Genomic DNA, 72,089 nt, shown 5'->3' on the forward strand with positions numbered 1-72,089 from the left:
AGATAAAAAAGTAAAAATAAATAAATATATGGACTAAAATAAAAATTAAAATAAAATTTTATAAGGATGATAGAGATTTAAGAGAGAGAAAAAGAATGGAAAATCTCAAGAGAGTTAATGAATAAGATTAGAGGAGTTAGAGATAAACTCAAAATTAAAAAATAAAGAGAATTATTGAATTAATAAAATAAACATCAAAAGAATAAAACCGAGTTAAAAACTTCCAAGGACAATTATTCAAATCCTCTCTAGGAGTTGCAGGAAACGAAGAAAAAAGCTGTCAATCCTTTTCTTCTTCCTTTCTCCTCCATTTTTCTGTCAATTTTTCTATTTTGAGGATGACAAATGATCTTCCTTCTTCCTACTCACACCGGGTTAGGTTTTTGCATTTCTTTTTGTTGCTTTTTTTTAGTGTATGTTCATATATTTTATCGGAACTCTTTATCCTTCTCATTATATCTATTCATTATTCTGTCGTTTATGCTTTTTTTCGGATTTAACAAGAGCGGAAATGGTTTATCTTGTCCATAGATCAATAAATCTACGTTGTAGCAATAAAAAAATGACTCAGATCCGAATATTATGGACGGTCTAAAGGATGAAGTTTGGATTGCAGATACATTTCTACAGAATTATGGGATTTATACTTTGGGCTTTGTTTGGTTTGGGCTAAGGGCTTCAGACAAATACAGGCCGAGCTTGATTCATCACCAACCAACTATCATTCTTTTGCAAAACACGACTGAAGTACACCACCCATTGGGATGGATAATACGTGAATGTCAGAGACTCATAGATAGAAATTGAGAAGTACAGCTAAAGCATATTTTCAGAGAAGGTAATCAGGCAGCTGACTGGATGACAAACTTCGCAGGCACATTTGCCCAAGGTCACCACGAGTGTGGTGCGTCTCCTGGGCCTAGTGCCTTTCTTCATCCAAAAAAAATAAGATCGGCAAAGCTGAAGGACAACTAAAATGATTGTACATTAGGATTTATTTTTGTTTTTTTTTTGGTTCCTCGGCCTAGTGCCTTTCTTCATCCAAAAAAATATTTTTTAATGGTGCAATATTTATAGAGGAAATTACACGGTAACTCATCTTTTGATTTTTTTACAATCTTCTATCTTCTTCTTTTTTCTATTATCATATGCTAGTTTATTAAATTCAAAAATATCAGATTCATATACATTAATTTACACTTTTGTCAAAATTTCAGTTACCAGACATTAATTATTTTATTATTAACTTTTGTAATACAAATTCATATTTCAATCCTATATTTTACTTAGCCACTACCCTTGTACCGTTTCTTTCCTCTTTTTTTTGCATTTTTTGCTTTTCATTTTCATTTTGCTGCGGTTCCTAATTTTGGATTTTTCGGAAGGATCAACTATATTGACCGCTTCATCTTAAACCTCATTGCAACCTGTGAATCCAGAAGTGATACTGTTCAATTTTCTGGGTTTCTCTTGAATGTTTTGTCATCTGCTATGGTTCCATTCTCGAATCTTATTTCGAAGCTTTTTTTTCGATTTGTATGAACAAAGACTGTTACTGGCACTGCAATGGATTTTCCCCAACAAATCACACTGTAAAAAGATAGAGAATATAATGGGTTCTACATAAACTATTATTTTCATTAATATTATCCGGAAAAGGCAACCAAAATGAATATGAAAAAGATGTTGTTTGGGACTGGCTACTTAAGAATATCAGATCAATTGTTGTTAACTTTCATACTCACTTATTCAATTATATGAGTGTCCAATTTTGATGTTTTTTTTTCCACAAATGATTCTCCAAAAGAATTTGGAAAGTGAATATGAAGATGAGTTACTGTGTTCACTCATGATATGAATATAAGATCAGCTTTATTTTAAATTAGGATTTTCATTCTCACAGATGGGTAAAGCAAGAAAGAAAACTGAAGCATATGTGCAATTTTTTTAAGTGAATTGCTTCATACCGCCTCCAATTACTGTTACCGCCCCCATTTGGACTTTTTTGCCCTTTTCATAATTTTGATAAAAAAAACTAAAAATCTATATATCTATATAAAACAGTAACGATGGAACTGAGGTGTCACTTCCTCATTTTTTACTGATAAAAAATATAATATAAAATATAATATATTAACTTTAGTTATATTATAGATCTCTCAGATCTGTTGTCATGGTGAAGAATTTTTATGAAGATTGAGAGTTTTGAGATCTATCTCTTCTCTTTTAGATCTTTCTCTCTCTTTTAGATTTATCTTCTCTTTTTCAGATCTATCTTCTCTCTCTCAGATCTGTTGTCATGGTGAAGAATTTTTATGAAGATGGAGAATTTTGAGATCTATATTCTCTCTCTCAGATCTATTTCTCTCTTTTAGATCTTTTTCTCTCTTTTAGATCTATCTCCTCTCTTTCAGATCTCTCTTCTCTCTCTAAAACACAGGATCAATTTTATAACTCAATTTTTTTTTCTCTCTCTCTCTCTCTCAATTAGTTATATCTAATAAAATAGACTCCTCCAAATACGAGTCTTTTTCCTTTTCTCTCTCTCTCTCTCTCTCTCTCTCTCTCTGTGGCGATGACGAAGGCGACTGCGAAGGGAAGGGTGGATTGGTCGGTGAAGGCGGGCGGAAGGCCGATGTTGGATCTGGCGAGTCCGGTTGCGGGGCGCGGGCTGGGTGCAGATCTGGTACAGGAGGAGGGTTGGGCGGCTGATGATGGGAGATCGGAAGGATCTCCTCGGGGTAGACGGCGGAGTAACGAAAGACCGAGGGATCGGTCTAGGGATCGTAGTAGATCAGAGTGGGCTGATGGTGGGGAGGCGGATCTGGTTAATTCGGTGCCTGTTTCGATGGTTGGGGTGGCCGATCTGGATCAAGGAAGGGAGGGTTCTGTGGCTGCCGCGTTTGGCGTTGGGGAAGGAGAAGGTCCGATGTTTTCGGCTGTGGACCGTGGGGCTGAGCAGAACGTTGTGATGGGGGGGACGCATCCTGCGCTTGGTGCTCTGGGAGTGCCAGCCGCGCAAGCAGGGTATTCTTTGCGGCTTGCGCAGGCCGCGCTGGCCGCGCAGGCCGTGCTTGCCGCGTAGGCCACGCAGGCAGCGCAGGCCGCGCAAGCCGCGTAGGCATTTGTGCCGGGGGACTTAAGTCTTTTACTTCCGGGACAAACTATGGAAGGTGTTTCATCCCCAGGCACTCGGGTTACTCAGGGCCAGCATGCCCAAGGTTATCAAAAGGATGGGGGAGCTCCCTCCTGGAGGGATAAGTTGTTAGGGGTGGTGGAGGAGGAACCCATGATGGAGGAGGATACTTTTGAGAACGATGATGGGGATTTTCTCTCCGATTCCGATTCTGAGGATGGTCAGCCTGAGAACCCTTTGTGTCCTAGGATCCGTCTTTCCTCAGAAGACAAGCGGGTCATGAGATCCAAGTGGAAATTGGCATTAATTGTCACTATTTTGGGGAAAAGAATCAGTTTCAACTACTTTGCCCAGAGGATTCAGGCTCAATGGGCTAAGAAAGGGAAGGTTACCATCACTGACCTTGATAATGACTATTATGTCATTAGATTCACAAGGGCTGAGGATTACAATGCGGTGGTCAATGGTGGACCGTATATTATCTCCAATCATGTTTTGGCTCTGAGACCTTGGGTCCCAAATTTTGACCCCCATGACTGCTCTGTTAACAGAATCCTTACTTGGGTTAGGTTCCCAGGCATTCCTCTTGAATACTATAGTGATAGATTCCTGAACAAGATTGGTAGCCTGGTTGGTAAGGTCCACCATGTCGATAAGACTACCATTGGGGCAGTAAGAGGCAAGTTTGCCAGGGTCTGTGTTGATATTGATCTTGATCTTGCTAAGCCTCTTCTTTCTCAATTCTGTATTCAGAATAAGGTTTTTCATATTGAATATGAAGGTATACATAATATCTGTTTTGAATGTGGTATGTTTGGCCACACATTTGAGGGATGTCCTAAGAAGAGGAAGGAGGCGGAGGAGTTGATGCAACCTATCATAGGTGGAGCTGAGAAAAGTCAGGGGGAAGAAAGGAGTTTTGGGCCATGGATGCTGGCCAAGAGGTCAGTGAGAAGGAAGCCAAGTGCTAATGTTAGTTCTATTCATCCACCAGATATTAGTCGGAAGATGACTACGCTCCAGATTGCCCCTGAGATCAAGGTCAGACCCCCGGATATCAAGAAGAGGAGTGAGGCTGGTGTGGTCTCAGCTTCTGGCTCGGGGTCTAGGTTCGGTGTCTTGTCCCTGGATGAAGGTCGGGAATCGGACCCTTCCAATGAACAAATTGATTTGAGCATGCCTGGTCTGGAATCGGTCGAGCCTGTTTCTAGTCGGGGTAAATCTATTAATCCCCTCTTTATCTCTGATGCTAAGGATAAAGGGAGCTCCCAGTCTCACCTTTCTACAGGGGAAGGGTCGAGTAGTAAGGCTGTTTCTCTGAATCCTCCTGTGGATGCTCCTATTGGAAAAGCTATAGGAGTGAGTAAGATGAACATGAAGAAACTTAAAGTGAAACCTAAGAAGAACCTTAATGGGTTAGACTCTTGGGCTAAAAGGGGACCTTCTGGGACTTCCTCTAGGCTCTCAGGAGCCCCGAATAAATACCTGATCTAGGGTTTCGGCTTGTGTTAGTAGTCTTCCTTTCTAATGGATTTCTTTGTTTGGAATGTTAGAGGTGCGGCGAGCAAGGCAACCCGCATTCATGTTAATGATCTTATTAAACAGTTTAACCCCTCCTGTTTTGTTCTTCTAGAGACCAAGGTCAGTGGAGCCAAAGCAGACGAGGTGGTTAGAAAGTTTAAGAATTGGAATTGTGTCAGATCGGAGGCTACTGGCCGGGCTGGGGGGATTTGGCTCTTTTGGAAGCCAGGTCTTGTTAATATTGATATTGTTAGTATGGACTGTCAGTTCATTCATAGTAAGGTGTGCTACCCTGGTAATAAACATTTCTTTGTTACCTTTGTTTATGCCGATCCTGTTCTTTCTAATCGTACAAGGTTGTGGGAGATCCTTCATTCTATTAGCTCTAACATGGTGGAGGCTTGGTTGGTGGCCGGGGATTTTAATGATATTGCCCTTTTAAGTGATCAGAGAGGAGGGGGTAATCATTATGTGAACCGGTGCCTTAACCACAAGCGTAGTATGGATCTGTGTGGGCTTTCAGACCTGGGTACTGCTGGCCATAAATTTACCTGGAAAAGAAATAGCTTGTTTGTGAGGTTGGATAAGGTGTATGCTAATGTTGCGGCTATCTGTAGGTTTCCTGAGGTCAAGGTGCTGAATCTCCCCTTCCGTCACTCTGACCATTGCCCTATCCTCATTAATTTGGTCAAAGGTAACCGGCTGAAAGGTAACAGACCCTTTAGATATCTTGTGGCTTGGGATTCTCATCCCGACTTTAGGAATTTCGTGAAAACCAATTGGCATCCCCACTCTGATGTTCTCCTCGCTGCTGAGGAATTCAGAAGGAAGGTGGTTGTTTGGAATAAAGACATCTTTGGCCATATTATCAGGAGGAAGAATAAACTCTTGAGGAGGATGGAAGGCGTTCAGCGTTGCTTGGAGGCTCGTTTCGACCATAGCTTAAATGGTCACCTTAGAGCTCTCTAGAACGAGTTGGAAGCTGTGCTTAGACAGGAAGAGCTTCTTTAGTTCCAGAAGTCTAGGAAGGCCTGGATTCAAGACGGGGATCGGAATACCAGGTTTTTTCATCTCTCTACGATCATTAGGAGACAGAGGAATAGGATTGATGCTATCAAGGACGCTAGTGGCGAGTGGATTTTGAGGAGGAAGACATTCGTCGCTCAGCCCTTGATTTCTACAAGGACCTGTTTAGAGAGGAAGCTGTGGACTTGGAGAGTGCCCACTCTGGTATTTCCTTTCCTCGTTTGGGGGAGGAGGCTATTAAAGATGCTTTCCATCCTATTGACCTTAAAGAGATTGATCTGGCCTTCTCTAGCATAGGGTCCACTAAGGCTCCTGGGATTGATGGTATCCCCGCTAGTTTCTATCATAAACACTGGGATACTGTTAAGGAGGGCATATACAGTTTTGTGTTAGGTGTTTTTGGTGGCTCTAACGATATCAGGTCGGTTAATAAAACCCTCATTGTCTTGATTCCTAAGGTTGTTAAGCCTTCCTCCTTCCTCCAGATGAGACCCATCAGTCTTTGTAATGTTTTGTATAAAGCTATTACTAAGATTGTGGCTAATAGAATCCGGAAGATCCTTCCGGATATAATTAGCCAGAACCAAGGGAGCTTTGTTCCTGGTAGACAATTGATGGATAACGTTGTTATTGCCCAGGAGGTTGTCCATTCTATGAAGATTAAGAAAGGTAAGAAAGGGATTGTGGCCCTCAAACTGGATCTGGAGAAAGCCTATGATAGATTGAACTGGAGCTTTCTTCTGGATAGTTTAGCCAAAGCTGGCATCCCGGAGAACTGGAGGATTTTGATTGAGAAGTGTATCTCCTCTCCTGTTTTCCAGGTCATGATCAATGGGGACATGTCGGATGAGTTTTCTCCCTCCAGAGGAATTCGTCAAGGAGATCCTATGAGTCCCTTCCTCTTTGTTATTGCCATGGAAAGACTGTCTCACCTGATCCAAGAGGCGGTGTGCAAAGGGACTCTCCACCCTGTTTCTATCAACAGACATTGCCCCCCTATTACCCATTTACTCTTTGCTGATGACGTCATGCTTTTCGTTGAGGGTAATGAGGAGCAAATTAAAACAGTTATGGATATCCTTGATTGTTTTTGCAAGGCTTCTGGCTAGAAGGTTAACATCCAAAAGTCCCGTATGCTTTGTTCCAAAAATATGGACAATAGCTTATGCAGAAGACTGAGTGAGCTCTCTGGCATACCTCTGACGAACTCTTTGGGGAAGTATCTTGGGGTTCCTCTTCACAGTGACAGGGTTTCCAAAGCCTCTTTCAAGGATATTTTGGACAAAACTAATGGTTTGTGTGCTAGCTGGAAAGCTAATTCTCTTTCCCTTGCAGGTCGCCTTACCTTGATCCAGTCAGTTAACTGCGCTGCTCCGAACCACATCATGCAGGCCTGTAAGCTTCCTGAGCCTGTCCTTAGTGACCTGGATAAGATAAATCGGCGTTTCCTGTGGGGTGAGTCTGGAGATGGGAGAAAGGTTCACCTGGTCCCGTGGAAGGAAGCTTGCCAGCCTAAAAACAGGGGGGGTCTTGGTATTAGGCAGGCAAAGGACAATAATAAAGTCCTGTTAATGAAACTTCTTTGGAGAATGTGGCAATGCCCCTCCTCTCTTTGGGTCCGTCTCTTGTGCGGGAAGTATCGGAAAGATAGAATCTTTGGTGGCCCGAAGGAGAGGGTTGTTAGCTGTTCCTTCCTCTGGAAAGGGCTCAGTGCCGTGTTTGCTGAATTCTGTACGGGGATTGGCCTGGAGGTGGGTAATGGTAGATCTATTAGCTTCTGGTATGACACCTGGATTGGTGATAAACCGCTGATTGATGTGTGTAATGCCCCTCCGTCGGCTGATCTCCTTTCCTGGAAAATTGCTGATGTGGTGGACTCGGAGGGAGACTGGATTTGGTCAAAGTTCGACTCTTTCTTTAGTCTGGAGACCCTTCTTAACATTAGAGGAGTGAAGATTAGCAATCAAGAGGAGGATAAGGATAGACATTGTTGGGCCTTGACGAATAATGGTACTTATTCTTGTAAATCGGCCTATGAAGCTTTTACCCCTAATAGGGCTGATCCTCCCTTGGAGATTTGGAAGTCCATATGGTCCCTCAAGATCCCTTACCGTATCAGGAGCTTCCTTTGGCTGGGTATCAAAGACAGGCTCCTTACGAATGCGGATAGGCACAGAAGGCACTTGACTGAGTCTAGTGCCTGTAGTAGATGCAGAGGCAATGTGGAAACCTTGTGCCATGCCTTGAGGGATTGCCCAAATAGTAAGAAGATCTGGGAAGGGATCCTCCCTCATCACATCCTCCCTTCCTTCATGGCCTTTTCTGAAGGGGACTGGTTCTCTCAAGGAGCCAAGGGGAACTTGCTGGCCAACATGGAGCACGGTGCCATCCTCTTTGCTATTACTTGTCACCAAATCTGGAAGTGGAGGAATGAAGAATTATTTGCGGGTAAAGCTGTCCTTATTCCTGATTTACTGTTTTTCTTCTCGAAGAAGCTCTTTGTTATTACTAAAAGCTTTGAAAGAGATTCCCTTGTTCGCCCCTCCCCGGATAAAGAGATCCTGCTAGTTGGCTGGAGTAAGCCTAGAGAAGGGTTTGCTAAGTTGAATACGGATGGCTCCTGCCTTAGCAATGGTAGAATTGCTGCTGGAGGAGTTCTTCGGGATGCTGGTGGCAATTGGATGGCGGGGTTTACCCATAACTTGGGGACGGGCTCCTCCTTTTCTGCGGAGCTCTGGGGTATCTTGTCAGGTATTAAACTCGCCATTCGCATGGGTGTTAAAAAGCTCTCGGTGGAATCTGATAATCTGGAGGCTATTAACAGGATTTCAGATAGCCAGGCTGTTTGTCTGAAGAGCCAGAATCTCATCAAAGCTATTTTGAGGCTTCGTCCTGCCTTTGAGTATCTTAATTTCTCCCATATTTTTAGGGAGCAAAACCGCGTGGCGGATCGCTTAGCAGCTGCTGGGCATGGGAGAATGTTAGGTGTTTCTACCCTATCTGTTCCTCCTTCTTTTCTTTTGCCTTCTCTCCTAGAGGATAGGATTGGAGTCAGCCTTCCTAGACTGATCCCGGTGTAGGTTTTTTGTTGGTTTTGTTTTTTTCCTTTCCTTTCTTACAAAAAAAAAAAAAACTTTAGTTATATTATTATATTTATTTATAAAAATATTATTTTATCTGTACTATATCCAAGAGATCTACATAATTTAAATTAATCCCTAAAACCTCTCTAATTCTCTGCATATCTATATCTAAAAGTTATACATAATTTAAATTAATCCCTAAAATATCTCTAATTCCCTGCATATCTATATCTAAAAGTTCTACATAATTTAAATTAATCCCTAAAATCCCTCTAATTCTCTGCATATCTATATTCTATATAAAACAGTAACGATGGAACTGAGGTGTCACTTCCTCCTTTTTTACTGATAAAAAATATAATAAAAAAATATAATATATTAACTTTAGTTATATTATTATATTTATTTGTAAAAAGATTATTTTATCTGTACTATATCTAAGAGATCTACATAATTTAAATTAATCCCTAAAATCTCTCAAATTCTCTGCATATCTATATCTAAAAGGTATACATAATTTAAATTAATCCCTAAAATATCTCTAATTCCCTGCATATCTATATCTAAAAGTTCTACATAATTAAAATTACTCCCTAAAATCTCTCTAATTCTCTGCATATCTATATATCTATATAAAACAGTAACGATGGAGCTGAGGTATCACTTCATCCTTTTTTACTGATAAAAAATATAATATAAAATATAATATATTAACTTTAGTTATATTATTATATTTATTTATAAAAAGATTATTTTATCTGTACTATATCTAAGAGATCTACATAATTTAAATTAATCCCTAAAATCTCCCTAATTCTCTGCATATCTATATCTAAAAGTTATACATAATTTAAATTAATCCCTAAAATATCTCTAATTCCCTGCATATCTATATCTAAAAGTTCTACATAATTTAAATTAATCCCTCTAATTCTCTGCATATCTATATTCTATATAAAACAGTAACGATGGAGCTGAGGTGTCACTTCCTCCTTTTTTACTGATAAAAAATATAATATATTAACTTTAGTTATATTATTGTATTTATTTATAAAAAGATTATTTTTTTTGTATTATATCTAAAAGTTCTACAGAATTTAAATTAATCCCTAAAATCTCACTAATTCTCTGCATATCTATATATAATATAAAATAGTAACGATGGAGCTGAGGTGTCACTCCCTCATTTTTTACTGATAAAAAATATAATATCTATATATAATCTATATATAATATAAAACAGTAACGATGGAGCTGAGGTGTCACTTCCTCCTTTTTTACTGATAAAAAATATAATATAAAATATAATATATTAACTTTAGTTATATTATTATATTTATTTGTAAAAAGATTATTTTATCTGTACTATATCTAAGAGATCTACATAATTTAAATTAATCCCTAAAATCTCTCTAATTCTCTGCATATCTATATCTAAAAGTTATACATAATTTAAATTAATCCCTAAAATATCTCTAATTCCCTGCATATCTATATCTAAAAGTTCTACATAATTAAAATTACTCCCTAAAATCTCTCTAATTCTCTGCATATCTATATATCTATATAAAACAGTAACGATGGAACTGAGGTGTTACTTCCTCCTTTTTTACTGATAAAAAATATAATATAAAATATAATATATTAACTTTAGTTATATTATTATATTTATTTATAAAAAGATTATTTTATCTGTACTATATCTAAGAGATCTACATAATTTAAATTAATCCCTAAAATCTCTCTAATTCTCTGCATATCTATATCTAAAAGTTATACATAATTTAAATTAATCCCTAAAATATCTATAATTCCCTGCATATCTATATCTAAAAGTTCTACATAATTTAAATTAATCCCTAAAATCCCTCTAATTCTCTGCATATCTATATTGTATATAAAACAGTAACGATGGAGCTGAGTTGTCACTTCCTCATATTTTACTGATAAAAAATATAATAAAAAATATAATATATTAACTTTAGTTATATTATTATATTTATTTGTAAAAAGATTATTTTATCTGTACTATATCTAAGAGATCTACATAATTTAAATTAATCCCTAAAATCTCTCTAATTCTCTGCATATCTATATCTAAAAGTTATACATAATTTAAATTAATCCCTAAAATATCTCTAATTCCCTGCATATCTATATCTAAAAGTTCTACATAATTAAAATTACTCCCTATAATCTCTCTAATTCTCTGCATATCTATATATCTATATAAAACAGTAACGATGGAGCTGAGGTGTCACTTCATCCTTTTTTACTGATAAAAAATATAATATAAAATATAATATATTAACTTTAGTTATATTATTATATTTATTTATAAAAAGATTATTTTATCTGTACTATATCTAAGAGATCTACATAATTTAAATTAATCCCTAAAATCTCTCTAATTCTCTGCATATCTATATCTAAAAGTTATACATAATTTAAATTAATCCCTAAAATATCTCTAATTCCCTGCATATCTATATCTAAAAGTTCTACATAATTTAAATTAATCCCTCTAATTCTCTGCATATCTATATTCTATATAAAACAGTAACGATGGAGCTGAGGTGTCACTTCCTCCTTTTTTACTGATAAAAAATATAATAAAAAATATAATATATTAACTTTAGTTATATTATTATATTTATTTATAAAAAGATTATTTTTTCTGTATTATATCTAAAAGTTCTACAGAATTTAAATTAATCCCTAAAATCTCACTAATTCTCTGCATATCTATATATAATATAAAATAGTAACGATGGAGCTGAGGTGTCACTCCCTCATTTTTTACTGATAAAAAATATAATATCTATATATAATCTATATATAATATAAAACAGTAACGATGGAGCTGAGGTGTCACTTCCTCCTTTTTTACTGATAAAAAATATAATATAAAATATAATATATTAACTTTAGTTATATTATTATATTTATTTGTAAAAAGATTATTTTATCTGTACTATATCTAAGAGATCTACATAATTTAAATTAATCCCTAAAATCTCTCTAATTTTGTGCATATCTATATCTAAAAGTTATACATAATTTAAATTAATCCCTAAAGTATCTCTAATTCCCTGCATATCTATATCTAAAAGTTCTACATAATTAAAATTACTCCCTAAAATCTCTCTAATTCTCTGCATATCTATATATCTATATAAAACAGTAACGATGGAACTGAGGTGTTACTTCCTCTTTTTTTACTGATAAAAAATATAATATAAAATATAATATATTAACTTTAGTTATATTATTATATTTATTTATAAAAAGATTATTTTATCTGTATTATATCTAAGAGATCTACATAATTTAAATTAATCCCTAAAATCGCTCTAATTCTCTGCATATCTATATCTAAAAGTTATACATAATTTAAATTAATCCCTAAAATATCTATAATTCCCTGCATATCTATATCTAAAAGTTCTACATAATTTAAATTAATCCCTAAAATCCCTCTAATTCTCTGCATATCTATATTCTATATAAAACAGTAACGATGGAGCTGAGGTGTCACTTCCTCATATTTTACTGATAAAAAATATAATAAAAAATATAATATATTAACTTTAGTTATATTATTATATTTATTTGTAAAAAGATTATTTTATCTGTACTATATCTAAGAGATCTACATAATTTAAATTAATCCCTAAAATCTCTCTAATTCTCTGCATATCTATATCTAAAAGTTATACATAATTTAAATTAATCCCTAAAATATCTCTAATTCCCTGCATATCTATATCTAAAAGTTATACATAATTAAAATTACTCCCTATAATCTCTCTAATTCTCTGCATATCTATATATCTATATAAAACAGTAACGATGGAGCTGAGGTGTCACTTCATCCTTTTTTACTGATAAAAAATATAATATAAAATATAATATATTAACTTTAGTTATATTATTATATTTATTTATAAAAAGATTATTTTATCTGTACTATATCTAAGAGATCTACATAATTTAAATTAATCCCTAAAATCTCTCTAATTCTCTGCATATCTATATCTAAAAGTTATACATAATTTAAATTAATCCCTAAAATATCTCTAATTCCCTGCATATCTATATCTAAAAGTTCCACATAATTTAAATTAATCCCTAAAATCCTTCTAATTCTCTGCATATCTATATTCTATATAAAACAGTAACGATGGAGCTGAGGTCTCACTTCCTCCTTTTTTACTGATAAAAAATATAATAAAAAATATAATATATTAACTTTAGTTATATTATTATATTTATTTATAAAAAGATTATTTTATCTGTATTATATCTAAGAGTTCTACAGAATTTAAATTAATCCCTAAAATCTCTCTAATTCTCTGCATATCTATATATAATATAAAACAGTAACGATGGAGCTAAGGTGTCACTCCCTCCTTTTTTACTGATAAAAAATATAATATAAAATATAATATAATATATTAACTTGAGTTATATTATTATATTTATTTATAAAAAGATTATTTTATCTGTACTATATCTAAGAGTTCTAAAGAATTTAAATTAATCCCTAAAATCTCTCTAATTCTCTGCATATCTATATCTAAAAGTTATACATAATTTAAATTAATCCCTAAAATCTCTCTAATTTTCTGTATATCTATATCTAAAAGTTCTGCATAATTTAAATTAGTCCCTAAAATCTCTTTAATTCTCTGCATATTTATATATAATATAAAACAGTAACGATGGAGCTGAGGTGTCACTTCCTCATTTTTTACTGATAAAAAATATAATATATTAACTTTAGTTATATTATTATATTTATTTATAAAAAGGTTATTTTATCCGTACTATATCTAAGAGTTCTACAGAATTTAAATTAATCTCTAAAATCTCTCTAATTCTCTGCATATCTATATCTAAAAGTTCTACATAATTTAAATTAGTCCCTAAAATCTCTCTATTTCTTTGCATATCTATATATAATATAAAACAGTAACGATGGAGCTAAGGTGTCACTACCTCCTTTTTTATATCATTAATTGTAATTATTAATTATATTTTTGTTAATATTTATATATTAAGATGAATCCGTGCATCGCACGGGTCAAAAACTAGTTCTTTCTCTAAAATCACAAACTCGAACAATAATAATTGAAATTATGAAAATAATTGATATGCGACAATTTGAATCTCGAAAATGGATGATTATGAGTCGGAAACAATAAAATTTACATTTTTTTGTCAAAAAAATCATGAACATAATGCATATTTTTTGTGACGATTAGCATTTTTCGTCACAAAAAATTAGAGAATTTTATATTTTCCGTCGCTAAAAAGTATAGGATTGTGCATAGGCCCAAATTTGGTCTAGGTAGGTGATGGATCCGCCCAGCCCAGTGCTAGATCTGCCCAGCCAATGGGCTGGGCGGATCCATCACCCGCCCAGCCATGGTCTGGGCGGATCCAGCATCCGCCCAGCCAATGGCCTGGGTGGATATACCACCCGTCCAAGCCATTGGCTGGGCGGATCTAGCACCCACCTAGATCAAATTTGACGTTTTTTTTCTTAAAAATTATTTTTTTTCCCAAAAGGGTAAAATTGTCCAAATGAGGACGGTATGAGGTAAATTGGGAGCGGTAAAAAGCAACAATCTTTTTTAAATATGATTATTTTATTGATTTAATGTTTTAACACTATTATTAAGTTTTAAATTTAAAAACTACCCCTATTTTAAAAGTAGTTATATCGTTGATTGATGACAAAAGTAGTTTAGTATTTTAAGAATATAACACAATTGTAATTTTTTTAACAAGTATGAGACAGTTGTAATAAAGCCTTGAATTCTTCACTTCTATGTAATTTACCCATATTTATACTACCATTTTGTAAGTAAGAATCTTTGGCCATAATGGGTTAAACAAATTAAAAGGGTTCTTTTTACGATGTCTAGAGTATTGTTTTTTGTTTTTTTTTTTTTAATAATCTATAGTATTGTTTTTTAAATATTGATTAAAAATAGTTCATTCCGGAGCAATATTTTCCCACTAGCCATAGGTTGGGAGTTATTTTCCAAATAAGACCATTTTGGTGTTTGTGGTAAAAATAAAAATGAAATTTGATGGTGTAAAACATAAAATATTATATTAAGGTCCATATGATTAAAACCGTCTCTATATATAGTTTTGAAAGTTAAAGCGAATCAAAGTTAAAATATTATATCAAAATAAATATATAATATTTATTTTAGTTAAGTTTAGCGAAACTTTTTTTTTACTAAACCTTAAAATAAGATACTAAAGTCAAACCGAAAATATAAAATAACCGAATTGAGAATATAATAATTTTATAAAGTTAGGGACCTAATTAATTTTTAAGATATAGATTAAGAATCTAATTGAGTTTAAGGTATAGAAAATATGAACGATTCAACAGTAGGGATGGCAACGGGTACTCTACCCGCGGGTACCCGGTACTATCCGACCCTAATGGGACTATCCGTACACTATGGTATGAGATCAAAAACATTACCCGTTAGGGTAATGGGACGGGTATGGGAAGACCCCAGGGTACCCTGTACCTGTTACCCGTCACAACTTTTTTATATATTAAAAAATATTATTGTGTTTCAAATGTAAGATGTGAGATTTGAACACCAACCTTATGTTTTTCGACCATTAAGTGATATAACTAAACTACTTTATTTTTATTGATTAAGATTCAATTTGTTCAATTTTTAGATGAATGATTTATTAAATTTATACTTTGTTAAATTTGTAATATTTTTTGTTTTATTTCTTGATTTTTAACGGACAAAGGTACCCGCGAGTACCCATGAATTAAATGGGACGGATATGAGATGCAAAACATATACCCGTTAGGGTAATAGAAAAGGTAAGGATAATTAAAAAATAAACGGATAAGGGTTTGAAATTGACACTACCCGTGGATACCCTACCCGTTGTCATCCCTATTCAACAGATAGCAACAAATAGGATTCCATAAAAATAACTCTATTTTTGTTTATCATATCTTTTGGATACCCGTTAAATAATCATATCCGTCAAAATTACTAGTTTACAAATAGAAATTAAATTACAAACACACAACAAACAAATTGACTGCAAATAATAAAACAAACCATACGAAAATTTAATTTGCTACAAAAGATTAAAAAGCTTTAAATTCTAAATAAACATATAACTCCTAAAAAAAATATAATAATAATTCAATCGGTGCTTTCTATAGTTATTTTGTTTTTGATAAAGTAAACCTTACTTGGTTATTTTCATCGTTGAATGATGTAGTATAAAATTCATCCAATGGTGAAAACATACAAAGTAATGTTTACTTTGTCAAAAACAAAGTAACCATAGCCTTTACTTAATTCAATTGTAATTACATTAATTACATTAATTGATAGAAGTAACTAGATTTGGGTAGAAAAGGGTACCCAGACAATGTCTCGTACTCATCACCGCTAATTTTTAAATTCACATTCTGGTCCTAAAATTATCTATAATTTAATTGTGCAAAGTTCAGTTTTATATTAATGAAACATTTTCTATTCAATTAGGTCCTCCACTTTCTGCATCCGCTAGCTAGTCCTATAAGCATAAAATATAGAGTTTTGGAGTATAAGAATCAAGATTGCTGCTGTGAAGAAGAAGACTTACCCAAATGTGGAGATGCAGGTGCAGGTGCGAAGGCGTCGAACGGAAAGTGTAACATCTGATCTGTTTTCCGGTGAATTGAATTTATAATAAGATAAGAAAGTAAGTTGAATTTTGTACTAAATCCACTAGTGTTGTTCTGATTCATACTAATTAGAATTCACAAAGAATGAAAGTTTACATATACAAATAGTGTTTTTGTTGTGAAACATGGAGGAATGTATCGTATGGTACAATGATAACCTATAGGTTCCAGGAAATGCTCATTTCTTGTTGTATTGCTCTCCACTTTTTTTCATTCATTGCCCCCTCTCTCCTTTTTTTCAATCGTAGTAGTGTTCAAGAGTTGAGCTTTAACTGATTTGATCGGCGTTGCCCTTTTATACAATCATGATTAGCGAAACAGTAAATCCAACATTAGGGTTGCCATTAAAGTAAGACCCAAATGACTGAAATTTGATGATAGGTGGTTAGGGTTTGAACTGGATTTAGGCTGTGTTGCTGCTGGTGGAGGAGTACCTCCTGACTGATCAGTTGATTTAATTACTGCTGGTAATGGTGGATCAACAACATCGTCCACATCCAGAACTGGCATAGGTGCAGTTGCTGGTGGTTGCATATCAGGGCTAAGGAAACCTAGTAGAAGTGGTGGCTCAATTGGAAGGATAGTATATGATAATTCATACTCCCCACCGCATACATTATCTGCAATTTCGCAGATTTCACTTTTAGGGGTTTAAATAATTTTATAATTTATACATTAGTTTTGATCAGCACTTACTTAAGTATCTGCTTGCAGTTCCAGGATACTCGGTGATGATTCCATCAACTGCCAGTCCAGAAGTGTAAGTTGAAAGCTCCACAGTGGGATCTGCGAAGAAATCGAATGGGATTGCACCATATTCATTCCTGAGAACTGAGACATATACTGTGAGATTGGCTTTATGCATTTCTTCTACAACCTTGGTTGGAGTTTCACCAAACCCGTCATCAGTGGTTGGAATGATGGAAAATCTGGGCAGAGTAACAGCATCTGCATACTTTCTGATTTCATCAACTGGCTTCGCAGGCGCATCGCTTATTTCATCTTTAAGATATAACACTCTTTTATAAGCAGGAACATTTTGGAATTTGGACAACACTGAAGTGTCATCTGATTGGATCAGAACTTGTTGTGTTGATTGTTTGTCAAATGTGGCATTGATCAGGGCTTTGCTAACTGCAGTTACTATGTCAAGTCCCTTCTTCGAAGCCAGGTAAGCAGCATTCTACTAGAAGAAATGTTTTTGAGAGTTAAATTTGCAAAATAAGATCAACAAGGTCTAAAATCTAAAGTAGGAAAAATATACCTCTATATTAATCAAAATTCCTGATGCACCTTTTACTTTAGCAACTTCCAGAAACTCGACCAGAGTTACAAATTTACCGGCATTTTTGCTTGCTGGGTTTCTTGGGAACAGGTTATTATCTCCTAAAGGGCTTGTCAATTGAGCTGAGACAAGAGAGGATCAGTATAAGAGGGGATTGCTAGAAGAATAATGGGGGAAAATGTGTATGCTGGAAAAGAGCTTACGCTTGAGTGTCTGAATTTCAGCCCATGTAAGGTCAAATGTAAATACTCCAGGATCCTTTTGAATTTCAGGGATAGTACTAGATCGGGACACGAATGTAGGCATTGCTGTTGTATCTCCAGTAAGATCTGCAGAATCCAAACAGAAAGATATACCATCCTTTGACATTTGAACCGAGCAATCAATTATGTCAGCCCCATCTTTTAATGCTTGTTGATAAGCAAGATCAGTGCTACCAGGATATATTCCGCTCGCTCCATTGTGACTTATGATTGTAGTTCTACCTGCTATTTTTGTACCAATTAAAATTTCACAACATCTGTGCTTTTTTTAACCATATAATTCATTAGAATGCAGTCTTACCCTTCTTTGACACCTCGAAGTTACTGAATTCTCCAAAGCATGCTGCAGAAAAATCCAGAGGGAACAGTATGAATACTAACAGTTGAAGAATGAAAAACATAGATAGATAGATACTTTATAATCTTACCAACAGCTGATGATGCTGCGGTAGGGAAATCTGAGATGAGCCCATCAACAGAAAATTGGGGATGATCGATGAAATTCAGATACTCTACGACTGGATCGTAGTGGTAATCATAAATAACCATGTCATTTGCGAAGCCAGTAACATATACTAGTAAACCGGCTTCATGAGCATCAGTAACAAGAGAAGTTGGAGCTTTCTCCAAATAGTTAGCTTTGGTTGTAGGCCATATGTAATTTTTGGGGACAAGAATACCAGAAGCAAATAACTTGATTGCTGCTAGATCTTTCAAGATATCACCGTACTTTTGATTCGTGGAGGGCTCAACTAGATTTTGATCAAGAAAAGCAAAGACGAGCTTAGTTCTCTTGCTCACTTTTCCTGCAAGTGCCTTCAATAACCCGATCTCAGGACTTGAAAGGTAAGCAACAGACCGCAACAACTTCTGCTTTTGGATGTATGAAGCCATATTCAGTTTGTGTTCATCATAGAACATACTATACTGCAAGAAAGAATCAAAGGTGTAAATTATATACATACATGCAGGATTATTCAATTTGTCTGGATGTTGAATGAACCTGGTTGGGTAGAAAGATTAGATAGATTTACCTGAACATTCAACCAATATGCATCAAATTTAGTATGTAAAACATCCTCCACAACAGCTATAGGCACTAGATTATCAAAGGCGCTTGGTCGAGTCAATATATTTTGCATCACTGTAACATTTTCGTAAAGCTGATCGGAAGTAAAATCAATAGAAAACCAGCCAGTAACCTCCTTGCCATTAACCTTGTAGGTCTTTTGCTGTTTAGGGTAAACCATATTTACATTAGTTGAATTGTCAATCTTGACATCAGGTTGGCAAATTCCAGCTCCATCTTTTGTTAGTTGTAAATTGCAAAGAATAACCGTATCTGTGACACTGCTTGTTTTAACTAACTCATGTGCAAATGGACTCGATTCTGGAAATACACCCGAATATCCACCTCTAGCAACCACCACAGGCGGATCACCTGCCAAAAAAGAGAAATAATGTATTAGTTTTAAAATCCGGATTGGGGAAGGAAGACATAGGAATGTATATAATTACCTTTTAAAGTCTTCCATACTTTGTTGCTGGTAGGTGGTTTACTTTGTGATGAAGATGCATGAATTAGCAAAACAAGTAGCCAATACTTGATCATTTTCTTCTAATCCTCCTATCCTGCCACAAACTGATGAAGAATCAAAAATCAAAATCATTTTAAAGCAGCTTGAATTTGATTAGATTAGAACAAAATGAGACTTACAAAGAGATTAAGAATATGAAAAGAACATTGCCTAGGCCTAGGAGAATGGAGGTGGAGGGGAGAAGAGAGAGAACCAAAAAAGATGAGATTAAAAGTGTAAAAGGTCTCTCTAATTACTCCCACACATTTGATCGCATTAATAGCTGAACAATAAATAAATTATGGTTTTTTAGAAACAGAAACATCAATTGAAGGGAATGAAATTAACTGTTTTATCTTACTATTTTTAATTCCTTAAAATTAGAACTTAATGTAGGGTGTAAATGTCACTTTTTTAACTTCCCTTTTATTTATCACAATTTATATCTTTTCCACCGATTCTTCAGGAACCTCCAACTTAAATATTTACCACTATATTTTCTTCAGGATCCTGCATTTTAATATCAAATTAAAGAAATATCAGTTTCCTATTCATAATTATTACATTTTATTTAATTTTCCTGCATTTTTTTAACAATCAAACACAGGTTAAACCACACAAACGAAACCCCTACTATTGTTCCTGTTGTTTTCTCTTTTGTTTTGTTTTCCTCGTTTTTCAATTTTTTTCCGTTTCTGTATACCGAGAAATTTTATATATTGAGCTGTGAATCTTTTATTTATACATCTCGGAGATCTCGTTTCTTACGTTATAGTGCAATGTAATCAAAGTTGTCATGTAATGAAATGGAATAAAATAATGATCAAATTTCGTGTTCAGTTTGCAAAGTAAAAAAAGTTAAAAAAAAATGAAGTAAAATTACTATTATATTATCCATATTTATTCATTTAGTTAAATGTAATCATAAAATTTGATTTACATAATTAAAAACAATGATGAAGAAAACGAAAAACTGAGAAAAAACAAAAAGAATAAAATAGATACAATGAAAAAAGAAAAGTGAGGAAAACTAGCTATTTGGTTTGAAAGGGTTTTTTTCATTTTCTTCATTAATTCGTTTTTTTTCCACATTTTTTTCTCTTGTTTTCCCTTTTATTTTTTCATTTTCTTCGTTTTTCTTTTCATTTTTCATTTTTTTTATCATTGAATAATAGTTTTGTAATGACCATTCATGTCTTTTTTTTATTCATTACATAAACTTGTAAAGAAAAATTGATTGATATATTTATAATTCTGTTGAGCTTAATAAAACGTTATTTGACCTTTGAACTATTTAAAATTTTGACATTTAATCATAACCTATTCCAATTGGTATGGAAATTAACAGAACCGTTTTCCATCCGACACGTGCAAAAATAATATGGCTAAACAAATATGTTAATGGGCATCCCTTGTAATGGTCATTTTTTACAAAAAAAAAAAAAAAAGGATTTTGGAGGTTTTGCTATTTCATAATATATTTAAGGGTTAATTACAAAACTAGCCTTTTTAAAAACTTATTTACATATCTAGTTCAGTTTTCCAACTTCTTACAAATCTAGGTAGTTTCACTACATTTGGATAAAAATACCATTATCTTCCTCATTCCTCATTTACCACACTTTTTCTACACTTTTCTTCTTCCCTTCTTTTTTTGCTTTCATTTTTTTACAACAATCGAGTGAACAATCCAAGAGCTAAATCTTTGTTCATTCATATAAGTATGGTGTTCGGTTTGACCTAAATTTCAATTTTAATTTCAATATAATATCAGATGTGTGTAAGATGATGCATAGGTTTATGCATTTCGAACCCATTCAACCCATTGAAACTCTACATTTTTTTAGATTTGTCGCTATACAATAGTTTTCTGAGATTCTCGATATTTGTCGCATCTGTCACACCACGACCTAGTGCGACAATGGCGTAGTATTTTAATGTTGTCGCGTTTATCGTATTTTTTCACGATGCGACATAATCCAGTAGTATGAGCTTGTCGCTTTTGTCGCATTTTTTCAGGGTGCGACAAACTCTCTTAGTACGAGCTTGTCGTGTTTGTTTGTTAATGTGTGTTTTTTTTTTCTCAAATGCAGAAGTATATCGTTTGGAACTGTTCCTTGTATGATATCATGACACGACCATTGGAAAACCGTTCGAGAAAATATGGCATACGTGGACGGTCAATTGAAATTGTTCCATTTTGCAACTAACATCGATTTGCAAAGGTTAAAAGGGAAATGATGCAACCGATTTTGAACTACATATGTCCACGCAGTCGACATACAGTCCTATTGGATAAGGATAAAGATATTTTTGTCCAAATATAGTGAAACTACCTAGATTTGTAAGAAGTTTGAGAACTAAACTAGATATGTAAATGGATTTTAAAAAAAGGATAGTTTTGTAATTAACCCATAAATTTAAAGATAGATTACTTTTACAAGTCAACAAAATATACAGATTTTTAATTTTTTTTGCCCGACACGTGCAAAATACATAATATTTTTTTTTCTCATGTATACATATATCTTTAATTTATTATTGAGTGATAACATAACATACATGTGTAGTAGAGATAACAAGATTCACAACGAATGAGAATGAAAAACTTTATTAGTGATATCTAAAAATAACCTAACTTGTTAATATTTAAACCCTCAGTTGTATCATTTACAACGTTAAGATAACTGATCCCATGAATTTATAGCTATAACACATTCTATGACAAATCAAATGAGAAACAGCAGATTAATGCTCCTAAGGAGACGACACGTCATCCATATAAGCTTTTGCAACACGTGTCATAACCGGTCCCCTGTAGAAAATCCCGACAATTAACGCGGCTCAAACCGATTAATAAGACTTCCCTAAGAAAAGAAAAGAATATGATTTGATTTCATAGATGAATTGTTGATCCCAAAATGTGGTTTTAAAGATGATTCTAAATAAGACTAGCAAGTTTCAACTGTACAAAACGTTAAACTCTCCTTTTTTTTCTGTTTCTCAAGGCTCTCTTGACAGGCCCCCCAAAAAGTACAATCATCAGTTAATTTAATATAATTAATTCACTTTAATAATCTACAATCTAAGAAATCATGAAACATACAAATTCATGAAATTTTATACACAGAACACACCTTCATAAGCGTTGTTGCTAGGATAAACTAGTGATTCAGTCTGAGGAGAAACTCAACTCATCCACAGCTATGGATATTTTGGACTCCATGCCCTTGTCACTTATTTCTTCCTCACCCTTTAATTTGATACCCTTTTCTTCCTTTACTTCTGCTGCATTTACACACTCCACAAATCTGAAGCAACTGATGAGATGATCATTTGTTAATCCGGCTACCTGCATGAAGGAGTACACCACCGTAGGTCCTACGCTGCGGAATCCTCTTCTCACTAGGTCTTTGCTTATTGCTTCTGCTTTAGGAGTTTTTACAGGAACTTGCCGAGGATACCGGAATCTGCTCACTATTGGCTTGTAGTTCACGAAGCTCCAAATATACTTGTCGAATGATCCAAACTCATTTATCACCTGCCACCAATTAAACCTGCAAAATATTAGTTATAATGATAATTATAGAAAGTGTGCCGTATCCAATCCTGTAAAAGTCACAAAATCTAATTTTTCCTCCCTGAAGTTGGCATTCAACCTCAAAATCTAACTTATGGTCATTTAACTCCCAAATAGTTGTGATACAGGTGCTAAGTTAAAGGAGAGAATGGGGCTTAATGAGCATAAAAATCAGAAATTGGAGGGTACATTGTCCTCAAAACTTAAATTCAGGGTGAAAACTGAAATTCCTACAAGTCATCTAATCAGATTGAAAATTAGTTAAAATTATCAAGCAAGCTGGCATCTTGAAGAAAATAAATAATTAGGTTGTATAACTACTGCCATAAGATAATACATCAAGGTCAAGTTATATAGTTTGTCCTGCCTGTATACTTCAAAGAAATGTAGATATATCATATGCCAGGACCACAACCATTCAACTAACTTCTCACCTAACTTACCTCATCATATGACCATTCAGCACTTTAATTTATCACTTGAAAGGTTCGGCAAAAAGGAAAACATTTACTGCAATTATGAATGCTCTTATCCAATTAAGGTAAGAACAAAGGATGTGAATACATAACATAAAATCCCACTTCTGGAATGGAAAAGGTTGAATTGAATACCTTCAGAAAAACAAACAAATAATAAACTTGTGATGCACTTTATCTGAACCTGGCAGAGAAGGATAATCTAAAGCTGAGAGAGAATCTACCTTCGATATTTGCCGTGCATTCTCCATGATAGAACGCAGTTTAACTTCTGATAACAAGGAGCTAGCTGTGCTTCCTGGTGCTATGATCTTCTTCTCGTTAAGTTTTGAGACTGCAATCGGATCAAAATCTGCAAAAACTTCCCTATGGAAGAACATACATGTATTTATTTAGTTTGTCAATCATGTAGATATCAAATTGTTCAATAGGGCGGCCTGGTGCACTACGCGTCCCCGCTAAGCGAGGGTCCGGGGAGGGGTCCCACCACAAGGGTGTATTGGGGGCAAACCTTCCCCTGCAAAAGAGACCGCTCCTAAGACTCGAACCCGTGACCTCTTGGTCACACGACAACAACGTTTACCATTGCGCCAAGGCTCGCCCTCTATCAAATTGATCAATACCTTTAGAAACACAATTTCACCTCTTAACTTGGCTCACAGGATCGATTTGCCCCAAAATGAACTTTGAGTATCAATTTAGTTCGCAACATGGCATTTTAGGCCAAATTAGTCCAAAAGTGACACGTGTGAGCACGTGGTTGATATTTTTCTAACACGTCAATTCTGAATGCTGACAGGTGCCGTTTTGGACTATTTTGACCAAAAGTACCAAATTGAAGGATCAAATTGATACCCAGAGTTCATTTTGGAGCAAGTTAATCCCAGGAGCCACGTTGTTGAAGGGCCAACTGACTGCTGACTCTATCAAAAACAATTCAATCTCGTTTAAAGGTGATTGTAACTGGAGTAATTCATTGATGAGTCTGATAATAGATAAAGTGTGGCAAGAATATATTTAGTACCTAAATAAATGTCGTTTGCTTAAAATGGCAGGCCAAGTAAGTTCAGCCAAAGCACCAGAAAAAACAAGAAGCTCAAACAATTTCCTGCATACACAGTAGCAGAGAAGAAGATCAAACATATAACTTTTGGAACAGGAAAGAAGAAGAGGCTGTTCAACTAGTAAACATGATGCTAGAACCACATACTTGTCATCATGTACTGGAACTCCCCATTCTTCATCATGGAAAGTAGCATAATACGGATCTGATTTAAACAAGTGAAGAACCCGTCAGTGCCAAATTTTGGAATGTGCATTTTTGAAGCATCTGAACAGCACTTGACTTGATCATGAAAATTTCATCGTTCACTGCTTCCTAACTCCTAAGTAATAGCCATGTTATCTTAACTTCCACATCATCACAGTTAATGTTTTAATCCATTATGTATTGATATATAACAACATATATTGGCCCTTTTGTCGTTAATTAACAAAATTTCAAAATTCTGAGAGCTTTCGAAATAGGAATTCATATTCCAATACAAGAACTCCAAATATCAATTAAGTTTATGCTCAACAAACGATTACTTCCAATCAATTTCCCAATATATAAAGGAATTAAATAGGATCCTATGCCTTGTTCATCATAGAAAGCAGAAACAATCAGATATTGGGAAATGGGACCTTATTGAATCAAATTATGGAAGGTTATCACTCATAGCAATTGGCAAGTAAGTATTATAAACTATTCATAACCTAAAGAAGCCTAATTACGGTGTTCTTCATTTGGATAATGACAGTGTGAGATTGTTCTAGAAACACAAAAGTAAAATAAGATGACTAGCTAATAGATGGTGGTACAGTTTTCCAAAACGTATAGCCTAATCTTCAAGGCGACTGACTACCTTTTTGAGACAAGCCACTTAGCTTAAGAACACATATACACTCTCAATTCATTTTACACAATCAATTGCACAAAAATGAAAATTTAAATGGGTTTATAAGTTGTACACTTTAAGCCATGTTACAATTTCACACTTTAGCCTTTCTTTCAAGATGCAAGGGCACCAGGCTCTTTTTTTTTTTTTTAAGATAACATAACATAGATGAATGCAAAGTAGGTTGTTTAAGGATTAATGTAAAAGCCTCTGAACAACAATATAGCTACAAAACATTGACAAAGATTTGCAAAACTCCACTTTGTATCCAATTGTATACCTCCAACTCTACATACAAGGGCTTGTGAGAATAACATAAAATGCAAATTAAACAACTTGAATTTCATAATCGACATGGTTTGCAATAACATGAAGCAAGAACGTAATAAAAGAGCATCATGACTTTGTAATTATGGTTAAGTCTAAAATAAAATAAAAAAATTCAGGAAGCGCACCAGAATTGGGTGTCACCCAAGCACAGCTCTTCTTAGATTGTGAAGCACCGGAAGCTGGAGGAGATTCTAAACCCCCATCAGAAGCAACACTTCTCGGCCTTGAAGCATATTGCTTTCTCCTAGTTCCTAAGCTATTTGATCGTGTCAACCTGCCAGTAGATGCTCGGCTATGGAATGAATCTGTGGACGCATCAGATGAACAAGAAGCGTTTAGAGATAAATTTGAATGCAACAACTGCTCATGCCGACGAAGCACAGAAGGAATGCTAACAGAATGTGATTTGGGGGATCGAGCATTGCCAGTAGCTACTGTAAATGCATTCTTCTCTTCACTTAATGAAACTTCCTCTGGCGATGTTTCAACTTTTCTCATTTGTTTGGAGGCAGGCTTCCTCGCAATTAATGACCCGGCCTTGTTGTTTCCGGTAGGTCCTAAGATAGGCCTGGTCTCAGAATCAGCCACATTCATAGACCTCACTCTTGGAGCTCCTGACATTACTAACTTAACACTGATTTTTAAATAGAAATTTTTGGTCTCCCTTTCAAAAAATACACGAAACTTCCCCCACTTTGTTTAAATGCTCCTAAAATTTAACAACTCCCCAGAGAATTCAATAAGACCCCCATATTTTGCTGAGCATCAATAAACAGAAAAGACATATATATATACAAGAACCATAAATGGGTCTTCCACTTTCTAGTAAACCGCATTCACCAACCATAATCTGGAACTAAACCAGCACAGATCTTGGGTTTTGACACTGCTCGCTCAAAACCCTCACATCAGTATCTACGAATCAGCTAAACAGAAGTCCCACAGTAAAACAACAAAAATTAAAAATGCACTGAAAATATAAAGAATTTAACTTTGAACAAAAAGCTTTAGGTTTTTATACACAGCTCAAAAGATCAGAAAATTAATGTATTATTTAAAAAAAAAAAAAGAGCCTCGAAATATAAAGATTCCGTTCTGCATTGTTAAAAACGAGATATAGAGAGAGAAGCTTTACCTACCTCTCTCCAAAACGAAAAAAAAAAATGGGATTTTTAAACCTTTGTCGTTTCAGTTCCCCTATATTGTAGAAAAGCTGACACATTGCGTGTGGAATTTACAGTTTTCATGGCTTCTTTCTTTTCTTTTTCTGCTCAGACTTTCCTTTTTCCTTTTCCTTTTTCCCGAGAAGATAGAACAAGTGTCTGAAAAATGCGATTGAAATGGATCGATCTCAGGGAAGGGAAAGGAATTGAATTGTGTAGTTGAGTATATAAAAATGAGAGAGAAATAAATTAAGTATAGAGGTAATGGCTGAAAGAGAGAGAGAGTGTGTGAAGATTGGGCCTTTTTTTTTTTTCTTTTGCTTCTCTCAGTGATGTTGACTTAGACAGCCGGTTCAGAGCTGTATTTTACCGGCTATATCTGGTCACTTCCGGTATCGTGTCCTCCCCTCTCAATAATCTTACACATTTTCTTAAATGTTAATCAATAATTAAAGTTAGGGTTAATTATAAAAATCGCTCAGTTGATAATCTCGTTTACATTTTTAGACTCATCGTAACATATATTACTAAACCAGACACTTTTATTTCCGAAATACTCCTACTTTGAAAAAACCCACCAAGTCATTGTATACAAGAACATCTCAGTAAAAACTTTGGGCGATTTTGGTTGAGTTTGTGCGGGATTTTCGACAGATTTTTGCATCAAACTCAATGGCAAAGGGCAGAAATAAAGTAAGTTTCATGCTCCTTGCATCTAAGATCGTGATTTTTGTTTAATTTTTGGGATTTGTTAGGATATTACGAGTTTAGAGTTTAAGATATAGTTTTCGTATGATTTAAGGTCTTATTAGGGTCAGAGTTATGTTTATTAGCATCTTTATGCATTCCAATCTTATTTGGGATGTTTTGCATGATTTAATGGGTTAAAAATACCCTTATTTCAGCAGCTCGATAGTTTTAAAGTTGTGAATTTCATTTGCGGTTTAAGCAACTGTAGAGTAAATTCATTTTTTTTTATGACTGCAAATTTGCATAAATTTTTAACCATTTTTTAAAAGCTTTTAATATAAGAATGAAAATAACATTTATACAAATAATGAATGATATATATGTATTTGTTTTGCTAGATATCAAACAAAATTAAAAACCATTCAATTGCTTTGGTAACTTTATCTATACAAATAATGAATTTGCTCTGTAGTTTCAAACACTACAAAAGGATTGTAGGAACTGCAAAAACAATTGTTTTTGCAGTTTTTTTTATTTGTTTCACAGTTACTATAACTGCGAAATATTTATGGTTTGTGTTTGTCTTCGCAGTTGGATTAAATGCGGAAGAGTTTAGTAACTACAAAGTAGTTTTGTTTTTCTTATTTCTCTTACATTAAATGTCAATTTTTTTTTTGCTATAATGTGAAAGTTTTGACTAAGGATTCCTAGAAGGGAAAGAAATTAGCACCTCTGGATGATAGTTTGAAAGGTATCAAATTTAAGTATCTCTTTAGCTTGAATACAATGGCATACAATGAGGGTCGACTTCGCTGTAATGAAGAAAGTGAAGAATACTTTATCAAGAAAACAAATGTAAATGTTTAAGAGGAGTTGTTTCGGACATTTAGTGGATATGGAATGATGCACATTATCTACTCTCATATGTTATGGCGTATTAACTAGAGAGATTACTCCATTTAAACCAAAACATAGAGAGATGTGGTTCAACGTCAAAGGAGTTAAACTCGAATTTGGAGATTAGGAGTTTGGACTTATCATTGGGTTGGGTTTGGCAATATGAAACCAATTTTGCAAAGGATGAGTAATTTAGAGAAGAAGAATAGATTGAGAGATATGTACTGATTCGGAAGATCAACTGATGGCCCAACTGGCCAATTAGGCCCAGTAGGGCCCAAATGGACTCACTATAAATAAGGAGGAGACAACCAAGACATAGGATCGGGTAACATACTTCCTAACTCGTTCTTACAGCAAATATATAATTCTCTAGAGCGACTAACTGTCTTGATCGTCGGAGTATACGCAGGGACCGCTCCCCACACAGAGACGATCATCGGAGAGCACAAGAACCTTCTCCGGGGAAAGCCGGATCACTGTTCCACGTATCCTAATTATTTGGTGCGGTGAACGTGGACTACAAGTGACCTCGGAGCTTCAAGCAAAATGCAAACCCCAACTGAGTCTGTTCCGACGCAAGCGCCGGAAGTGGGAGCAACTAGCTCCATGACTAACATCGAGCGTTCCGTACCGACCATTCCAATTTTCCCTAGAAACCTGGGACCACTAATGAAGGGGGTGAGCCCTGAAGAAGAAGAAACTTACAATACCACACAGCTCCTCAGTGCGATACAAGGTTTTCAGACCACACAGGCTATTCATACGGCGGCTCAGATGAAGATCATAGATCAACAGAGAAGCTTGCAGGAGGAGAACGCCAAAATCTGGCAATACCTTAAAGAAGCAGCGGAGATACAAAGAAAGGGCACTCTATCGGAGGAGCCCTCAGGACCCGGAGTCCTCGTAGGGAGAGGCGCCGGAGATGCCACGGCCGGAGAGAGCGGTGCGCGATGCGACGAGACAACGGCCGCGAGTAACGAAGACATGTTGGAGCTGAAGATCTAGTGTTTTCTAGACAAGAGGGCCCTCGGGGGCGTCATGGGAGGAAGCATCACCTCCAGTAAAACACCGCTACTACAAAGGATCATCGAGATGAGGTTCCCACGAGACTGGAAGGCTCCTCGGCTATCGCAGTATTCGGGAACCGAAGACCCGAACGACCACGTGGCATCTTTCATGAGTACCATCAACTTGTACTCAAAAGACGAGGACATCATGTGCAAAGTTTTTCCCACCACACTCTCTTCCAGTGCGCAAGAGTGGTATCGAGGACTCTCTCCGGAATCAATTGACTCATTCGATCTCCTAAAGGACCTTTTCCTCTCCCATTTCTCCACGGCAGCAAAAGTAAGGAAGATCAGCTCGGACCTCAACGGGCTCAAGCAGCGAGCAACTGAGCCACTGCGCAACTTTCTTTCCAAGTTTCATCATATGGCCTCACAGGTCAAGGGCCTCAACCTCGAAGTGGCTCATGACGCTTTGGCTAAAGGAACTTCATGCGAGCCCTTAAAACAGAAGTGTTTTCGGAAGATGTCGAGATCTTTCGAAGAACTCATGACCATGGCACAAACCTTCATCCGGTATGACGACTGCGACCGGCCCGCAGGGTACGAAGAGTCAGAAAGAGACAAGGCCAGAGGCGACACGCACAAACAGGAAAAGAGCAGACCGACCGTAGAGGCACGTGACGAAGGCCGGGCACGAAAGGAGGCCCCGATGCCTTTTCCAGCTCGAGTCAAGCGAACTAACATTGAGCGTAGAGGGGGCCGATCCCACGGGAAGGAGGTGCATTATGCTGCTCAGAGCCAGCCTCGCCGATTTGCACACCCGGCTCCACCGGTCGATAAAGGCAAAGCCCGTGTAGAAAAGGAGTACTGCAAGTATCACAAATCCTCCGGGCACTCCACGGAGAACTGCTATCAACTCCAGAAAGAGATTGAGTGGATAACTGAGGAAGGCGCGCCACCGAAGGCAGTTAGGCAGAGGGAGCAGAGCCCGAAGCAGCGGGACACCGGCCGAGCAGATGAACCAAAGCGACCTAGGCACCACGGGGAGATACACGTCATAAGGGAGGGAGCTCCGGCACTCTGTACGCCTCCGGATAGCTCCCGAAAGAGAAAAGCAGTTGATCAGACCATGACGTTGCAGCCACCACTCCGGACCAGCCATTCGGAGGCACTTGTGGTCACCATCAACATCGCCGGCTTTAAGACGCATCGAGTGCTGGTGGATACAGGAAGCTCGGTGAACTTGCTCACCTGGAAGGCACTCCGCGCGATGAGGATGTTGGTCCTTTGTAAGGTTGCAAATATAGTTCCAAGGGGGTGTTAGGAACTATTTTACCTTTTTAAAATAATTTGGGCAGATTTCTTTTCTTTAAGAAAAGTTTATAAAACAGCGACACTTAACACTCAGCAAGACACTGGCTTAGTCAATTAGTGACTAGGACAGCTTCGTTGCTTAGGTCAGGAAATAGCACTTAGAGTCTATTCCTGAACCTGCTCGTTTGTAGCGCACAACTCAGCTTGACCTCTTTTACTTGGTCAGTTTTAGTTTGTTTTAAGCAAGCAATATAAATAAGGAGTTAAGGTTTAAGAAAACTTCACTCAGCAGATTTATCCAGGTTCGGCTTCTTCTAAGCCTACGTCCTGTCCCCAGAACACTTCCGAGATTTCAAATCCTCTACTGAGCTCTTTAAAGGTAGAGCCTCAAACCTTTTACAATATCAGCAATTGAGTATGACAAGAGTACCTTCCTCTATACTTCTACTCAATCCTAATCTCTCCGCTGAGTACTTAAAACCGAGTACTCAGCCTCTCCTTTCTACTTCTAGAAATGATAAAGATTTTGTCCTAAACAACAATTGCTAGAACACCTTAGATGATTGAAAAACAATCACTCTAGACTTTTACACAAATGAATAGACTTTGTAGTGTAAGAATTTTTCTTTGCTTTTGATGGAGAACTTTTATATACGTTTGGTCAGCGTAACGGCTTTTGCTCAAAGTTCTCTTAAGAATGTGGATTCTGAATGCTCTATTTATAGAGAGCTATGAGAGCTTCTGGTTATTTCGAATTTCGAAATAACCGTTGGAGGGAAACGGCTACAAGTCGCTTTCACTGAGTCTGCCAGCAGTTCTCTTTAGCCAATCAGATTCCAGCGTCTTCTGTTCTTCGATCAGTGTGTCAGTATGTTCCACCATTTTGGGTAACGTCAACCAGACAGCTTGTTGTGTCTTCTGAACTTTACTAAATGGGGAAATACTTTGTCTGGAAGCTGTCTTATGGTCAGCAGGTCTTGCACGTTTTGTCGAGACAGCTCAGCAGCTTCATACCGAAGTTGTCTACGTGGATCTTCTCGATCCTTCTTTACTCAGCATGCGTTTCATCACTTCAACGGCGACGTTTTGGAGATACGCGGGCTGAGTGGTCTTTGGCTTGTTTGACTTGGGCCTTGATTTCCATATAGGGCTTGAGCCTTATGATCTTTATGTCTTATGATAAATTATAAACTCAACATTGAACAAACACATTAGTAACACTAAATCAAAGCATTTAAACTTAGTGTGTTGTAGAATATTTACTTTCACTTAATTAATTTTGTCAAATCAAAATCTTGTGGAAAGGTGTTTCAACAGAGGAATGCTCACACAGCCCTCCGAGCCGGGACTTTCCCCCTGGTTGGCCTGTCGGAAATTGAAGTCCCAGTAAAGGGAGTCATCTCTCTGTCAACAGTCTTTGCCGAAAGCGATAAGGAAGTAGAGGACACCGCAGAATGGGTGGTGGTCGATATCCCCTTGGCCTACAATGCCATCATCGGAAGACCTCTGCTGGCTAACCTGAAGGCCACGGTTGATATCTCCGAATTATACTTGACTTTGCTGGTCCAGCATGACAGAATCACCATCTAAGGAGATCGCATCTTGGCCAAAAGATTGCAGTGGGAGGCTACTCAACCTCGGACAGCACTTTACCTGGAAGACGGTCTGATGGACATGAGGGGATACAATCCCATACCAATTGAACCAGTCAGCGACTGTGCCATCACGGACACCAAGACAGTGAAAATTGGGACCAAACTCATGCCCCATTTGGCCGACGAGATCAAGGTTGTTCTATCAGAGCATTTAGACGTGTTCGCTTAGTGCACCGAGGATATCACGGGAGTCTCACCCGAGCAAGCAACGCACAGATTGAGCATCGACCCCTCCGTGGAGCCCTTGAAGCAGAAGATGAGAGTGCAAGCAAAGGACAAACAAGCTGCAGTCAAGGAAGAGATCGAGAAGCTACTAGCTGTAAAATTTATTCGCGAGGTTCACTATCCGGATTGGCTTTCTAACGTCGTACTTGTAAAGAAAGCCAGCGGAAAGTACCGCATGTGTGTAGATTTTACGAACGTTAATAAAGCATGCCCCAAGGATGCTTACCCACTGCCTAACATAGATCAGATTCTCGACCAGACAGCTGGTCGGAAAATCTTATCTCAGTTTGACACCATCGCTGGTTTTCAGCAGATCCCTCTGGACCCGGCCGATGCCGAGAAAACCTCCTTCATTACGCATGAAGGCACTTATTGCTACAACGTCATGCCTTTTGGGTTGAAGAACGCGGGGGCCACCTACCAGCGACTGATAGATAAGATGTTCGCTCACCTCATCGGCAATACTGTACAAGTATACATCGATGACATGGTTGTCCTAAGCACTGTTGAAAGCGACCACCCGCGTGACTTGGCGGAAGTGTTTAAAATTTTCAGAAATTACAACCTCAAGCTGAACCCGGAGAAATGTTTCTTCGGAATTCGTAGCGGCAAATTCCTTGGTCGTGTTGTGTCCGAGAAAGGTATCGAGCCCAACCCTACAAAGATCGAGGCAATCTTAGCGATGGAAGCACCGCGCAACTTACAGGGAGTTTAGAGGCTCAACGGGAGGATTATCGCCTTGGGACGGTTCATTTCCTGCTCGGCGTAGCGATGTTTACCTTTTTACATGGCAATCAAGAAGGAGCATCCTTTCAGGTGGTCTACGGATTTCCAGGCGATATTCAGCGCCATCAAAACTTTCCTCGCCACCCCCTACTGTCAGTACCAAAGCAGGGACGGGACATTCTTTTATACTTCACCATCACCGATGAAACGGTAGCAATTGTTTTAGCTCAAGAAGAGGAACCGGAGCTCTACCCAATTTACTTCTTGAGCAAGGTCCTGAAGGGTGCTGAGATCCGATACTCCGAGGTTGAGAAAGCTCTGTTCGCCATCACACAGGCGTTCGAGCGCCTTCGACCATATTTCCAAGCGCATACGATCGTGGTCAGGACCAATTACCCTCTCAAAAAGGCACTCTAGAAACCAGAAGTCTCCGGTAGGATCACCAACTGGTCGGTCCGGCTATCCCAGTTTGATATACGTTTTGAACCTCGCACAGCGATCAAAGCCCAAGTGTTGTCTGATTTCATAGTGGAGTTTACCGGGTCATCAACCAGCAGCCCCACGCCGATAAAAACTTGCAACGGCGACATATGGACCATGAGTGTGGACGGATCCTGCGGCCCAGGATGGGCAGGCGCAGGCATTGCAATTCAGAGACCTAACAATCTCCGAATACGGTATGCCATCCGTCTCGACTTCCCGACCACGAACAATCAAGCAGAGTATGAGGCCCTGGTCGCAGCTCTTCGGTTATCCAAAACAATTGTAAACGGACATCTGACGGTATATTCGGACTCTAAACTCGTCGTTAGCCACGTCAGCGGCACTTACAAGGTGAAGGACCCAACGATGTGTCGATACTTGGCCCTCGCCAAATCCTTGTTGAAGGATCTCGAAGACAAAGGAGTAACCTTTGACCTTATGCTTGTCCCACGTGAAGAGAACGAAGAAGCGGATGCCATTGCCGCTCTCGCAGCGGGCTCGTAGTCCAGTGATGCGCATACCCTCATCGAGACTGCTGTGGCCCCGGCCATTCACACAGAGTGCTCGCTACAGATCGACACGGCGGACGCAGCAGCAAGCGGGTGGAGACGTCTGATAATCAGGTACCTTCAAGATGGAACACTGCCGGAAGATCGGACGCAGGCATCCCTCGTGGTTCGGCGTTCCTGGTTGCGCTGTATATCTGGTTATGCTCCATGGAAGTTTTAATCAAAAAAAATCGTACCAAAAAATTAACTTTTCGATTAGAGTCTAGTTGAGGTCTGAGGAGCTACAAGACACATAGTACTTGGTGAGAGCGTTCTAACATATTTGGCTTGGCCAGATTTCGAGTTGTAATAAGCAAGTTACACTCCTTGGAAGTTTGGGACAAAGTCGAGCTTTAATTAAGACGTTGATCATTTCTAAGATTAAATTTCACCTTAAATGTCATCATAGAGTCGTAGTTTTTCTCAATATGAGTCCATTAAAGCTGACTGTTCCCAAATTAAACTCTCGGTTTGAAATTTACGATTTACATAAGTTCCTAGGATGATAAAATCAAGATTAGAGTTTGTAGTTCTTAATTTTTGTTCCAGATTAATTAGGGGTTAATCAATTGATTAGATCCACTTCTACATATAATCGACCTACAAATTATAAATTAACATATATTAATTAGGTGTCAGACTTTTCCTTTACACTAATTGTGGATCTCTGCAATGCCTTTAGCCCATGTTAATTCGGGTTTCCGAGACAAGATCAATCCTCTGCTGCCTCTTTTTATTCACTTGGATATTATTTTCATCATTTATTTTATACATTTTATGTATTTTCATTATTTTAGTGCTGCAATAGAAATAGTTAGGCACGTTTTCTGTCTTCGACACCTCAAAATGCACCTAAAACTGATCGGTAATATTACTAGTTGACATTATTAATTGAAAATTATTTCAGAATAAGGATTTAGAAACGAGGTTGTACCTTGTTGGAATAGTCTGACTGTTCCAACTTGTTAGAGTTCTCAAAGTCTCATAGTCCCCTTAAAATTCGTACTTTGTTATAAAGGAAAAAGTACAAAAATAAACCTTATGATTTTGATTATTTTCAAACGTGTTTCAAAACTTAACAAACAGATACCTGAAGGTTTATTCCGTTAGCAATCAGGGTCCGAAAAGACCAACGATGTTAAAAAAAAGATGACATGTCAGTCAAAGTCAAAAGATTTAGATGATCATTTTTATCCTTTCATTTAATTTATATTTTATCATTTATTTTATTTTTAAAATCCTACGCCTTACCCAATCTCCAACCGACTCCTCATCATATTTCTAAATACTATTATCTCTCTTCAATAAAGAGAGATAAGTGAGAGAAAGCAAGAGTGATTGAAAATATAATGTAGTATTTAGAAACATGGTGAGGTGTCACTTGAATATCATGTTTAAAAATAAAATAAATGATAAAATATAAATTAAATGAAAAGATAAAAATGCTCATTTAACTCTTTGATTTTGACTATCATGTCATATTTTTTAACATCGTTAATCTTTTTCAGACCATGTTTGCTAACAAAATGAACCTCAAGTATTTATCAAAATTTTAAATACAGAACTTTGTTTGAAAATAGCTGAAACCAGAAGCTTTTGTATTAATATTTAGAAACATGGTGAAGTGTCAGTTAGAGATTGTGTAATGTTCAAAAATAAAATAAATGATAAAATATAAATTAAATAAAAAGACAAAAATATCCCTCGAACTCTTTGACTTTGACTCTCAAGTCTTTTTTTTTACATATTTTGCTAACAAAATGAATCTCAAGTTACATGTTTATCAAATTTTTAAACACGTAACTATGTTTCAAAATAGCTGAACCACGAGCTTTGTTTTCGTATTTTTCCCTATTATATGGGTAAATAATTTATTAGTCCCCACTTTTTTATGTAACACACTATTTAGTCCTCTATTTTGAAAAATACATCTTAAGGTCCCTATTTTTTTGTCAATATTAACGCTTTGGTCCTTTTGTCTATTTTTTAGATTTTTAACAGAACACATCTTAATTTTCAAGATAGTCATAGTACAATTGTTGGACGAATTCCGCAAATGCCCGGTTTCACTTGTAGTAATAAAAGGTATCGATCCCACAGAGAACGTTTAATAATTTGATTAAAAATTAGGGAAAAGTACAAAAATAAACCTTGTGGTTACACCTATTTTCGAATAAGATCATGTGGTTTAAAAGTTTGCAAAATGGTACCTTGAGGTTCATTCCGTTAGCAAACACATACCCAATTGACTAACGGTATTAAAAGTCAAAGAGAAAATAGTTAATTTAGTCCTTATATTTATTTATTTTATAAAGTAACTCTCATTATTATCTAATTATCACAAATAAACCCCAAAATAAAAAATAAAAATCAAATATACCCTCTTCTTCATCTTTTTTTTTTTTAATTTCTTATTTTTTTTTCTCCCTCCTATCTCTTCTCTCTCTTATTCTTGCTTTGGTTACAAGGGACTCCATTATCGCCACTGTATGTTGAAGGACCTCGTCTTGTTCTCTGGTAATTAAGAATTAATCTCTTGTATCTAATATAATCTAATGATTAAACATGTCAAAGTGTACGTCACAAGAGCCCACACAATTGGAGTTTCCCATTGTTCATCAATTTCAGACAGATTATACAACTTCAGTGGAACAGGTAAGCAAGATCCTAATTTCAGACGAAGCGTTAAAAATAGGAATTGGGAAGTGGGTTCTTAAGAAAACTGAAGTTGAAGGTTTAATCGAGTTGCAAAATAGAGATGAAGATGCCATTTTTGTGACACTTCCAAGCTTCCCAAACGAGACAATACCATTACCCCTCCACGTTATCTTTTGCTCTTTCATTTTGAGAAAACACATAATCTTCATTTTTCTCAGATCCCGTTCTTCTTTTTCAAATCTTCCATTTCCAAATTCTATCATTTCATCGATGCAAACTACTAATCAAATCATTTCAATCCTAATCCATATTTCTGAGTTTTCAAATACCAGAGATTGATTGATGCATTGATTGAAGAATAGCATCTACCAGATCATAAATGGCTGCACAACAGCAACCGGTTCTTCAAAAACCGTCGGGATACAGAGACCTAACCAATTCCTCCGGAAAACCAACCGGAAGACCACCGAATCGAAATAAAAAAATTCAGCCAAGAAAACAACAAAGTAATTGTTGTCGTATGTGCTGTTGCATCTTCATTATCTGCATAATTCTATTATATATCCATTTGAAGGGTCCTTCAACATACAGTGGCAACAATGGAGTCTCTAGTAACCAAAGCAAGAATATGAGGGAGAAGAGAGAGAAACATAAATAGAAATAGAAGAGAAATTAAAAATAAAAAAAAATAAAAAAGATGGTGTATTTGATATTTATTTTTTATTTTGGGGTTTGTTTGTAATAATTAGATAATAAATAGGTTAATTTATAAAATAAATAAATATAAGGACTAAATTAACTCTTTTCTCTTTGACTTTTTAACACCGTTAGTCAATTTGGTATGTGTTTGCTAACGGAATGAACCTCAAGGTACCATTTTGCAAACTTTTAAACCACATGATCTTATTCGAAAACAGGTGTAATCACAAGGTTTATTTTTGTACTTTTCCCTAAAAATTATTGATTTGATTAAATTCGTTTTCTCGAGGTTTATAAAAAATCGTTAATGGTTTAAATGGTTTCTAATTCTAATTTTGGTTATAGTTAAGATTACAATTTATAGAAATTATATTTAGATTAAAGTTCATTTCAAGGTTTATTTATAATAAGCGAAAACACAACTTATAACTTTGATTTTTTTAGAAAGATATAATGAATTATCGATTTACTCAATTTAAAAGCATTGAACTGTAATTCAATCTTTCCTTTTCACTTTTGATTGATTACCTTAATCAAATGCGGTGTTTATATCCGATTAATCGATCTCTCGTAATGACCAAATATAAAGCCGAATTTGCTTAAGTGCCCAACAAGTTAGCATGAAAAATACCAAGATCTTTATAAATACTTTGCATGAAACACCCGTTAGAGCTTCTTACAGAATGTCGCTTGATCAAACTTTAGAATGAAACAACAGTGATGGAATTGAATTAAAAGATATTCATTAGTTTGAGTTGAAACATCTCAAGTTAACAGAGAAGAAGAAGTTTGAATGTCATTTGACTAGGAAGAGTTCTGGTTTGTCAATCCTTACTTAACTTCGTAGGTTTGTCAGACCGTGGGTCGCCCGCAACACTGGGCTTTCTCGCTGAATCCTCGAAATAGCAATCTTTCAATTGCCTACGAAGCATAAACTCGACAAGAAGAAACTCTAATATAAACAATAAAATCTATACATTGTAGTGACTCTTTGTGTGTTGTGTAACACAAAAGTGTAACACAAAAAGTGTAACAAAAAGTAACAATTGAACTCTGAATTCTTCATCTATTTATAATCTTCCAAGAGGTATGCTGAAGAGACTTGTCCGTTGGTGAAGGGTTGCCTCTATCCGGATGAAAGGATGCGTCGTTGGAGAAATAAACATGTAAAATATGTTAAACAGCTTCACTGTCCCTCTAGAGATTTCAAGAATCTCATACGTGACAAGGGGAAGAATAAGGAAGGAGGAGGCGCGCCTTGCTGGCTACACATGTCGCGGTCGAGATTTTAAAAATCTCGATAGTGACAGAGACTCTTCTTTTCCTCCTTTGTTTATGTGCTTCAATTCTCTAACGTGATTTCTGATTCCCGTATGTGATATTAAAAAAAACTTGATTTCTCACTCATTTCTACTCCATTTTTGCTCCTATTTGGATTTTTCCAAATAATTAACATCTTGCACACAAACAACAAATACCAACGTGAAATCTTTTCAAAATAATATAATTAATATATTTTTTTACATGAAATTGACATATTTATGCATGTTAATTTAGGTATATTTTGGGCTTATCAACAATACAAAATGGTCATGTTACTTTGTTATTTCTTGTTGTCTGTTTATGCTAAATATAATGGTTAAAAATCTTTAAAAAAATTAGACAAAAGAACCAAAGGTTAATAATGAAAAAGGATAGAGACATTTGATGTGTTTTTCAAAATAGATGGACTAAATAATGTATTGGGTAAAAAGGAGGGGACTAATAAATTATTTACCCTATAAATATTGTATTTTCATAGTTAATTTTATTATTATTTTAATTGTATTTCTAAAGGATGTAGTTGTAATGTTTTCTTAATTTTGAGGTTGAAAATGTAATTTTTTGCACCTTTGTTACCGTCCAAAGGCGGTCAGTACTTCCCACATGCGTCGTTACCGCCCCCTAAATGACCATCCACATGCTAGATGACTATCGCCCATAGAGGCCTCGCATGACCACACACATGCCGGATGACCACCCATAACATTTGTTTTTTGATGAAAGGCTGGGACGAGTTTAGTCTTGCATTCGCACATCCCAACTAAGTTGGCACCCCCTAGCGCAAGCCTAAACAAATCCAAGTATTATTAAAAGAATTAAAGAATGATACAAGAAAGAGAAGTCAAAGAGTGCGTAAATGAGAAACGTTACATAAATCATTAAAAACAAAAGCATGACAGAAGGCAGGTGCAGAGTGCCACCAAATTAAATTTGAAGTCGTGACCCCAAAACGAGCCAACGCGTCTGCTGATCTGTTGCCTCCGCGATAAATGTGCGTTACTATTACTTCCATTTGAGAGCATAATTGTAAACAACACAACCATTGCTGCCTTATTGTCACCCATAACATTTGTTACCATCCACATAGGTGACGTTAAGACTAAGACGAATACACCTCCACAATACCACCTCGCTCTAACCCATATGCCCTGTTACAGGCCACACGGTGTCTGCTATAGCTCACGAGGTGTCTGCTACAACCCACTCAATGTATACACTATCCTGAAAACTAAAAATCATATTTTTACTTTTTTGCATAAAAGATTGGGACGCGATTAAGTGGCTAGACATCCCAACTAGGTTGGCACCCCTAACACACCAAATCAACCCGAAATATTATTAATAAAAAATGAAAAATTACAAAGGGAGGAAAAGGAAAATAAAAAAGGTTCAAAACAGAAAAATTAAGGAAAAAGAACATGAGCAACATTACATAGGTCGTCAAAAACAGACGATTAACAAAAATGAGGAGCCGAATGCCACCATGTAAAAGCCGTAGCCGTCTTGCCAAAAAGGGCAAGTTGATCTGTCGCCTGATTGCCCTCTCGATAGATATGAGTGATTCTGCAATTCATATTCGAGAATCTAGATAAACATTGAAGCCAGTCTTGTCTAATTTTCCAAGGAGCCATGGTAATCCTTCTGTTTAGCATATCCACCGCATATGCAGAATCCGATTCAATCCAAAAATTGTGCCACCCCCGCTCCCAGGCAGATTCTACGCCAAAAATAATGGCAGACAGCTCGGCAATGTGCGCGTAGGAACTAGAGAGGTTAATAGCATAGCAGCCAATAACAAAACCACGAGAATTTCTGAAAATCCCACCAGCTCCGGCGATACCCGGCGCACCGTCCGTCGCGCCGTCGGTATTGACTTTTATCCAGCCCGACGGCGGCGGGTACCAGCGAACAATGATAGGGTCTGGCGGAGGCCTAGCACGGCTCGACAAATTGACAATCCATTTTGGTTCTTGAATGTAAAAGTGAAGCTGATTCTGAAGGAATTGGATTGAAGGGAGATCATTTTCAAAAATAGCCATATTCCTGATGTACCAAATGTACCAAACAGCAGTTATAGAAGCCAAATTCCACAAATTTCTCATAGAAATATGTAAACGGACAACTCTAATCTCCCGGAAAAGATTCCCAAAGGTCAGCATACTACTACGGTGTATGCCAAAAACAGAGAAGACAACACTCCATAGACTATTCGACACAGGACACGTGACGAAAAGATGATCAATTGATTCAATATGGCATTTACACAGTTCACATCTCGAAGCAAGTGAAAAACCACATACCTGTAAATTGGTTTGCACGACAATTTTCCTATGAATCACTAACCAGCAGGTGACAGACCGCCTAGGCGGCACAAAGGCATTCCAAAGGAATTTGTTCCACTCAACTGGAGTGTTGTTATAGAAGGAGCTATAAAAACCTTTGGCAGTATACATACCTGACATAGTCGGCTTCCACATACAAGTATCGGTTCCGTCCCGACTGCCAGAAACCCTCTGAATGTTCAATTGGACAAGATCAGGAAGTCGATGCAAATTAGTCTAGGATTCATCAGCGCGAAAGGAGTGAAGCAGGTCATAAAGCTTGCGCTGTATATTTGTCGGGATGCCGAGCTGATTTGCAACCATCGGTGCAATCCAAGAGTCCGTCCAGAAATTCAATTCAGAGTTGTCTCCAAACCACCAGGTCACTTCCAAACTAATCTGATCATAAATTGGTCGAACAGAGGTCCAAACCGATGAATTTGAAATATAGCGCTTAGGCATACCAGATTGATAAAGGAAACGATTTCGCAGCAAAGAAGGGATATAACCAATTTTTTTGAATCAAATCCCAGCTGAACTTACCAAGAAGAGAATTGTTGAACAGTCCAATATCCTTGATACCTAGCCCCCCAAATTCATACAATTGACAGCACTTCTTCCATTTGACAGTAAGAAGCTTTCTCTGATCCTTGTCCCCAGTCCAAAGGAAGTTTCTGAGCGCTTTAGCAATCTTTGTGGTGAGAGAGGATGACCACTTGTAAATCATAAGTGAGTGAATTAGAGCACCAGTTAATGCAGACTTTATCAGAGTTAGCCTTCCTGCTAAAGAGAGTGACCGCCCCTTCCAGAGACTAAATTTAGCGAGGAAACGATCATAAGCGGCTGTAAATAACGAGCCCTTGGCGCCCCCTGAAAAATTGGCACCCCAAGATAATTAAACGGCAGCCGAGCAACACGAATACCCAGAATATTAATGAGCCGATTGCTGCGCTGATTGCTGATACTGTTCCCAAAATAAATTGCAGATTTATCCCAGTTAACCATGTGACCCGATATGGCTGCATAAAAGTTGAAAAGGTCCTTGACACATTTCATATTTTTGAGAGTAGCCCTGCCAAAAATTAACATATCATCTGCATATAAGAGGTGAGAAGGAAAAAGAGTAGTGTTTGTTGAAACATCTTTCCACATAATTTTGATTTGACAAAATTGTTTAAGTATAATTAAAATACATATTCTAAACACACCAAGTTTAAATGCTTTAATTTATTCTACTAATGTGTTTGTTCAATGTTGAGTTAAAACTGTATAAGACATAAGGATTAAATGGCCCAAGCCCATTACGGAAGCCAAGGCCCAAGTCAAACAACTCAGTACACTCGGCCCGCGTATGTCAAGACGTTGCCGTTTTGAACAAAACGCAACTCAGCAAACGGAAGGATCTAGAAGACCTTCGGGAACAACTTCAAGATGAAGATGCTGAGTAGTCTCGACAAACGTACAAGACAGCAGCTGGCGAAGGAAAACTTCCAGACAAAGTGTTTCCTCTTTTGGCAAAGTTCAGACGACACAGTATGCTGTCCAGTTGACCTTACCATAAAAGGAGAGACCATCTGCTGAGCTGACCGAGGACAGAAGATACACGATTGTGATTGGCCGAGAGCTCTGAGCAAGTCAGGATGACAACGACATATAGCCGTTTCCCTCCAACGGTTATTTCGAAATTCGAAATGACCGACGCCCAGAAGTCTCTATAAATAGTGCCATCATAAGCTTCACAAGACACAGAACTTGATTAAGCAGTTACGCTGACCAAATTTCTACACAAGTTCTGGAAGCAAGAAGCAAAGCAAATCTTACACTACAATTTCTTATATTTGTGTAAAAGTCTAGAGTGATTGTTAAATCGTCTAAAGTGTCTTAGCACATCTTTGTATTAGGACAAAACACTTATCATTTCTAGAGATAGAAAGGAGAGGCTGAGTACTCGGTTTTAAGTACTCAGCGAGAGATTAGGATTGAGTAGAAGTATAGAGGAAGGTACTCTTGTCATACTCAATTGCTGATATTGTAAAGGGTTTGAGGCTCTACCTTTAAAGAGCTCAGTAGAGGATTTGAAATCTCGGAACGTGTTCCGGGGACAGGACGTAGGCTTAGAAGAAGCCGAACCTGGATAAATCTGCTGAGTGAAGTATTTCTTACCTTTAACTCCTTATTTATATTGCTTGCTTTAAATAATCAAAACTGACCAAGTAAAGAGGTCAAATTGAGTTGTGCGCGTTGAACGTCTGAGCTCAGGAATAGACTCTAAGTGCTATCTCCTGACTCAAGTTAAGAAACTGACCTAGTCACCTGTTGACTAAGCCAGTATCTTGCTGTTTACTCAGCGCCGTTGTTCAAACCTTTTTCTTTAGAAAAAGAAGTCTGCCCTAATTGACAAAAAGTTTAAATAGTTCCTAACCCCCCCTTGGAACTATACTTGCAACCTTACAAGGGACCAACAGTGTTGTGATAAACCATGGGTTGAAATTTGCCTTCACCCACCAACTTGGCCAGCCAACGACTAAAGAAGTCCTCTGCAATACCAAATAGAATTGGAGAAAGAGGATCTCCTTGCCGAACCCCACATGAGCAGCTAAAATAGCCCTTGCTACCCCCTCTAAAAGCAATTGACATACGAGCATACCGAAGAACTTCCAAAATCCAGCTTCTAAATTGCAAAGAAAAACTAAAAGATTCAAGAACAGCCAGAAGAAAATTCCAGTCAATGGTGTCAAAAGCTTTCCTGATATCAATCTTCAAAGCCATATTTCCGCCAAAGCAATTCTTGTTTAACATATTTACCCCTTCCGAGGCCGCATCAATGCAATGATGAATGCTTCTGCCAGAAATGAATTTGAATTGGTTATCCGAAATAATGCGCGTGGCGACAGGCGCCAGCCTATCAACAAGGATCTTTGAAATGATCTTATAGTTAAAATTGCTCATGGCGATAGGTCGAAAATGTTGAATTTCATTAGCTTCAACAACTTTGGGAAGAAAAGTCAAAATACTAGAATCATACCTGGTAGCATACAACCAGTATCAAAGAAACTCTGCAACATCTTACAGACATCTGAACCAATTACATCCCAAAAGTGCTGGTAGAAAAACCCCCCATATCCATCTGGACCCGGAGAGCTATCGCGACTAAGACTGAAAACCGCAGCACGGATCTCATCAAGCGCTGGCCGCCGCGTGAGGTTATCATCGTCCACCAAATTGACCAAATCCGGAATAACCATAAAAATAGAATCCTGATTAATAGCTAGCCTGCTGCCAGTAAAAAGAGTGGAGAAGTATTCTACAACATGTTGAGAAATGATATTCTCATCATCAACCAAGATTCCGTTAATGAGAAGAGAATCCATTGATGATTGAATTTTTCTACCTTTTGCCGAACGGTGAAAAAAATTGGAGTTCTGATCTCCCGTTTTAAGCCATTTTCTCTGCTTTTATCACGGAGAAGCAATTCTTGCCAGTGAAGTTGAAGATCAAGATCGCGCTGAGCTTCTGCCTCAATCAGTCGCCAATTCTCATTCAAACCCTGCACTGAGATGTCTCTTTGAATTTCAGCTAGCCTGGACTGAGCAGCAGCAATATTTACTTCCACCCTACCAAAAACTTCTATGTTCCAAATACGCAGTTTAGGCTTCAAAGATTTAAGTTTATGACAAAGAAGTTGCGCCGGTGGAAGAGAAACATGGTTGTTACTCCAATGATCGACAATCAAACCCCTTAGTGATTCATGTGTAGTCCACATAGAGAGGAAACAGAAGCGGGTCAGTCGAGCCAAGCCATTTTTTGCATACCAAAAGTAACGGACTGTGATCAGACTGATGGCGAGGGAGAACAAAACAGCTGATTGAATCCCAGGAATCAACAAAATCATCAGACACAAAAGCCCTGTCAAGTTTACATTCAACATGTTCCGGGCCAATACGGCCATTAGTCCAAATAAATTGCATACCAGAACTATTAATTTCCGCAAGGCCGTTATTATTAATAAAACCGCGAAAGTCCCTACAACAATGGCAGAAGGACTATGACCCGTCTTTTCATGAGTACCGATGACTACATTGAAATCACTGATAACCAGTTTTTTTTTTACTGCCCACAACAGCACTGAGAGAATCCCAAAGCATACGTCTTCTGCCAAAAAAATTACTGCCATAGACGAAAGAGAGCTGAGAGTAAACCGTGGCACTACCATAATTGATCGAGATGTGCTTATCATGACAAAGAATCAGAGAGCAGAGATGAAGAGTACCAATTTTACAAAGAAGCCAAATAGAATTACAAGGATTCCCAGCAACAAACTGCAAGCCAATAGAATTCCAGAAAAAAGAGCGAATCTTATCCAAAGCAACCATAGGTTCAGATATACATACCAGATCCGGATGATTGACAGAACAAATGAGTTTCAGAGCCTTCTACATACTAGGGTTATTAATACCCCTGCAGTTCCAGTAGAGAATGATCATTTAGGTAGTGAAGAACTGCCCCGCTCCTTAGAGCGGGAATCTGCCCCATCTTTTTTTGTCTTGGACTTAGCTTTCTTCCTAGTAGTAATCCATTCGGTATTCACCTCAGGGATGCAATTGATATCAACCATTGGTGAAAAAGGCTATGTGGATCCTTCAGAACCCGATACAGAAATGTTATCTTCATTATTTCGCTCACCCCAACTTTTATTTTCTTCCTCATGTCCCAAACTGTCATTGTTAGCCGATTGGTGCAGCACAAGTTGCAGAGGAGCAACAATTTCGCCCTCCTCTACATCCACAGGATCCTGAACAGAAGTTTGAGGATCCTTCTGAACCTTAGCCTGCTCAGTGTTAGTACGGTTCGCCCCCTGCCCCTTTCCAGAATGAAAAGTCCTCTGGGTCTGTGGCGTAGGTTGTTCCTTGAGATTTCTCCTGCATTTAGCTGAGGTATGTCCAATTGATGAACAAGTTCCACAAAGCGCCGACAAACGCTCATACTCAAGATAAACCCATTGCTTATGACTATCAGTGTCAACTCTAAGCTTTGATTGAATTTCACAAGAAAGATCAACATCAACAAGCACCCTAGCATAATGTCCAAATTCTACATTCACAGTGTTATGATCAAAGCGAATCGGAACCCCAATCACCCATGCAATACTGGCAATTATTCGAGTGTCCCAAAATTCACAAGGCAAATTATATAATCTAACTCATACTTGTGCAGAAGTGGACTTATGTGTGTCAGGATTGAATCCCGGAGTCCAAGGAGTAAACCGAATAATTCTCGGCTTAAGGGAAATGGCACCCATTCCCCAAATAGTTTGCAATGCATTTTCATCGGGCATAATAATTTGGTAAAAACCTTTGCCCAAAGATATAAGTTGCCAATCCATCGTTTCCATACCTGGTTCAGACGTTGCTTCAATTCAGCGTGCTTCCAAGGGCTCTCGCCTTTGTTCAACGAAATTCTCCCAATTACAGAGTGTTGGAACAATTTCACCCGCTCCTCGTATATTGATTGCGGAATTTTGACGGCTCTGAACCCTCCTTCTTCAGAAATCAGAGGCAGAGTCGGGGCCGGGATAGCCGTAGGTATAACGGCCTTCTTAACCACAGCAGCAAATGTCGGCGCTAGCAGAGGAGTCGCCGGAATAGACGGAAGAGAAGTAGATCCAGAGACAAATTTGGAAAAGTCCCGCCGATCAAACAAAAAAGCGATGGACTCTGGACCCGGAATGGACGGCGCGGAGGGAAAGGCTGGCGGCATGGTAGCGCGGGGAGGCCGGCGACGCAAAGGAGAGACCGGCGGCACGGCCCTTCTCCCTCTTTGATTCCCGTATTTGGTATATTAATTTTCCAAAGTGCATTCAAACCCCAAAAAATTATTGGAATAACTAAAAATCAACTTAAAAACAACTAGAACAGAATTCTACTTGTTCTTATCGTTCAGACATTTTATCAAACACCTGTAAGGCATACTAAAGTTTGTGCTTGTTTTATCAAATTGAGGCTTAAACAATTCATACCCATAGACAAAAGAAACATCAGTTACCTTCCAATAACATCAATAGACCATTCCATTCAATCAATTTCATAAAAAACCCAAGCAAAATTAAAGCTCTAGAACTAACTTTGCGATTTGTGGGTGTTGGCTAAGAATTTCGAATAGCTCAGGTGAAAGAGAATTCAACGAGTTATAAGCACTTACTCACTCAGAGATGGAGAATTTGAAGTATCAGTGGTGAATGATGAGCAGCTGCAGTGGAATGGAGTTGAGAACTACGCTAAATGGGAGCGGCAGCGGCAACGGCTCGTGAGAATGCACTGTTTTTTTATTGTGGCTATAACTCCGAGGTATCAATCATATTTTTACTTATTTCGATTATTTATCATTCTAAACATTTCATTTTAATGTATATGTTATATATAATTCAACGGTTTTAATGACTAAATTCATTTAATAAATCTAGATCTAACGATGAATGATCAAATTCATTTGGTCATTAAGATGCATGTGAACATGATTTTATAATTCAGATGTGTAAAGTTCGGATTGGAACGACTTCTAGTGTAGCTATTTGTATTTAAAATAATTTTTATTCGATTAATTCAATAAATTAAGTTTAAGCTTCATTTAATTTAATTTTAGGTCCCGTTTGGTAAGGTGTAGTGGACTTTGTAATGGAATGACCATTACATTCAATGTCCATTATCATGTTTGGTTGCATGTTACAATTTTGGTGTAATAGAATGAGAAAACCATTAGTTAAATTTTGTTCAACAACTCTTGTAATTCCATTACATAGAAAATTAACTTGAATTCTCATTTTATCCAAAAAGCATGTAATTCTAATTCCTACTTTCAAAGCTTCATCTAACCTCTCATTTATCAAATCTCACATCTCATCATTGTCAAAAAAGCAAAAAGTAGAAAAACATGAAAAATTGAAAACGGAAAAAAAAAACAAAAAAAAACGCGAAAAATGAAAAAATAACGGGAAACCAGAAAAAGGAGAATAAAAAAGGGTGAAAAATGTTAAAAATGGAAACTAAAAAAACGAGAAAAATGTAAATAAAAGTATGAAAAAACATAAAATTATACATTAATTTATTGATTTCAGTTAATATAATTTTATATTTGATTTCGATTTAATTTTTTTCATTTTCCGTGTTTTATGCTTTTCACGTTTTTATCATTTTTCATGTTTTTCGTTTATTTTAATTATGTAAATAAAATTTTATAATTACATTTAATTAGGAAAGATAAGTATTGTAATGGTCATTACATCCTATCATTTTGTTTTTATTATATTCTATCATTTTGTTTTATTTGTCAACCAAACAGTATAATAAAATCACCATTCCATTACAAATTAGATATTCATTTTTTAAACACTTTATTTAATGTTGGAAATTACTAATGTGTTGTTTGAGTTTGGGGAAGATCATGATGAAAACGAACTAATTTTGCTGATAACCATATTGCCAACCAAAAATTCATATGTATTATTCTATCGTACTGCCTGGGTGGTAGCCCAAAGCTGTGGAAATATGAAAATTCCAAAGAAAAAAGAGATGGAAATATAAATATTAGACCTGGCAATTTCCGTGTTCGTGTCGTGTCAGGTTTCGGGTTCGTGTCAAAACCTGTAACACAAACACGACACGAAAACTTTTCGTGTCACAAAATCAGAACACGAACACGACCTGCTCTTGACACGGTAAACACGACATGACACGAATTTTTTACACAACCAATTAAATTGACACGACCTGACCTGCTAACACGACCTAACATGCTAACATGACACGACCTGACCTGCTTTTTTATACGCTTTATATTTATACTCTAATAAATAAGAAAAGACATGACTATTTTTAACCTAGTTTATTATAATGTTTAATTTTTTTAATTTCTTTAATTAAATTTCAGGTCAGTTTCGTGTTTTCGGGTTGACACGAAAATTAACGTGTCATTTCGTGTCGTGTCAACGTTCGTGTCGTGTCATAAAACCCTAAACACTAACACTAAAAAAACATGTCGTGTTCGTGTCGTGTCATCGGGTCGTGTGTCGCTTTGCCGGGTCTAATAAATATATATGACATGTTCATTTGTAAAAACAAAACAAAAAAAAAAAAATCTGCCAAGACCAGTTCCAATTTCTCGGTTCGAGACTCGTCAGGCAACCTTTAAATGGATATTCTCCTAATTAAAGCTTCCTGCGTACATCAAGACTAGAATTCGAGATCTAGCTTAAGCGACTTGAAACCCTTAACCACTCAAATCAACCCTAATTCGTAATGGTTTACCCTTTTTCTTTTAGTAGTTAGATCTTATTAATAGGTTCAAAGTTGCAAGTGTAAAATCTATTAAATATAATCAAGCTATTCTGTACTCTTTTCTTATCCATATATTTTGCAACATCTTTCTCTTCAAATTGTTATTCCCGGACCAGTTTGGAGTTGATTAACGGAAAAGCGAAAATGAATCCCAGCACAAGTGGACAACAAAACAAACTCAAATATAGAACGCTTTTAATTGTGAATAAACCTCAACATTTACAGTAACTATTTCAGGGAAAAGATTGTGATGTACTTTGGGAAACGAAATTGTCGAACTCTAGATGAAGACATGAATTCAACAATGAGATAAAATTTTCATAAAAATTATGTTATTACGAAATAAAGAGTTAAATAGTGGGGTTTTTTTTTTTGGAATTGAAATGACAGATTATTGATTCTCCAGAGATTCCATATTTCGTGTGGTATGAACAGAAAAGCATAAAAATGATACAATAATTGTTTTTGTTCTAAAATAAAGACAGTACCCTTAATCGTCACATTAACACAGATAACACAAGGACAAAAGTAAAAAAGAAAAAAAGAAGCTAAACCTGTTAAAAGAAACTGTATGGAAACGGCTAATAACAATTTCTAAGAATTGACAATTCAAAACTGAACCTGATTATAGTGACTCAATAGCTCCCACATTTCTGACCACGTCGGAATAATTTGCAGGGTTCACGTGTAGAGACAAACAGTGCACGATCATTCAGAAAGCCAAGGATCTAATGCTCAATCAATTTTAACTGATGAATAAATCAGTCTGGTAAACCAGAAGCAGGCATAAAAGCCGATAGTACCAGTCAGCACGAAGAATGAATGTGACACAATCAGCATATACCCGAAGTACAAGATACCAGACACTGGCTTTGATATCTCAAGCTTTGTGAAGAAGTAGAAACCAGCATAAAGGAAAAGATATAGCGCAGAGGAACCTGATGTTAGGTACGACCTCCACCACCACAGATAGTCCTCACTGCATAGTTGGAAGTAGCAAAGTACAATTGTGATCTCCGCGCAAGTGATTAGAAGGATCACAAAGACAATGAATAAGAAACCGAAAATGTAGTAGAACTGATGCAACCAGATTGATGTAAGAATGAAGAAGAGCTCAATAAACACAGCTCCGAAAGGGAGAATTCCTCCAATAAGGATAGAGAAGACTGGGTTCATGTACCAGGCTTGTTCGGGGATCTGCCTAGGTATTTTATTTGTTTTCACTGGATCCTCAATTGTTGGCTTCTTAAAGCCAATGTAACTTCCAATAAAGACAAGTGGGACAGAGATACCAAACCATAAAAATACCAGGGCAAACATAGTTCCGAATGGCACGGCCCCAGAAGATTTCTCACCCCATATAAGAGCATTCAAGACAAAGAAAACAGCAAATATTGTTGCAGGAAATATGCAGGCCGTTTTGAGGGTTATTTTCTTCCATTCTGTTCCCTTGAACATCTTATAGAGACGAGCTGATGCATATCCAGCAAAAAGGCCCATAAAAACCCAAAGGAGAAGCATGGCTGTCATCAACCCGCCTCGGTTTGAAGGAGAAAGGAAACCGAGAGCAGCAAAGATCATGGTAACAAGAATCATCCCAAAAAACTGAACACCTGTCCCAACATAGACACAGAGTAAATCTGAATTTACCGGGGGTCTAAAAACATCACCGTGGACCAATTTCCACCCAGTCTCTTCTTGGGCTTCTTCTTGGGTCTCTAGTTGATTGTATTTGGAAATATCCCGATAAAGGGTGCGCAGCATGATCATAGCCACCATACCCGAAAGGAAAAGAACAATCATCAATGAATTAACAATTGAAAACCAGTGAATCTGATCATCAGCCATCAGAAGATAGGTATCCCACCGAGATGCCCACTTCACATCACTTTCCTGCATGGTAAAAAATCAATATTTTTATAGAACATTATTAAAAGCCTGAGGCAATGTTTGAATAAGTTTATACATTAAACAATTAACAAAAGTGAGCATAAAGTCTGACCTGAAACTCAACATCATATGTAAAGATTATGTCCTTCTTCTCCTCTACTTCTTGAGGAGTTTCAGAGTTGGTAACCAAACGTTTTGCATGGGGATCGCAGGTTGTTAAACGGGTATTCTCTTTCTTCCAGTCACCTTCAAACTCATGCTTTACACTAGATTTCATAAAGCATCTAAGTCTCAGCATAAAGGATAACATTATTCAAATTAAGTTTTTAAAAGAGCCTATATAGATAACCTGTATGGTTTTACTTCAAATCCAACAATCCTTGCTGAATCTGTCTGAGCATCTTTGTGATATTTGACAGTAAATGCTAAGTGATTGTGAATAAAATGCTTTTGCTCTTTGCTCTGAAAAAAAAAATAATGCATATAAAAAGGCTTGAACATGTATTTCCATCAATTATGAAAGACAATGTGATTGCTTTGGCACTTACTCCAGCATACTGTCCTCTGAGACCAACATGAAAGCCATGTTGATATACAACGGAATTTTCCTGATCAGGCCTTTGAATTGGGAAAACTAAGGGAAGATTATCCAAGATCCTGTTAAGTGATAAAAGAAACATATGCTAGTAATTCAACAAAATTGCAATATTTTGTTATCAGATAAAATTTACAGTATGCGAGTTCAGTTCGTATTTGAGAGTACATAGGTCCCAGCAAAAATGCCTTACATGTTCACACGATATTCATCATCTATCTTTTCCTTGAATTCCTTTGCAGTTTTTGCATCAAGTGTAACACGGCATAAGATTTTGCACATTTGTGGTTCCCTCATTTTAAACTGTAACAAAATGCATATGTCAGCAATGCCAGTATAGGGCAATATGAACATACATATGAATACTTTGTTTGGGGGAAAATATTCTGCAGGAAAATATTTTCCCAATTTTCCAGTGTTTTGTTTGGACAGGAAAATATGTCAAAGGAAAATAAGTAGTAAGTCAATGGAAAAGGAAGGAAGAAATAAGGGAAAATGTTTTACCTTTTTAAAAGGGTAAAACATTTTCCCCAAAACATACACGTTTAGAGAAAAATGAGAAAAACGTTAAAAAAATGTAAAAATACAAAAATATGAAACACAAAAAAAACATGAATAACGTGAAAACGTTACAAAACACGATAATATGAAAAAAAAAAACCTGCAAAAAACATGAAAAGTGAACAAACGTGAAAAATACAAAAACGCAAAAAAAAGTAAACAATTGAAAAAGCACAAAACATGAAGAATGCGAAAAAATGAGAAAACACGAATTATACAAAAACGTGAAAAATACCAAAAACACGAAAACGTGAAAACATACGAAAAACGCGAAAACATAAAAACGTGACAAGTGAAAAACGCGATAAACATGGAAAGACAAAAAATGCAAACAAAACACGAAAACGTAAAAAACACGAAAACGTGAAAAATACGAAAAAATGAAAAAAAACACAATAATGTTAATAACACGAGAAAACGTACAAAAAATGCCAAAAATGTGAAAATATGAAAAAACTTTTTTCGTGTTTTTAACATTTTTTTTTCACCTTTTCTTGTTTTTCCACTTTTTTCCATGTTTTTAATATTTTTTTAATTTTCGTGATTTTCGCATTTTTTCACTTTTTGTGTTTTTAATAAATTTTCATGTTTTTTTTTGTCTTTTCACGTTTTTAGTGGTTGGAAAATATTTTCTAATGTTGTAGCCAAACACCGAAAAATATTTTCCAGTGTTGTTGCCAAACACTGAAAAATATGTTATTTTCCCTGCATAAAATTTTCCAAAACACAATATTTTCTCCCAAACAAACGAGGCCTAAGATATATAGCTTACCACATATGGGGAGTTTTCTATCCGATCGCCACGGAGAACTTCCCCAAGATTTTCAGCATTGTCAACAATTTTATCTGGACGACAGTATGGTAAAGAATAGTACGAGTAAGGAAGTTGTGTTTTTGTAGAAGTCAATTTGTTCACCTTCACCTTCAGTTCATCCCCCTTACAAAAATAGACAAAATTAAAGCAGGTTAGGTTGAAGTCATGTCCAGAATTGCTTGACTGCAACATCATTAGATCACAAACCACAAACAAGACCAATATTCAATTGGAAAGACATAAATGCCTTATCCATAAAAAAATGGACTCAATTAAAATCCACACTCAGCCTACAAAGCTTCTAAGTATAAAGCCAGTGCATTTAAAATTAAGCAAACATAAAAATCAAAGTGGAATTATTATACTTATACAGCAAGCTGGACGTGCTACCAACCAGATTTGGTTAAGTTGGTGCCTTTTGGACAGGTGTACAAGTGATAAACACATGGCAAGCAGAGAGTCTATCTGCTTGATACAAATTATTTGAATTCTGAATTTAATAAACTGCTTTTTTTCAATTTTTTATTTCCCGGAAGTTTTCTAGGAGATTTTAATTTATATTCCTGATTTGAGGAAGTCTATGATGGGAAGTTTGCTTTGTATCTTTCTAAAGAGCTTGCTGGAATAACACTTAGGCATTAGTTTTGAAAAATTAATTGGTTCCACATCAGGGAATCCTCTCCAAGAAGCTCTCACTGCATTATGCTGAAGATTGGTAGAAAGGGAAAGACTGCCAAGCTTGGGTCCCGACATAATATGTTGGCGAGCTTAGGGCACAAGGTATTCAGACTACAGTTAGGGCTAAATTATTTAACAATTTGACATTATAGCAGGTCGTCATGCTAGACCTATTTACTTTTCAAGTATCAATTTGAGGTCTCTCTGGACATATACCAAGAGGATAAGGAAAGAGACAAAGTGAATGGGAAAAGGAAGAATTTTGAAGGTGAAATGAGCTGTTCAAAGAAATCTTTATCAGTAGCCTTGAGGCAAGGGAAAAAAGAAAAGCTTATCAAAACAAATGGGGACAACAAGAACCTAAGACAAAAAGTTTAGAGCTGAATTTTATAAAAAAAAATGTTCAATTTTCTAACTATCATCATGAATCATGATTATGGCAAATGTGATCCTTTAAAATGTAAGTAGGTATGAGCATTCTTTTGACATCAAACGACAGCAATGATAACTTAGTTTTACTTGGAAGGAGATGCGCAACTATGACAGGGATTACCAGCAATTAAATTAATTGAACTTCTATACCAATTGCAACATAAAATTTGGTCCACCAATCCAGAGCAATGATATAAGGAAATTATCCAAATTGAGACAAATGAGCAAAATATAAAGCAAGTTAACAAGGTTTGAACAATTAGCAGCACACCAGTTCTTTTATACATGACGAAAAGATTGAGAGTTTCATTAGTGGACTTGAGGAAGCTATAGCACTGAGTATTTAGTTGCAGCATTCAAGAGATTTGACTATTGCCATGAGTTTGTCAATGTTATATAAAAGGACAGTGAATCAACAAAGAGAAGAGCCATTTGAGAATCCCAGAACATTATGTCAGTGGCTCTTCTAGAACCCAATCCGCAAAGCAATTATGCAGAGTTGAGATGGACAAGAGAAGAGCCAAAATTTGGCCATCATTGCAAACAGTTATTCTAGTTGAAAGGTATTGATGAAATGTCACCTGAAAGAAAGGACATGGAGGAAACACCAACCTCAATATCACAAAAATCCATCTATTCTTTGTGCTTAAGGTCAAGCATATAGTTCAAGGGAAGTGAAGAGTTATGCAACAAGTTACCGCTTGCAAATAAGATTTGGTTAAGTTGGTTCCTCTAGGACAAGTGTGCAAATGGTGGACAAATGGCCAACTAGGGAACTTCCGGGAAAATCCACAAGTTCAAATCCGGATTGCACATGCACACATGCAGAGATACACGAACATACATATACTGAAATTAAAAAGAAAAAAAAATCCTGCAAAACTAATCTAAACTTAGGATTGATAATTAAAAAAAATCACAAAATATAATTTCTGCAGTCATCTTCAATCCAAATAACTTTTAATTCATTCATTCTTCAGTAGAAAAACTAATTAAAACTAGTTAGTTACAGTTCATTAAGTGCTGAAATGTTTTTAGTAATCATGACAACATCAAAGCAAACAAATGTTATATATATATATATATATATATATATATACATGTATCATGCATATTCTCCAATGCTTTACTGCTTAAATTAGGTGGCATTTTTTCTCTCAAAGTGCATCAAGGCATTTACAAAAATGTTTAGATTTACACGAAGCATATTCAAAGTATAATGTAGTTCAAGTCAAAAACCATCATAAGGAAGTCTTTCTTCTCACTTTTCTGAGCCATATGTGAAAAACAAATTACTGTAATGTGTTGCTAGACGCTAGAAGGCAAAATTATCAACAAGAAAGAAATAAATATTAAAACAAATAATTACTCCAATTTCCAAAAATAAAAATGAAAATGAACTCTTCTTTTTAACCCTTAAATTCTAAGAAACCAAAAGCAGCTATAGTTGACAGAGTTGATCTAATAGATCCTTTAATCGCTCAAAATTGAATTGCCTATGAAAGTCAATTCATACAGTTAACCAATTCATACACTTAACCAACTAATGCCATCTCCAGAATTCCTAAACTTGCATCGTTAATAGTATATTAGCCAACCACAACTAGCAAAACGCAGCATAGATCTCAACCAAAGAGAGACCAAATAACTAAAGATGATGATCCATCCTACAAATAAAATAAAATAGAAAATAAATCAAAGAGCGTGATCCCGCAACAAGTATCATATACAGTAGGGTCAAAAAAACAAATTCAACAAGATCTAGACCTAATCAATATATCCCAAAACAGAAGTTAAAGTTGATATAGAAAATGAAGAAGTTACTGTAAGGAAATCCTCAGGGGCGACGCCAGGGAGATAGAAGCAATGAGAGTGGACCAAGAGGAAAGCAAAAACGCAGATCCATGATTTGAATGCGAGAGAAGCTCTCGCCATAGTAGAAGAAAGAGCTGGAAAATCTAGATCCAACAATTTTCTACTCTTTTTCTTCTCCTTTACTCTCAGTTTCTCTCTCTAAAAATTGTTCAAGCTTCTATTTGTGTACAAGATTAAAAATGGGGAGTGTTTCGTTTGTACCTTACTAATACAACAGGGGAAACACGAGGGCAAGGCAGGCTCCCAGCGGCCCACGAGCCACAATACAAAAACAGAGTTGGTGGATTTCGATAGACATTTTTGTTAATTTATTTGCCGTACGATCTTAACTTCATCTTGCGGTTGATATTATATTAGGAAGTTATTAGTTTTTTTCTCTTCATAAAAAAAAAAAAAAAAAAAGAAAGAAAGAAAGAAAGAAAGAAAGAAAGAAAGAGAGGTGTGAGCTGCTATATACCGCACCCAAATTCCGGTCCACCGCCCATTTGTGACATATTTGCCCTCCTCACTTTTTGAAACAAGAAAATGGAATTTTCTCAAATCATCTCTATCTTTTTTGGGTTTTCTCTCCAAAATCATAAACCTGAACAACAATAATTAAAATTATGAACATAATTGATATGTGACAATCCGAACCGTGAAAATGGATGATTACGAGTCGGAAACATTAAGATTTATATTTTTTTATCAAAGAACTCATGAAAATAATACATATTTTTCATGACGATTTTGCATTTTTCGTCAAAAATTAGAAGAATTTTTAATTTTTCGTCGCAAAAAATTGAATGATTTAGTATTTTTCGTCACTAAAAATTTTACGATTTTGTATATTTCAAAATTTGGCCTAAACGAATGCGTCATACCACCTGACCCATGGCGGGAACGGATGCGGCGTACCACCCGATCCATGGCGGAACGGATGCCGCATCCGTTCCCACCATGGCGGGAACGGATGCCGCATACCATCCGACCCATGGCGGGAACGGATGCCGCATCCGTTCCGAACATGGGTCGGGTGGTATGCCGCATCCGTTTAGGCTAAATTTTAAATTTTCTCTCAAATTTTTTTTCTCAATTTTGACAAAATTTTTATGGCAAGGGCAAAATTGTCCAATGGGGGCGGTGATAGCAATTTTGGGTGCGGTATATAGCAATACCCATTACTATACCTAGCCACTGATTCCTACACATAGTCTCGGGAATAGACCGAAATACTCTTTGCCTAAACTTTGAAAAATCTCAAAACCTCTCAAACACCCTAAACTCTATTCGATCAAATCCGGACTAATTTCTCAATGAAAACATGGATTGTGGGAGAGGCGGAAGAGGCAAAGCACTAATGGTACGAAATCCGGTTTAATTTTTTCGATTTTTGCTTCGTTTTTGAATCTGTTCGAGTTTAGGGGGAAAACCGAATTCGGGGCTGGGGCGTGAGGCTATCACGCCCGCACTTATGGTGCGGCGTATGAACATCACGTCGCACCATAGGTGCGGGCGTGATAGCCTCATGCCCGCACCTATGGTGCGGCGTGATGTTCATACGCCGCACCATAGGTGAGGGCGTGATAGCCTCACGCCCTCACCCATGTGAGGGCGTGATAGGCTCACGCCCGTCCCTATTTCGGGATTTTTTTTTTTGTAAAATAAATTTTATTTTATTTAAATTTTAATAACTGTTATTTGTTTAAATTAATTTGATTATAATTTTTATTTTTGAGAAATTTGTATGTTGTAAATTTTATTTTGTTTAATTATAGTTAAATTTAGTTGTTATAAATTTTATTTTGTTTAATTTAATTTAGTTTAAATTTTTATGTTGTAAATTGTATAATGTTAATTATATGTAAATTTAGTTGTTGTAAATTATATTTTTGTTTAATTTAATTTTGTTTAAATTTTTATGTGTAGACGGAGCGGGAGACTGTCGCGGGGAAGTATATCTCGTCATCAGCTCGTCGCCTAGATACGAACGAGGAGGAGGATACACTACGCCATACGAGACTGCATGGTATTGATGTATCAGGTCGTAGACGGAGAGGGGATGGGACGCAGCAGGTGCGGGAGGCTTCGATTGAGCAGGCTGTGTTGGATCAGCCCGAGATTGGGGGAGCGGAGGCAGATTATTCTGATGACCGAGATCATGGACTTAATATTGTGGATGAGTATTTCTAAGAGATAGTCGAGGCACAGCGACGGTCGGGATCTGGTGGTGATGGTGATGATGTGCAGCCGACCCAGGGCTCGAGCAGATAGCGTGTCACGTCCGTATCCTTACTTTTTTTATTTATTATACCTCGAACCCTAAGTTATATTATATTCGTTTTAGGATTAGTCGATTAATTGGGTGTTACGGGTATAGTTTTGAGGGTAATTGTACATTTTTATAACAATTATAAGTTTAGGGTAAGTTTTAAAAAAAAATAGATTTTTGGAGAACCAAAGTGAATAATTATCCACTCAAATCAAGGCCTATATATAGGATAAATTCAGAATTATTGATCATTTTGATCAAAACACTACCTTCTACATTGTTCTTACTCCATTTTCTCTCCTTTCTCCTCCACCTTCAACCACCGCCAAAAACAGGGCAGCTCCACTATTTTGGGTGTTGCCGGAGATCTAACCGTCCAAATCACCTCAAATTTTAACTGGAGACTCTAGACACATAGAAGAAACTTCTGACCGGAGGGATTTTGATTTGGAGTAGTTTACAAAGAACACGGGATAGGCAGATTTGGGACAGATTTAGGGTTTTGGTGGTGTTGTTCTCAAATTTAGGCTAAGGTAAGTAACTATCAACTAGTTTTGGTTTGCATGTATAAATATATGTATATTGAGCTATAAATTTTCATGAATTTATCTCCTAAGGGTTTTCTTAGAAATGATTTGAGTATTGGTTGTTGATTTGAGTTTGTGTTCAAGTTTGAAGGAAATGAGTTCAGAATGGTAATTTTGGACTATTTTAATTCATACCTTGATGTTGAATTGATTTTCTTAAGAGTTTGATTATTATTTGGTTCAATTGATGTTGAATTGGTTTTCTTAATGGATATTTAGTTCAATTGATGTTGAATTGGTTTTCTTAAGGGTTTAAGTGTTATTTGGGTTCAATTGATGTTGGTTAGAATTTCTTTAAGAGTTTTAATGTTATTTTGGTTCAATTAGTGTTCAATTGGAATTCTTTAAGGGTTTTAATGTTATTTAGGTACAATTAGTGTTCAATTGGATTTCTTTAAGGGTTTTAGTGATATTTTGGTCAATTGGTGTTAAATTGGATTTCTTCAGGGGTTCAATTGCTATTTTGGTTCAGTAAATGTTGGATTTCGATTTATTGATGATTGAAGTAAATTTTGATCTATTTGATGAGAAAATGTATACAATTGAAGTTTGGTTGGATCTTGGATAAAGTTTGTATCCATCAGGAGTAGTCCGGATGGGTGGTTTGATATTTGAAGACCATGTTAAGTGAGGAACATGGCCTGTGTATACAGTCAAAAGACCTAGTCGGGTATTGGCAGCGAAGTGTTGGGTAAGACCAATACGGGATTAGGCATGGTTAAAGAGACGTCTCGATCATGTTTGTGTGTTGTGGATTGGTTTACGAGGGGATACTCGGTGATATATACGATGTTGAATTTGATTCGAACTTTGGTCTTTAGTAAACATTTATATAAGAATCATTACATTTTGATTAAGTTTGATTTGAGATTATTGATTAAAATTCCGTTTTAATTCGATGTTGTTTACAAGTTAATAAGTTTAAGGTTTGGTTTGGTTAAATGTTTTCACAAATGTATACATATAGCTACTTTACGTAAAAACTAGTTTCTATAGTTGATAGTTGCTTACTGAGTTTTTTGTCTCATGTTTTCAAATGTTTTAATGTTTTTAGGCAAAGAAGTACGAGGTACTGAGGGAAGTGTTCGATACTAGGGCGAGGATAAAATACGGCCACGATTGTCCAAGTCGTCTTCTAGGGTATTGCATACCATTTTGTACATGTAGATATAGGTTTGCTTTGTGCTTGTGAATGTTTAGGCATCCGAGTTGCCAATCTTGAAAGGATAAAGAAGTCGTGGTATGCTGATATTTTGGTCTGAATGTCCAACTATGGTGTTAATTTATGAGATTAGGCAAATTAAAAGTTAACATGTTAGAATTGGAGTAATTTTCTATGTTTCGAACTCGTTTTGGTAAAACGCACGAGAAAAGGATTCGTATTTGGAAATTATAAATAATTTTCGACCTTTTACAAATGTAAAAGTATATGTGGAAAATGTTTTTAAGTTCAAACATGATTTGTAATTCTTAACATTTGATTGTGAGATGTTACTTTCGACTCGTTCATGTCTGTGGTAATGTCTCACTGTCATATCCGATTCTATTTTGGATCGGGTTTGACACAGCGCAGAGGTGGTCGTTTTGCTAGTACATGTATTATTTATAGTTTTAGTATTATTTAAATTCTAGTATAGTATTTACAATTTTAGTATAATATTTAAAATTTTAATATTATTTAAATTTTGGTATTATATATAATTTTAGTATTATTTAAATTTTAGTATAGTATTTATAATTTTAGTATTATTTAAATTTTTAGTATAGTATTTATAATTTTAGCATTATTTAGTATAGTATTATTTAAAATTTTAGTATGATTTATAATTCTAGTATTATTTATTTCAGGGACCAGCAAACGTCTTAAAGCTAGTGAGGACCACAGCTGGATTGTTTCTAGGCCGGTTGATGGTGGCCCCATTGATAGTTCCGTGATTCCTAATTTTCTAGGACATGTTGCCTCACGGATGCTGGGAGGGGATCTTCGATCGTATCTGACATGCTACAATAGATCATTAGCATGTCAGTCATTAGTGGGATGGAGTGCGACACCCAAGGTAAGAATAATTTGGTCAATAAATTATTTTACTTATTATTTTTAACCCTAAACCTCAAAAACATTCAGTAATTGTATATGTGTCATGTTTACAACTGCGGGATATCTGACCTCCCATCCACCATGTTCAAGCACCTGGACGCGCCGCTGATATCTGCGTTCGTGGAGCGGTGACAGCCCATTACGAACTCCTTCCACACGCCGTTCGGGGAGATGACTATTCTACTGCATGATGTATGGTAGATTGTGCGTATCCCGGTCCACAGTCAGATGGTCTTCGAGTCATGCAGTGTTGAGCGGCTGCATGCCATGTGTATGATGATGTTCGGGGTCCCTCAAGAGGAGTTCCTATCGCCAGCCCGATATTACTGGAGTGGTGGAGGTGTTTTTGCTGATGTTGTGGATAGACTTACCCACGAGGGGAAGGGTCGGGATGACGAGACTCGAGCCACATCGTGGATGTGGCTTATGTTCGGATCCACCTTGTTTGTCAACAAGAGTGGTGATAGAATCAGGCCCTCCCATCTCTTTGAGGTTCACGGTGGTGTCAGAGGAGTAGCTGGACTTTCTTGGAGGTCTGCTACACTTATCACGTTATGTAACATCCGTAATTTTAAAGGGTACTTTTCAAAATAAATTTTATAGTATATATTATTATTATAATATTAAAAAAAGTAAATTTATTAATTTTATTATATTAAGTGAATCTATTTAATTATTTAATTATTATTATTTTATATTTTATACTTATTATTATTATTAATAATTTTGGAATCAAAATAATTAATTATTTAATTATTGTTAGTTTTAGTTACACGGGTGCGATTTCAGGGTTTTGGGAATCAAAAACCAAATACCTACTTCTCTCTTTCTTTTTCTTATTTTCTTTAATTATATTTTTTTTTCCATAACTCCATATTCTAGTCACCTCTTGAAACGAAAATCATATCATTAAATTCCTTGTTTCGTGAGTAACATTTTGAGACCACTATTGATATTTTTCTGATCGAAAAATATGGTGGCCGGAGCAGGTATTTTGCACCGTAAAAGTATTAGATCCCAACCTTTTAGGCAATTTTAATATTGAATGGAATGTACTTTTGGACTCCCCTAATCGTTGGCTATCTCGTGATAGTCTCGGTTCACGATTCCGGCATCTCCGGTGAACCTCCGGCGGCCGACCACCGCGCTCCGGTGAACCTCCGGGGAGCCAGTAACGAGTCAATTAGAACCCGAATAATTTGATTAGCTTTTTGGGACGAGAGATAAACTTAATTGCTTATGATTATATACATATGTCTCTATATATATAGTTATGTGAATGTCTATTAATATATTGTCATTGAATAATTAAGTATATGTTGAACAAATGATGAGTATTTAATTATCATTTAATTGATACTTGATATATATATATATGGTGATTTGAGATTGGAGTTTCAAATGTTATCTGTATAGTTGAATTTATTAATATAAGGTTTTGTTTCTCTTAAAATCGGATTGCTCATGTATTTACCTATCGAGATAATTAGTTATGAAATTATACCATGGTAGAAAGGTGAATGTATATGAGTTCAGAAGATTATGAATTATGAAATTGTGTTGGATTATGTTTGAGTTAGAACAAAACATAAATAGCTAACTTAAGTGGATAGGTACAATGGTCTGGAGGTTTGTTGATACTGTGATCACATACACCTGTCTTGAAAGAGGCGAGGATAAGGTGTTATTAAATTTTGGATTGGGCTTGGTACTGTCTTGCAAGATTAAACGATAGCAGTACCGTTATAAAAAGTACTTATATTATGAAGTCTCAAGGTTGTGTGTCTTGCAAGAGTAGACGATAACGCATACCTATTTTGATGTTAAACACCATAAGACCATTAGACATATTTCACTTAAGTTTAGCTAGGACCCTTAAAATAAATATAATAACTTTAGGGTATTATGTGTAATAAAGAGTCTGGTTTAGGATGTCATTTATTTAATTTTAATGATTTCATGATATATACTATATATGAACTGTAGGTGTATATGTATATATATAAACATTCATAATTATGCTTATTTAATAGGCAGCTCATCAATTGGCATGTTGAAATTTTCAGGCTAGGTTCAGAGGTTCTCCTATTTACTAGATTTTCAGATCTACCTGCATTCAGGATGGTCACCACAACCGTCTCATTCCCATTAACAATTTCATAGACATTCATTAGGATTTATTATATTATTGGATTTGATTATTTGCTTAATTTTAAGTGAACATTATTGACGGGTTAAATTGTTTGGTTGGTTATTTAATTTTTGGGTTATGAGATTTTGGTAGACGGTAATAAATGAGGAGCATTTATATAGTTATGTTGGTGTTTGTGCTTAATTATGATAATTGCTTGGTTTCTATGTGTTTTCAATGTGACCCGGGACGGGGTTACACGTTATATCGACAGCTGGGGATAGCGAGCAGAGGAGAGTGCTCGGGTATTTGCGGATGTTTGACCCTTCTCCAGGCATGGATATATGAGTATTTTTTGGTGTTCCGGCTCCATCGACTACCACTCCAGATCCCAACTGATTCTCCCCGGGCATGCAGATAGGAGGTCGGGGATCCAGGGAGGAAGGTCGCCCAACTCGAGACCATACATGCACAGTTGGACCGCATGACGGCAACCGAGGTATTATTTAACATTTTGGTATTATTTAACATTTTAGTATTATTTATAGTATATTATTATTTATAATTGAATAATATTTTTTTATAGGTGACGTGGTTGCCTTATGGTCCAGTCGCCGACGACGATCAGCTACGAGTGTCCTACGCCGGTTGGATACGATGTAGAGACATTGTTGAGCCGTATATGCCTGATCGAGTCCTATGTCGGGTTAGATATGTTCAGCCTATTCCGATTGAGCGTATTTAGACCTGATACTGCATTTCGGCCATGGAAGTCTTTATCGTACAGACTCACGCATTCATCTGTCACAGTTGATGATACCTGGCGGAGATTTCCATTGACTCGTGGCGTTGATCGGAGGAGATGCCAGCCAGTTGGATACGATCCCACTGCTTGTGATGCGGGGTACATGGAGTGGTAGAGACGATATTCACATCCTCATCTCCTTCATGCCCCTCGGGATGGGCCGGTCCGACATGCTCGCTCCAACAGCGAATATGTAAGTTTATTATTATTTTGTTATTTATTATTGGTTTACATATGTTTGTTTTCTAATATTTATTTTTCTACAGTAGGTTAGCCGTTTGTGGCGTATCACTCAACGGTCGGTAGTCGGGCGACATGATGAGGAGGGTCCACTTATTATGAGAGATATGGATGAGTGGCGCCGGGAAGACTGATATATGTTGTTATTTACTAGAACTTATTGTTTTTAACACATTTTAACACTTTTGAAATTATATGTAATATTTTGTGTTTATTAATTAATTTTAGTGTTAATGTTGTTAATTTTTATTTTTAAAAGGTTAATCAGCAATAAACCGTTTAATCCGAGTAATCCGCAATAAACCGTCTATTCCACAGTAAACCACATAAAACATACACTTAATATAAAAAAAATTCCCCCAGCCACGCGGGCGTGAGGCTATAACGCCTCACAATTGTGGTGAGGCGTGATAGCCTGACGCCTCACCTTGTGGTGAGGCGTGTGTATATCACGCCTCACAACAAGGTGAGGCGTGATTTCCTCACGACCGCGTGGTGGGAGAGGAAAAAACCCTCCATTTCCCACTCTAAAACCTCAAAGGGTATTTTCATCCTTTCACGAGGCTACGGGTGGGAAATTGAGGCTATATTTAACAACACCCAAAAAATTACATCTCAAAAGTGGGGATGCATTTTTTACTGGGCTGGTTTAACGATATTAGAGAAATTTACTTATAAATTCACACTTATATCAAGTTTTAATTTTCAATTATATCAAACTAATAAAAATTATTATTATTAATTTATTTTATAAATTAGAGTTTATAAATTAAGAGGGCATTTGGTATTTTATAGGATAGAGATAAAGATAAAAATTATGATAAGGATAAAAATAAATGGTTAGGATAAGGATAAAAATATGATAGTCGACAATTATTATTCAATGTTTGGTATATGGGATTGATTCAAAAAAAATGTTTGGTATATGGGACAGTGATAGGGATAAAATAATACATTTTACTATTTTAACCTTATTTAAACTACATAACATTAATTTGAGAGATAAGATTGACTTTTCCATCCTATTAAATAGCAGGAGATTATCTCACCACCTTATACCACCCCATCTTGGGTATAAGATTTGAGGGATAAGACTCATATCTCTCTTTTATCTTCCTAACCTATCTTTAAAACAATAGATAACTCTTCTCAGTTTTTTTATCCATATCCCCGTGTCTTTATCCCATCTAACAACGTAAATGACTCTTCCGGTAACAACGTAAATGACTCTTCCGGTGACCCCCCCCCCCCGCATCTTCTAACGCCCAATATCTTGCTCTCCAAGCTTGCATGTAAGACATGTTGGTTTTATACACTTTCTCAAAATCTTTCACAATGTCCTGCAAGTAGTATGTCGATAACTCATTTCCCCGATTATCTGTGATGTGGTAACATTTGATCTCTGGTAGATGTGTGTTTGTTCATTTCATCCATTATTCAAAGCCTGAACATATCGGAATTGGGTATTGCAATACCTCTAGCATGCCATTTATATGTCTTATCATGCTTACATCTAACTTCAAATATGGACTTGTTAGACTTGTACACTCTCTATTCGAACATGTTCTTAACTGCGTATTTTTCAAGTGCATCTTACAATGATCGTTTGTTTGAGAATATATCATGCACCTTTAAACCGATAACCCCTTTTGATGCACTAGATTCAATAGAAAGCACATGTGCATTATGGACCTCTAGGAGCCATCGAAATGGATCGGTCCTCTTTATTCTTCTTTCTTCATCATCCACCTCATAGATACTTACTGATACATTGCTTTTGGGATGATATTGTTTCCAATGGGTTGGTTGTTTATCACATACCGTATCTTTGTTTACCATTTCTTCGGGATCAAAATGACCCTAAAATATCTTTTTCATTTATCATTTTTTCAGGAACAAAAACTGGATTCGAGTTAATTTCATCTAAACCAGGGTTGGATACGAGGTTGAAATCATCGATATTTTCTTTGCCTGGCTAATGAGTTTTGATTTCAATAGTTGTGCCCACATCAGCGGTTTCGTCCACTTCAATGATGACATCACAACTTGATTGAATAACATTCTCTGTCTTCATAGCTTGCGGTAGTTATGCATGTATTGTTCGTGATTCAAAATTAACATATAATGGGATAATATCGCTTGGATTCATCACTTGAATAAACAATCAGAACCACTATCCCCTGAACTTTGTTTGAACCATATGTAGTTTGCATAGTCATCCGCACGACAAATGATGTTGAATCAACACGTGCAGAAGTGTAGGCTCTATCTTGAAGCATTTGAAGTTGATTATTATTGAAAGCCGAAGCAACTTCGATTCACCCCCTCGTATGTCATGGCTTTCCCCATGGTTTTCCATTTGCCGTTCTACATTATCACACACAAGAAATGGTTGGTTAATATACTGCTACTGTTAAAAAAACAAGGAAGAAAACCAAAGATAGTGTCAAACAATGTACTACAGCAAACAAAGTACATGTGCTTCGCGGTTACTTGAGCTGAGAAGCGAAATACCTAACTGTAAACTCGCGAAGTCATTGTGTGTTTCTTCTTTGCATTTTTAGCTGATCTGTTTAGCCTTTTAAGCTTCACAAAATCACAAACTACGAAGCTGTCAGGTAAATTTGTAACTCAAGAACTAACTTCAAATAGACAAAACTAACAAGTCTAAAGGGATTTATGTATGTAAAATTAACATAATACTTACATGAAAAACTTGGATCTTGGATTGATGTATGAAAATGAAAGATTCCAAGGATTCCAATGAATAAACAAATGGGGCGTTTGGTTCAAACTTCGGAATCAGAATTAGAATGTTACAGAATCAGAATCGGAATGACTATTTATTTATTTTGTTTGGTTTAATTCGGAATCAGAATCCAATTACTTTTAAGAGTGTTTGGTTCAAATTTCGGAATTAGAATCAAAATCAAAATCGAAATTGGAGAAAACTAAAATTTCTTAAATTTTAATAAATAAATAAAATATGACAACCATTAATTATAAGTTGACTGGAAAAAAAATAATTCTAAAAATATTTATAAATGAAATTAATATATAAATAAATATACTATATTATGGTATATAGAAATTATTATTCTAAAAAAAATACTATATTGTATTATAGAAATGATTATAGTATCCCGTAGAGTGGGGTAGTTACTTTTTATTTTTTTTTGTTATGTACAAGCAGTTAGTTATGAAAGAATGTGGGTTTCTTCTTTTCTTTTTTATTTTTTTTTCAATTAAATTTGATAAGCGAATGGGAATCATATTTGATTAAAGAGGACGAAAAATGGAATGTTTGATTCCTATAGTGGGGTGAATGTGATTCCATTCCTATATCAAAATTTGTAAAACCAAACATTAACAAAGGTAATTAATTATTGTGATTCTCATTTCCTACTCTAAATATGCCTAACCAAACACGCCCTGAAAAAGAAATGAAGAGAGAGAAAGAAGAAAGAGGAAGAAGATGCTAATGGAGTGTTTGTTTTGAGGTTTCGGGAAAGAGTAAAGAAAATGAAGGGTTTCATTTCCTTTATTGGTATTTGTTTTATTAATTCAATCATTCATTTTACCATTTTTTTAGTTTTGGGTTCGTTAATTTCCCAATTTTGTGACAAATTCCAACATCAAAACGGTGGAGTATAAGTGGACCATGTTACTCTAGGGAGAGAAGTTTTCTCCTTCTTTCTTGAGAGAAGTTTTCTCCTTCTTTCATTAGAGAAGTTTTCTCCTTCTTTCTTGAGAGAAGTTTTCTCCTTCTTTCATTAGAGAAGTTTTCTCCTGATCTGGAGATTTTCTACATGATTTGAGCGTTTTTCTCTAAAGTGATTTTCTAATCTGGAGCGATTTTTTTGATCTGGAGCGATTTTCTCTCGAGCGATGTCTACCCTAACCTTTTTCCAAAATCCTCTTCACTCCCTTATCCGTCCCGCAGGCTTAAAAAATTCAGGAATGATGAGGGCTTATCATCGATCTCCGGTGCGATGAATCTCTGACTCCCAAGTCTCCTATGATTGAATCGTCGGCCAGGAGAAAGTTATCATGGGAGGGTACCCTTTTGGGGGTTGGAGATGATGTTTCCACGGTTCAGTATCCTGAGGCTCTGGGTAATTTTTTGTTTGGTGATTCGGTTGAATCTGATGAGGATTGTGATGAGGAGGATGACCCGAGATGTCCGAATATTAGGTTGCCTAAGGAGGAGAAGATTGGCCTCTAGAATGAATGGAGACTAGCTTTGATTGTGAAAGTTTTAGGAAAGAAAGTTGGATATAGATATCCTGCTACCAGGCTGAGAACTCTGTGGGATAAAAAAGGAACTTTGAATATTATTGATGTGGAGAATGATTTTTATGTGATCAAATTTTCCTGTGTTAGGATTTTAATGTTGTTATGGATGGTGGCCCTTACATCATTTCTGACCACTGTCTTTCTATTCGTCAGTGGACCCCACATTTTGACCCATATGATGTTGAAGTAAAGAAAATTCTGACTTGGGTGCGGTTCCCCCGTCTTCCAATTGAGTATTATAATGCTTCTTTTCTTACTAAGTTCGGTAGTCATGTAGGAAAAGTTCATCATATTGACAAGACGACCCTGGATACGGAACAAGGTAAATTTGCTAGAGTCTGTATTAAGGTTGATCTCTCGAAGCCTTTATTGTCTAAGTATTGTAGAAAATTAGGCTAAGGTATAGCAGTGGAAATATAAAAATTTTAAGCTATTTCCATTTAACCACAAGATCCGTTAACCGTTATTTCATATAAAGAAGGATAAGAAGAAATACCTTTTAGAAGTTCTATCTACCGTTGCAAACGAAATGCCCACAACTTCAAAAGAGATAGAAACTGTCTACCAATCTTCTCCTATCCGAAACAGACCTTCCAGACCTCCGAACGACAATCCCTTCGGTGGAAACGTGGAAGAATATGTCTAGAAGCTCCTGTCCAAAAATCGCGACGATCCGAAGGTTCAATCTTCGGGAATCTGCGAAATCGTGAACTGACCTGATGTAGGAGTAGTAAAACGAATTTTTTCCTTTTGTTTGTTTTTCTTCTTCGAGTTTCCAAACACGAAATAAAACACGGGAAGATTAATTTAGTATCAACCGTTGAATAGCAACCAAAGTAGATTGTCTCTAATTAATCAACACAAGATCAAGGATAAAAGAAATAGATGAAAAATAATTGATCAAACGAAGCCGTAGAGAAATCTCGTCCTCGAACTAGGGGTGTCGAATTTTCTCTCTCTTGGACTAGGTGAATTTCGAAAATCACAAGTAGGGTATGGCTTGCTTGTATTTCGAAAATCTCAAGGGAAGGGGTATTTATAATCTCTTGTATCTAATCCCTAGTTAGATAGAATTAGGTTACTGAATAGGAATTCCATTCGGAATAGAATTCCTAATTATTATCTCACTATATATCTAATATATTAAGGATAATAATAATAACCTTATTGGATAATAATAGGAGTATATTAATCTAATTAAAACTCCTAACTTAATTATCTCTTAATTAATTTAATTCATATTCCTAATCTAATTAGGATTAACAAAATCAAATTAATTATTCATGTATATCACTACATGAATTTCGACCCCCTTATGTCCATGGGCCTTATTGGGCTCAATAGGGCTTCTATCAATTAATTAACATCTATCTCTCTTTTAGATTCCAAGTCTTATGTGTGATCCATTAGGTTCTTATTGCTTCTAGCCGTATGCAACGTTATTAAATTAATTTTCAAAGAATTATATTTAATCTTTGCATAACGGAATGATGTACAGAGTATGTGATTAGCAAGTCCGTAATCATTCCCCCAGAGCTATAAGAAGACAGGTTGATTCTGTCGTTAACCTTTCCGTATTAGTTACAGTATAATTCGATTCTTTATCAACTACATCCTTGAACTGAATCTTATGACTATGGGTGGTGTCAAGTCACATATAGCGAGACGTTCGTTTTACTTGTACAGGTCGAGTCAACTCAAAAAGATAGGTTAAGTGAAATCTGTATTTCTTACTCTTAAGCTATCACCTTGCAAGGATTTAGAGTCGAGTCTTCCACAAGCGATCCATGGATGTATCTCCCATTTATCGGGAGTGATAAATGCTCAATCCAATATATAACGACTCCGCAATTACTTCCTGTGATACCCAACGTCTACTGTTCACACCCCAGAGTCATCTCTGTTAAGGATCGTGTTACACCAGAGTCAAAGCATCACATTCCGTAATCCAGAATACCAATTAATATTCCTTTGAGTCTGAGGATTAGTTATACCTATTAATACCAATGAGATGAACAGGTGACAAGGATGAATCTACCCATCCTGTTATCTCAAATCGGATCCCCAATCCTAATGAACAACGTTTCATCGGATCTATGTAACTGTCCAGATATCTGTATATATGAAGCTTGTGAGATCAGCTTTCTGTCGGACAGAAGACATTGTTACATACAAGTCTCAACAGTGATATGTCAATCCCAAACATATCACTTGACTTGGGGTGGTTTTAAGTTTATCAGTTTACTATAAAGTTTTATCTCACTTCATGCTTGTATGAACACTTTATAATCACTTTAAATAAACTTACGGATTTCCTTTTATTAGACTTTATTTAGTGCTTAAAAGGGATTGCCTTTATATAGTTATAAAACATATATCTCATTAAACAAATGATATAAAGAACAATTCATTTACATTAAGTTTGTATCCTAGAACAATTGTCTATAGGACACTAAACCCCAACAAGTATAAACTTCGTCGTACTACTTATCGCATAGAATATGAAGGCCTTCATAATATATGCTTTGAGTGGGGTAGCTATGGTCATGGGATTGATCAATGTCCTACTAGATATAAGCCTGATATTGCTGTCCCAGATGAAGAAGGTTCGATTAATGTGGATTTGAATAGGGAAGAAGTTTTGAATGATTATGGTTTGTGGATGATTGTGAAATGCCTAGTGAGATTGAATCAGCCATGACTTGGTTTTGGGATGAATCAGAGGTTTGAGGGAGGAGCTAGGCTTGGGTCGACTATGACTGAGCAGATTGTTTCACCCTAATGTGTGTTGGGGTCGTCTGCTGAGTTATTTGGGGGCAATAGTGGTTCTAGATTTGAG

General features: G+C 36.3%; 3 protein-coding genes and 1 long non-coding RNA gene across 4 annotated transcripts; 1 reads left to right on the forward strand and 3 right to left on the reverse strand.

Moving 5' to 3' along the window:
- The first annotated feature begins 16,331 nt into the window (after positions 1-16,331).
- LOC136204230 (uncharacterized) lies at positions 16,332-18,030 on the forward strand. Its single transcript, XR_010675094.1, has 3 exons — positions 16,332-16,521; positions 17,219-17,675; positions 17,880-18,030. It is a non-coding gene; the product is annotated as an uncharacterized lncRNA (long non-coding RNA).
- Positions 16,528-19,664, reverse strand: LOC136204229 (glycerophosphodiester phosphodiesterase GDPDL6-like). The gene is made up of 8 exons (XM_065995439.1): positions 19,571-19,664; positions 19,087-19,493; positions 18,481-18,979; positions 18,354-18,395; positions 17,993-18,274; positions 17,769-17,911; positions 17,201-17,687; positions 16,528-17,124 (listed from the first exon to the last, which is right to left on the reverse strand). Exons 1-8 carry the CDS (start codon positions 19,662-19,664, stop codon positions 16,814-16,816), a joined length of 2,265 nt encoding a protein of 754 aa, XP_065851511.1. The 3' UTR covers positions 16,528-16,813.
- Positions 19,665-22,499: 2,835 nt separating this feature from the next.
- On the reverse strand, positions 22,500-27,405 carry LOC136203197 (uncharacterized). Its single transcript, XM_065994289.1, has 5 exons — positions 26,081-27,405; positions 24,896-24,953; positions 24,710-24,793; positions 23,910-24,051; positions 22,500-23,170 (listed from the first exon to the last, which is right to left on the reverse strand). Exons 1-5 carry the CDS (start codon positions 26,574-26,576, stop codon positions 22,802-22,804), a joined length of 1,149 nt encoding a protein of 382 aa, XP_065850361.1. The 5' UTR covers positions 26,577-27,405; the 3' UTR covers positions 22,500-22,801.
- A 23,040-nt stretch (positions 27,406-50,445) lies between these two features.
- Positions 50,446-57,053, reverse strand: LOC136202204 (transmembrane 9 superfamily member 8-like). Its single transcript, XM_065992702.1, has 7 exons — positions 56,792-57,053; positions 53,816-53,980; positions 52,676-52,785; positions 52,436-52,544; positions 52,237-52,349; positions 52,000-52,153; positions 50,446-51,890 (listed from the first exon to the last, which is right to left on the reverse strand). Exons 1-7 carry the CDS (start codon positions 56,900-56,902, stop codon positions 50,733-50,735), a joined length of 1,920 nt encoding a protein of 639 aa, XP_065848774.1. The 5' UTR covers positions 56,903-57,053; the 3' UTR covers positions 50,446-50,732.
- Between the last annotated feature and the right edge of the window lie 15,036 nt (positions 57,054-72,089).

Source organism: Euphorbia lathyris, chromosome 8, assembly GCF_963576675.1.
Source record: "Euphorbia lathyris chromosome 8, ddEupLath1.1, whole genome shotgun sequence".
NCBI lineage: Eukaryota > Viridiplantae > Streptophyta > Magnoliopsida > Malpighiales > Euphorbiaceae > Euphorbia > Euphorbia lathyris.

What these genes read in the sequence shown, in the direction of transcription:
- LOC136204229 (XM_065995439.1), bottom strand. Translation starts at nt 19,664, where the DNA reads ATGATCAAGTATTGGCTACTTGTTTTGCTAATTCATGCATCTTCATCA. An exon ending in CTTCGAGGTGTCAAAGAAGG is followed by an intron (nt 18,275 to 18,353) that starts GTAAGACTGCAT and finishes CAAAAATAGCAG; the next exon opens with GTAGAACTACAATCATAAGT. An exon ending in GAATTTTGATTAATATAGAG is followed by an intron (nt 17,688 to 17,768) that starts GTATATTTTTCC and finishes TTCTTCTAGTAG; the next exon opens with AATGCTGCTTACCTGGCTTC.
- LOC136203197 (XM_065994289.1), bottom strand. Translation starts at nt 26,576, where the DNA reads ATGTCAGGAGCTCCAAGAGTGAGGTCTATGAATGTGGCTGATTCTGAG. An exon ending in TTGGGTGACACCCAATTCTG is followed by an intron (nt 24,954 to 26,080) that starts GTGCGCTTCCTG and finishes TGTTTAAATCAG; the next exon opens with ATCCGTATTATGCTACTTTC. An exon ending in AGCAAACGACATTTATTTAG is followed by an intron (nt 24,052 to 24,709) that starts GTACTAAATATA and finishes GTTCTTCCATAG; the next exon opens with GGAAGTTTTTGCAGATTTTG.
- LOC136202204 (XM_065992702.1), bottom strand. Translation starts at nt 56,902, where the DNA reads ATGGCGAGAGCTTCTCTCGCATTCAAATCATGGATCTGCGTTTTTGCT. An exon ending in TCAGAGGACAGTATGCTGGA is followed by an intron (nt 52,350 to 52,435) that starts GTAAGTGCCAAA and finishes TTTTTTTTTCAG; the next exon opens with AGCAAAGAGCAAAAGCATTT. An exon ending in TTTGAAGTAAAACCATACAG is followed by an intron (nt 52,154 to 52,236) that starts GTTATCTATATA and finishes TATGAAATCTAG; the next exon opens with TGTAAAGCATGAGTTTGAAG.